This window comes from Euphorbia lathyris, chromosome 4 (assembly GCF_963576675.1).
Source record: "Euphorbia lathyris chromosome 4, ddEupLath1.1, whole genome shotgun sequence".
NCBI classification, from domain to species: Eukaryota; Viridiplantae; Streptophyta; class Magnoliopsida; order Malpighiales; family Euphorbiaceae; genus Euphorbia; species Euphorbia lathyris.
The window spans coordinates 87,337,027-87,409,115 of record NC_088913.1 but is presented as its reverse complement, the minus strand read 5'-3'; the positions used below and the strand labels follow the sequence as shown (position 1 = coordinate 87,409,115).

Genomic DNA, 72,089 nt, shown 5'->3' with positions numbered 1-72,089 from the left:
GAAATGGGCCATCGTCTTTAGGATGTAGCTTTGATTGTCTCTAAGCGGTGAATCTCTCCTTGCGCATATGCAACCACACCCAATCACCGGGTTCGAATAGCACACGTTGTTGACCCTTGTTAGCTTGCTTTGCATACTGATCATTCTTCTTCTCTAGTCGTTGTTTCACTTGTTCATATAACTTAAGCACCATTTTTGCCTTCTTCTTTCCATCTAAACTTTTCCTTTCATCAACAGGTAAAGGGATCAAGTCTAATGGTGTCAAATGATTAAAACCATAAACAATTTCAAATGGTGAAAAGTTAGTAGATGAATGCATAGCCCTATTTAGTTCATCCAACATATCATCTAACCTAGGGATAGGATGACGATACTTTACCATGATTTTGTTGATGTCTCTACAATTGATGCACATCCGCAAAGTTCCATCTTTCTTTGGTACTAGGATGACTAGTACATCAAATAGACTCATAGATTCACGAATCAACTTTTTTGTAATTAGCTCCTCCACTTGCCTTTGAAGTTCTTTGACTTTATTAGGGTTACTTCTATAGGCTAGTCGATTTGGAATTTGTGCTTCGGGAATAAAGTCAATTTGGTGCTTAATTTCTCGAATCGGGGGCAACTTATCAGGCATCTGTTCGGGGAATAAATCCTTGAACTCCTGTAAAAGAGGACAAATACTAGAAGGAAGGTTAGACTGACTTACAGAAGATAAACAAAAACTCTTACAATAAAATAATAATAAATTTTTGTTTTCAAAATCAGCTTGCTTTACACCACTCAATTTAGCATATAAAGATAGATTTTGGCTTTTGTTAAGGCTCCTCTCTTTTTCTCTCCTCTCACCCTCATTTCTCGACCTCACTAATGCCTTTTCACTCACCTCTTCTCTCTTCACACTCTCACTGATTTTATCACTCTTATTTTCTCTCGCCTTAACCATTTCCCTTCTCACAAATTGTTCTTGTAACATTCTTTGCATATAGAGCTGATCTTCAAACACTTCAGCAAGTGACAAAGGTGGCAAAATATACTTCTTCCCATCCTTAGCAATAGTAAATTTATTTGTTCGGCCATGATGTAGTGCTGATCGATCGAATTGCCAAGGCCTCCCTAATAACACATGACATGCTTGCATGGGTACTACATCACATAATACCTCATCAGAAAAAGAACCAATAGAAAAGTTCAGAAGCACCTGTTTAGTAACTTTGAAATCGTTACTATCATTCAACCATTGTAACCGATAAGGATTGGGATGTGGAATTGTTGATATCCCCAATCAGTTTGCTAACACATTGCTCACCACGTTGCAACAACTTCCTCCATCAATAATTAGTAAGCATGTCTTTCCAAGTACCTTGCAATGAGCATGAAAGATGTGCTCCCGTTGCTCAATGTCACCACTCACTCCCATCTTCAATGTTTTACGAGTGACTAAGTTAACTCCATGTCCTCCTTTGCTATCCACCTCTTCTATATCACTACAATCTTCTAAGACGGGCATATCATCTGATTCATGTTCGGACTCACTTTCAGATATTAACTCACCATGCTTCATAACCATCACCTTTTGATTCGAACACTCTATTGCATAGTGCCCTCTCCATTGGCACTTAAAACACACAATTTCACGAGTTCTTGTGGGTTTTTCAGTACTTTTGTATTTTGGAGTAGTTCCCCCAATTTGCAACTTCCCAAATGCTTTTGAATCAACTTGAGGCTTTTGATCACTTTTAGAGCTAAATTCGGATTTAGTTTTAAAATTACCTCTTGGATCTGACTCCCATAGTGTGGAAGTAGTGCCTTTGAACTTTGATCTCCCCTCCTCAACCTCTTGAAGTTGTCTCTCAATTTTTACTGCTTTATGGAGCATCTCCTCCATATGGAAATAAGTTTGTAGCTCAAGAGGGTTGCGAATCTCCCTCTTCATTCCCATGAGAAATCTAATCATGGTAGCTTCCTCGTCTTCTTGTATATCAGCTCGGATTAGTGTCATCTCCAATTGTTTGTGATAATCTTCAACAAATTGGTTACCTTGAGACATAGATTGGAGTTCTTTCAACAACTCCTTATAATAGTGAGCCGACACAAATCTCTTTTTCATGACCTTCTTCAATTCCCCCCATGTTCTTATGGGTTCATCACCATCTCTTTTTCTTGTGCGCTTTAATTGGTCCCACCAAACAGCCGCATATTCAGTTAGTTCGGATACTACAAGTTTCACTTTTTTCTCCTCCGAATACTCATGTATGTCAAAGATGGTCTCAACCTTTCGTACCCAATCAAGATACGCCTCTGGGTCACTAGCTCCTCGAAAAGTAGGCATTTTAAGTTTGATAGCATTAAGATTACTATCTTTCCGATCGTTACCCCTTTTTCGGTATCCAAACTTCTCCTCCTCTTCAGACTCGGATAGTTCATCATTAAAATTCAATCTCCATCGCCCTCCTTTCTTTTGGCTTGATTTCTTTTGGTTTGAAACCAAATCAGCCATAATAGCCCCTAACCTCTTCATCTCACCTACAATAGCTTGTTGCCATTCTTTAGAATCAACGTCGTTAGCGTTGTCCTCTTTAGGTCCGTTAGACATGACAAAATATATAAAGAATGGAAAAGAAGTGAAATCTAATCTAAAGCAAGAACAGAAGAAAAAGAAAGTAAAAGAAATACCTCACAATCGGTTCAATCACTCTTTTATATTATCTTGATAGATCACAAGGATTATCTCAGGTAATATAAATGACAATGAAGCAAAAGAATGATAAAATAAAATAGGGCAGAAACTAGAAGCAAAGAAGACTAATAGTGTAACGATAACCAAAGTTTAGCACATTAAGAATAGAATAAAAGACGATTTTCAAAGAAGAGACAAAGGTTTGAAAGAAATTTTAAGAATGTGTGTTTAGCATGCAAATTCTATAAAACTTGTAACTTTAGTACAATTAATGAGCCGGTTCTTTCTTTTTTTTTGCTTTTCTTTTTTTTCCTCTAACTTGAATGAGTTGTAATAATGATATCAACACAAGCAAAAAAAAATTCCAGTCTTTTTTTTTAACTAGACTGAAACTAATTAACAAATTAAATTTGCACTAATGATTTAGCATGCAAAAACTTGAAGAAATTCACACACACATGAATAGGGTTGGCTAGTAAGAATAGAATCCAAAAATCAATTCGCTACAACTAAGAACCTAAATAACTAGATGCAAAGGTATGAGGAACTCGATCAATAATTAAAGACTCTAGATTGAGGTAATTATTTTTTTTAATTTCGACAAACAAAATAAAAACAACAAATTCCTTAAGAGCCAAAGCTCTGATACCAATTGATGTGATATTGGTTATGAAAGAGAAATAATAACCAAATCAACAATTTTTCCCGATCTATCTTAAGGAATTAATATCATCAAATAACAAGCATAAATTGGTGATAACAAACCAATCCCAAAGAATTAAAGACAATGAAAGGAGATCTAACCTTACACATTCGAATAATTAAATTGGAACCTGAGTGTTTGGCGATTCACAAGTACCTTACCAAAATACTTGTTCACGATCAAGATAATATTGCAAAAATGATGACCCGGTCTCTCAAGCTCACAATAAAGAATTCAATCCCGGATTGAAAATAATTCCCAAAGGAAAAGAAGAACTTTTGTTCATAAAAATATTGATGTCTGATTGATCAAATAATGAAGAATACAAACCTTTATATAGGCTAAAAGAAACCTAAACCTAAACTAAAAAGGAAGTTGAATCTTAGTGCATCAAAGCTAAAAGAAATCCTATTTAGACAAGGAAAAACATGAAATTCGTTTTTGTCCTTTAAAGCCCAATTTCAGCCCACTAATTAACATTATTTGGGCCTTTTAATTAGCTAGAAACAAGCTCAATCAACTCTATAAGGTTATAGCATTAATTTTAATTAGTCCCAATGGGTTTTGCACATGCCAAACACATGCAAGTCCAAAGCTTCTCTTACATATCACTATTATGGGCTTAGGTTTGAATACAACAAAAAAATACACCATCTTTAATAACTTCGCTAAAATCTATTCCTTGTTTAAAGAAGCTCAAGACGAGTCCATTAAGCATTTGTTGGTCCTTCTTTGCATGATTCTTCGTCATAGGTCCAATTGACAGCTCCAATGGATCCTTCATGCTTCTATTGGGCTCCTTAACTCCAAGCTCCTTTGTTACATGTTCTTGTGATTTTGATATTACATCAATATTAGTTGGATGATTTTTTTTTGTATTTGATTCGGTTTGGCAGTGTTCATGTTCAAGGCTTTTTCGAATGTAATTATATTTTGTATGATCATACATTTTGCTTATTCATTATAGAAATATGGGATATATCAGAATTCACAAACAAAAACAAATGATGGGGACACAGTTTTGCCGTGTCGGGTGCTAATCCGGTTGTGTCCCCAGCGAGTTCCCGTGTCTGGCGAGTTCGACACCGTCACACCGACCTCGGGGAAGAGTCTATGTTTTATAGATCCTAATTAATGAAATTTCATCCAATTTGGATGGAGATTTGACACAACTGCTATCTGACAATATTTTGACATCCAAACTTGATATGCGACATGTCTTTTAAAGTTTTTTTTGCCACATAAATGTTCTTACATAGAAATAATTAATTAGATTTAAAAAAAAAGAATAAAGTAAAAAACAAATCCTAAATTAAAATCTATCAAATCAAAATGTCAAAATATAGACACGTCTTAATGGGATAACAATTTCATTAAGTCTACATTCAAATTTTGTGAAATTTTACTAATTGGGATAGAATAGAGGGGTAAATTACATACGTGGTGTATAACCTTTATCCGTAATCACACTTTGGTGTACAACCAAAATTTTATCACACTAAACTGTACAACCTTTTAGTGACCTCCCACTAAAGTGTACAACCGGTAAAAATGACCGATCAATCCTGTTAACTACTTGGTCAACGTGACACCTCATCAATTTTTACTCTTTAAAAATTAAAAAGGCCCCTACATATTACTAAATTACTTTTATACCCTTAATAAAAAAGAATTTCCCAATTCTCTCTCTATAAAAACTAAAAGTGGCCCCACGTATTATTTTGTCCCTCTCTCTCCACCATTCCAGCCTCTTACCGTTGTGTGCTTGGTGAAACCTTTTCCACTGGATAACACTGGTGCCGTCATTGAGAATGAGATCGCCGTCACCGTCGTTGGAGACTATAATGCCTTGCGGAAATTACGGGATTAGGGGAGAAAATCGTAGAAGAGAAAGGGGATGAGAAAGGTTAATAAGATAGATAGAACTTGTATCCAGGTGCGCTGGAAGAGAATGTCGCCGAGGTTTAATGCGTTTTGTGAAGGGGTTTGTCGGACGTCTTTCAGTTGTCCGCACAACACCTTCAGCGCTGCTACACTGTAATCCATCCAAAGCCACCGTGGAGCATAGGAGTGGGAATGTTCATGTGGTGGAGGAGCCGGTGACTTCTCCGCCGTAGGTGGTGACTGTGGAGGTGGCAAATGTATTACAGGGGATACTTTCTTGGAAGGCGGTGGCGGTGAAGAAGGAGGATGGAAAGATTTCGCCAGAGTCGGTTGTGGAGGATGTGATCTAGTAGATAGTGAAGTATTGAAAGTTGGTGGTGGTGGAGATAATGAAGGCCTAAAACCTAGCGTTCTCGAAGGCGGAGGTCTTTTCTTAGGCGAACCACCACCTTCGTCGCCGCCGCCGGAGCTCCTACCACCACTGGAACCAAAGACGGAGAAGATGAACGGCGAAAGGGAGAGAGAGAAAATGGCGGAACGACAAATGAATATGATTTTTGTTAGAAACGTGCCATAAAGCTGAAATTAGGTTTTAATAAATTCTGTTATCCTTTAAATTTATTTTAACGTTCTTTTCACCTAGTCTTTTGGGGCTGTTAGTATCCCTAAAACTTAGGAATGTAATCAGAGTTTTAGTTAGATTCTAACTCTATTTAAAGAGTTACAGAATTAATAAAGATGTACTCTGCATTTTTATAATTTCTATCTTCTTTCTTTTTTTCTTTCTTTCACGCAATATACAACAAACTGGTATCAGAGCTGTTCATCTTGAAGGATCTGTGAGTTGAGAAAAATACATATGGAGTTAGACACTTCATTCACAACAATTACACCACCAATTTTTGATGGTGTTAATTATGAAGCATGGGCTATCAGGATGACTGTTCATCTTGAAGCACTAGATCTTTGGAAGGCCATAGAGGAAGACTATGAAATTGCTCAACTACCACCAAATCCTACAATGGCGCAGCTAAAAAATCACAAAGAAAGAAAAACAAGAAAGTCTAAGGCAAAAGCTAGTCTCTTTTCTGCTGTTTCAAGTGTAATATTCACAAGAATTATGAATCTACAGTCTGCTAAGGATATTTGGGATTATCTCAAAACTGAGTATCAAGGCAGTACAAGAGTCAAAGGCATGCAAGTACTCAATCTAATTAGAGAATTTGAGATGTAGAGCATGAAGGAGGCAGATACCATAAAAGACTATGTTGACAAGTTGTTAAGCATAGTAAACAAGGTACGACTTCTTGGTAAGGATTTTCCTGATGAAAGAATTGTTCAGAAAATACTTGTCACTGTACCTGAAAAATATGAATCCAAGATATCATCATTGGAGGAAATAAAAGACCTGTCAAGTATCTCCTTGGGAGAATTAGTGAATGCTTTGCAGGCACATGAGCAGAGAAGAATGATGAGACAAGAGGAGGAAGTACATGGTGCTTTCCATACCAAAGCACAAATATCTGGATACAAAGGCAAGAAAAATGACAAAAAGAAGCAGTACAAGAAAACAGAAGGCTCTAACAAACAACGAGAAACTTTTCCACCATGTCCACATTGCAAAAAATCAAATCACCCTGAAAAAAGATGTTGGTGGAGGCCTGATATCAAATGCAGAAAGTGTGGCAACATGGGACATGTGGAAAAGATATGCAAATCTCAGCAACACGAAGAGGCAAAAGTGACAACTGACTAATATGAAGAGGAGGAACTTTTTATTGCAACATGTTATGCTACAAACAACAGCTCCAGTGACTCTTGGCTCATAGATAGTGGTTGCACAAATAACATGACCAATGATGTAAAGCCCTTAAGGAGCTTGACAAAACTATTGTATCCAAGGTCAAAATTGGAAATGGTGATTTCATATCGGTTAAAGGAAAAGGGACGGTGACTATAGAAAGTTTGTCAGGTTTGAAGAATATTACTGATGTATTATATGTTCCTGACGTTGACCAAAATTTGCTTACTGTTGCATAGCTGGTTGAAAAAGGTTTTAAAGTCATATTTGAAGACAAGTGGTGCTTAATCAAAGATGCAAAAGGCAGAGATGTTTTCAAGGTGAAAAAAGGGCTAAAAGCTATGCTTTAAATCTAATGGAGGAGGAGAAAATGTTTTTCTCAAAGACCATAAGCAACACTGAGTTATGGCACAAAAGGCTTGGTCACTACCATCATGGTGGACTTCTATACATGCAGAAACATGCTTTAGTGAGAGGCTTGCCATTGCTAGAAGATAAGCTAGCTGATTGTGTGGCTTGTCAATATGGCAAGCAAGTAAGAAAACCTTTTCCTCAAACAAATTGGAGAGCATCACATAAGCTTCAACTGGCTCACACAGATGTTGCAGGACCTCAGCGTACTTCATCTTTAAATGGTAATAAATATTACATTACATTTATTGATGATTATACCAGATTTTGTTGGATTTATTTCTTCAAGTACAAATCTGAGGTTGCTAATATATTTTGGAAATATAAAGCATTAGTGGAGAATCAAAGTGGTTGTAGGTTGCACACAATCAGATCGGATAATGGGACAAAATATACAAATAAGACATTTGACAAATTCTGTGAGGAAGCTAGCATTGAACATCAGCTCACTGCTCCTTATACTCTGCAACAGAATGGTGTGAGTGAGAGAAAAAATAGAAGTATCATGGAGATGACAAGGTGCATGCTACATGAGAAAGAACTACCAAAAAAATTATGGGCAGAAGCTGCAAACACCTCAATATTTCTACTGAATAGGCTGCCAACAAGAGTTCTGAAGCATAAGACACCGTTTGAAGCGTGGTTTGGTTACAGGCCAGATTTACATAATATAAAAACTTTTGGTTGTGTCTGTTTTTCTTATGTTCCACAGGTCAAAAGAGATAAACTTGACAAAAAGGCAGAACCTGGAGTTTTTATTGGATACAGCGGTCTTAGCAAAGCTTATAGAATTTATCAACCCCAAAATAGAAAAATTATTGTGAGTAGAGATGTAAACTTCATGGAAGAAAAGCAATGGAATTGGGAAGAGCAAATTGAAAAGGAATTTTCAAAGTCCCAACTACAATTTGATGATGGTGTTGATGATGTTCCAGTTAGAGGTACAAGACTCTTGTCTGATATTTATGAACGAAGTAACATTGTCATCTTAGAACCTGCAAAATTTACAGAAGATGAAAAAGATGACAAGTGGATTGAAGCTATGAAAGAAGAGTTGAGGATGATCGAAAAGAATGACATATGGGAATTGGTGGATAGACTGCAACACAAACAAGCGATATGCGTCAAATGGGTTTATAGAACCAAACTCAATCCAGATGGTTCTGTAAACAAATACAAGGCCAGATTAGTAGTGAAGGGTTATGCACAAGTGTTTGGTGTGGACTTCTCAGAAACATTTGCTCCAGTAGCTCGACTTGACACAATCAGAATGTTATTGGCATTAATTGCACAAAAGGGCTGGAAAGTTTACCATTTAGATGTGAAGTCTGCTTTTTTAAATGGTTACTTACAGGAGGAGATATTTATAGAGCAGCCAGAAGGATTTCAAGCTAAGGGACAGGAGGAGAAAGTCTACAAGCTAAAAAAGGCATTGTATGGTCTTAAACAGGCTCCTAGGGCATGGTACAACAGGATCAATGATCATCTTCAGAATCTTGGATTTATCAAAAGTCCAAGTGAAGCTACCTTGTATGTGAGGCAGACAGATTCTAATCTAACCATAGTTTCTGTTTATGTTGATGATTTACTTGTCACATGTAATGATGAGAAGTTGATAAACCAATTTAAAGATGAAATGCTCCAAGTATTTGAAATGACAGACCTAAGATTGATGACATTTTTTCTGGGAATGGAGGTGAAACAAGATGATGATGGAGTTTTCATCTGCCAAAAGAAATATGCAGGAGAAATACTCAAAAAATTCCGTATGGAGGATTGCAAAAGCACGACAACTCCAATGAACAACAAGGAGAAATTTAGCAAGGATGATGGAGCTGATAAAATTGATGAGCATCATTATAGAAGCTTAATTGGCTGCTTAATGTACCTTACTGCAACCAGACCAGATATTATGTTTGCAGTAAGTATACTTTCAAGATTCATGCACTGTGCTAGTGAAATTCATCTTCAAGCTGCTAAAAGAATTGTTAGATATGTCAAAGGCACTAAGGATTATGGTATTAAGTACAGCTACTGCCAGAATTTTTTGTTTCAAGGGTATTCTGATAGTGATTGGGGAGGCTCAGTTGATGATTTGAGAAGCACAACAGGTTATTGTTTCAGTTTTGGATCCGGTGTATTTTCATGGTGTTCGAAGAAGCAAAATATGGTGGCTCAAAGTACAGCAGAAGCTGAGTATGTGCCAGCTGCTACTGCTGTAAATCAAGCAGTTTGGTTCAGAAAGATACTTGGAGATTTACAAATGGAGCAAAATGATCCAACAAAGATTTATATTGATAATCAGGCTGCAATTTCAATTTCGAATGATCCTGTTTCTCATAACACAACAAAGCACTTTAAGATTAAATTATTATTTTTTTGAGAGAAGTGCAAAGAGAAGGTGAAGTTAAACTACTGTATTGCAGCACTGATGATAAAAAAGCAGATATTTTAACAAAAACTCTTCCAAGAGGCAGATTTGAAGGTTTGAGAATCCAACTTAGCATATGCAGCTATTAAGGCAAGGAGGAGTGTTGGAAACGTGCCATAAAGCTGAAATTAGGTTTTAATAAATTCTGTTATCCTTTAAATTTATTTTAACGTTCTTTTTACCTAGTCTTTTGGGGTTGTTAGTATCCCTAAAACTTAGGAATGTAATCAGAGTTTTAGTTAGATTCTAACTATATTTAAAGAGTTACAGAATTAATAAAGATGTAATTTGCATTTTTATAATTTCTGTCTTCTTTCTTTTTTTCTTTCTTTCACGCAATATACAACAATTTTCAATCTTAATTTGAAGTTTAATCCAAATTCAACCCTTGATTTTCAAGTTTAATCCAAATATTATAATTTATTTTATGTTTCTGTTTTTGGTTTTTACAGTTAATGGTTTTTCTGGATTCAATATAGTAGAGAAGAAGAAGGAGGAGGAGCAGTGGAAGAGGGTTCGGTGGAAGGAAGAGAGAGAAAATAATTAATATTAAAAAAAGTAAAAAATAAAAGAAAATGTAATTAAGGGTAAATTAGTCATTTATTATTAGGTGGGATCAACTTTTATTTGTTAGGAGGTTAAAAGTGATGAGGTGGCGCGTTGACCAGACGTTGACCGATCAAAATTACCTGCTATACACTTTAGTGGGAGGTCATTAAAAAGTTGTACGGCTTAGTGTGACAAAAAATTGGTTGTACACCAAAGTGTGATTTAGGGTAAAGGTTGTACACCACGTATGTAATTTACCCTAGAATAGAGGCTAAATATAACCAAATAATAATTCAGAGGCCAAATAACAAACTTTTAAATAAATGGAGTGCCAAATAGTGGTTTAAGCTGATAAAATAACAAAAAGACAACTTTAGGGGTTGTTATGGTTTAAACGTTTTAGGGAAAAATACAAAAATAAACCTTGTGGTTACACCCATTTTCAAACACACTCATGTGGTTTAAAAGTTTACGAAATGGTATATTGAGGTTCATTCCGTTAGCAAACACATACCAAATTGACTAACGGTGTTAAAATTCAAAGGAAAAAGAGTTAATTTAGTACTTATATTTATTTTATAAATTAACCTCCCTTATTATCTAATTATCACAAATAAAGCCCAAAATAAAAAATAAAAATTAATTATACAATCTTCTCTATTTTTTTAATTTTTAATTTTCCTTTCCTTTCTCTCTCATCTTTTTATCTCTCTTGTCTCTCTCCTAAGTTAAAAATGTACAGGCTGTGCAATGTAAAAAGGTTAATTTGATGGATTAGGGAAAGTAACGATTAGGGAAAGTAAGAGTAGGAAATACCGATATCAATTTCAATTTCACCTCTCTACAACTAAAGTCTTCATCTTCATTCCTTAATCGATTCAAACCAAAGGAAGAAAGCACACCGATTTGATCTTTATTCAGGTCAGAAGTTCATAGCCCTATGAAGAATCATGGGCTCTGATTCGATTTTGAACTCAACAAAACCCACTAAGCTCCCAACTAAAGAAGAAGAAACAACCATTCAATCCGCTGCTCTTCTCTCTTTCAAAACTGATTCCGATTCTTCAAATCCTACTCAGAAACCTACGACCACAATCATCTTCATCTCCCTCCTTTTAGTCGCTTGCATTTCTCCTTCCGCCGCCTTTCCTCTTCTTTTCAACTACTCCGATTCAGCAATCATCTTCCCTAGAAACAACGTCGTGCCCGTTGACCAAGCTCACCCGTCCTGTCTGATTTTAGTTTCTTCCTATGGGTTTCGATTTGGGTACCAATTTAAAACTCCGACGCCGAATATTCACCGCCTGAACAACAACGGGACTGAAGCAGAAACAGGTATAATTCCGGTATTTCCTACTCTTACTTTCCCTAATCATTACTCAATTGTCTCTCACAGAAGATTTTCAGCTCGTGTGTCTTTATTTTTTTATGGATTAGTAAAATTCAATTTATTTTAGATAGAAATTAAGAAAGAGGAGAGAAATTAAGAAAGAGGAGAGACAAGAGTGAGAAAAAGATGAGGGAGAAAGAAAAGAAAAATAAAAAATTGAAAAAATAGAAAAGGTGGTTTAAATGATTTTTATTTTTTATTTTTCGGTTTATTTATGATAATTATATAATAAGAGAGGTTAATTTATAAAATAAATAAATATAAGTATTAAATTAACTTTTTTCCTTTTGACTTTTAACACCGTTAGTTAATTTGGTATGTGTTTGCTAGCGAAATGAACCTCAATATGTATCGTTTTGCAAACTTTTAAACTACACGGGTGTTGTTCGAAAATAGATGTAACATAAGGTTTATTTTTATAATTTTCCCAACGTTTTATCTTTAACTATTATTATTTGTTTTAGTCGTGTTTCTCAATAACACATCATTACAATGTAATCGCTCTAAGATCTCATTTTCTAGCTATTCGAACATCGTCCTCTCTCCCTCTCGATCTCTCAGATTAGCTCCGGTAGCTCTTTCTGTGATCAATATGTCGGAGGTTTACCTGGGGAACATACTCTCCAACTTAATCAACTTAATTCCACATGACTTCCAAGAACTGAAAGCTTTTTGGGGATTCGGAGAGGAACTCAACCTGCTTCGGCGATCGCTTGATGGGATTTCAGATCTAGTCGAAAGACGAGAGGCCAACCAACAGAAATGGGAATCATTGAGGGTGTGGCTGAGAAAACTGAAAGAAGTAGCTTACGAAGCTGACGACTTGCTTTCTGAGTTGGCTTATGAAACTACTCGACTTCAGATTCAGAATAAGGAGGTATGTGTAATACGATTTAGTAGTTTCTGAACTAAAATATAATAATCATAAATTCAGGGATTATGGATGAATTAGATCAATAAAATCAAATTTATTGGATTTGCCTGGATTCTTCCAGCCGCATTGACTATTATTTTATGTGAATCAAAGTTCTATGATTTGGTTTTTGTTTCCAACCAGATGCATAATTTTGTTTAAGTCTTGTATGAGAAATTTTGTTGAAGTTCAATATATACTTTTTCCAATTAGGTGCAGAGCTTCTATCTAAATTTGAAAGCCAATACTAAAAAGGATGAGTTTGGTCTCAAAATGGCGCTCAAGCTTAATCAAGTCGCCCAATCACTACAAAATTTTCGGTGCGGAGCCATTGTTCTTAAAAGAACCTATTACCCTAATGTGGATTCGATTGAAAGCCAGACACGCAGAGATTCAAACATTAGCATGCCAGTTGTAGGAAGGCAAGCTGATGTAGCGAAAATTGTCAACATGCTGATGAGCTTATGCTATCAACAAGTTACCATTGTTCCCGTAATAGGAATGGCTGGTATCGGTAAGACGGACTTAGCTAAACTTTTGAGCCAAGAAGTGAGAAAAAGAAAGCTTTTTGATGTCAATATTTGGGCATATGTTTCAGATGATTTTAACGAGCCAAGAATTTTTGGAGAAATGTTGAATGGATTGAAGACGAAGGGCACAACCAACATGAATGAAATTCGTCACCAACTTGGAAAACAGTTGGCAGGTAAAAGATTTCTTCTAGTTCTTGATGATGTTTGGGATGATGTCTCTACTTGGTGGGATCATTTCAAAACTTTGTTGTTAGAAGTTTGTACGAACAGCGGAAATGCTATTATTGTCACAACTCGCAGCAATCAAGTGGCATCTATTGTCGAGGCTTCAACTCAACATTGGCATACATTGGATTTGCTATCTGATAACGAGTGTTGGTCTATTTTGAAAAACATTACATATAGAAATCTACGAAAATCATTCATTTCAAGGTTAGAGGCTATGAAGCACCGATACGGGTACGCATACGGGTGCGGGTACGCGTACGGGTACGGCAAACGGTATTTCTAAAAAATATGAGATACGGGTACGGCGGGGATACGGCAAATTTCATATATAATTAATAATATATATATCATTTATAATGAAAATTCAAAAGATACATAAATATATAAATCACAAATCATATTCATAAAGTCATTATAAAAACACAAATATCTCAAGTCATTATAAAACCACAAATACCAGTTATCTTGGATTATTTCATTTTAATCCTTTGAGTTTTTTTTTTTTAAAAAACCCTTATACTTTCAAAGTTTTTAAAAAAAAACCCTAAAGTATCCCCGGCGTGTCCCCGGCGTGTCCCCTCATTTAAAAAGAAAAAGAAAAAAGGGGATACTTCCCAGGCGAATCCCGTACGTATCCCCGCGAATCCCCGACGAATCCCCGCACCCGGAGTATCGGATACGCGTACGGTGACCTCCGGAAAGTATCAGTGCTTCATAGGTTAGAGGAGATTGGAATAGGAGTTGCAAAAGGATGTAGAGGACTCCCATCACTTGCTGTTTTTTTGGAGAGCATATCAAGAGTCTTAGTGATGGGAGAAAGTCGTTAGACTTGGACTCCATTATAAATATTAATAATTATTTTAGATTTTCAAGCTATTTGAACAAAATTGTGTCTTCATTCAGACGAAGCTTTGATCACTTGCCCTCACTTTTAAAGCCATGTTTTGTGTTTTGTGCAATATTTCCAAAAGACTTTCCAATTATAACGGACGAGTTGATTCAGCTATGGATGGCTGAAGGGTTTGTGGAGTCATTTAATGAGGGCAACAAGTACTTTAATGTCTTACTTGAAAATTCCTTATTTCAAGATGCAGAAAGGGATGATGATGGGGATGTTATACGATGCAAAATGCATGATTGTGTGCATGATCTTGCACTGTATCTATCCAGATATGAAGTATTGAATGCGAAGAGCAGCGGAATTGATTGTACATCTAGGTTTCAACATTTGTATGCAGATGCTCGATTTGTAACCATTTCAATGAATTTTCTGAAGGATAGGACCAAGAACTTGCGTACTATTATCCTCGACGGCGCTCCGTATCAAGAGTCTTGGAAGTTGAAAAGCTTGCGGACTCTATACATGAATGGTGTTGATATGGAAGTGTTGCCATCAATGGACACAATGAAACATTTGAGATATCTTCACATCTCAAATTCTAAAATCAAAAGGTTGTCTGAGTCGATCATCAAGCCCTACAATCTTCAAACTTTGAACCTCACAAATTTTGACATGAAAGATTTTCCTGAATTCATCACCATGCTCCCCAATCTTCGAACTTTGATTGTCTCAAATTCTAATATCAAAGAGTTGCCTAAATCCATTGTCAAGCTCCACAATCTTCAAACGTTGAATGTGTCAAATTCTAACATGAAAGAGTTGCCTGAATCCATTGACAAGCTCCACAATCTTCAAACATTGAATCTGTCAGATTGTAACATCAAAGAGTTGCCTGAATCCATTGGCCAGCTCCACAGTCTTCAAACGTTGAATGTGTCAAATTCTAACATCAAAGAGTTACCTGAAACCGTCCTAAAACTCAACAATCTTCAAACTTTGAAATTCCTTCGGTGCAAGGAACTTACCAAGCTTCCTAGAGTGAAGATGCATAATCTGATCAGTTTGAAGCATATTGCTTTTTCTTATGATTACCAGATGCCATTAGGATTGGGATACCTGAACTGTCTTGAAACCTTGACTTGTTTTATTGTGGGCCCCAGTTGGGGAGGTAGCATTGAACAACTTGAATGCTTAAACAAACTAAGTGGGCACTTGGAAATAATCAGGCTTGAGGAGGTGGGGGATAAGAAAGAAGCTGAGAGAGCAAATTTGCAGGGTAAATCAAAATTACAAGGACTGGGTTTTCAATGGAGTTATGGAGCAGATAATAGAAGTTCAAGTGACGAGGAACTGCTGGAAGGCCTTCGACCTCATCAAAACATAAGAAGAATAAAGGTCAAGAACTACATGGGTGAAAAATGGCCATCATGGATGTTGAGAATGAAGAGCCCAAGTGATACTGATTCTTTTGCAGTACTCCATAATTTGGTGGATCTTAGTTTAGCTGAGTGCTGGAAGTGTGTACAGCTCCCGTGCCTTGGAGAGCTTCCTTATCTTAAATTTCTTAAGATAAATTATATGGGAAGTGTGAAGTGCATTGATTATGAGTTCTATGGGATTAACAGCAAACGCAGTAGGAGTGGATTATTGAGGCTGTTTCCAGCATTGAAATCATTGTCTCTAAGTTGGATGGATAATCTAACTTACTGGAGCTCTCCTTCAGATGGTAGGGTGGTTGTATTTCCTTGCCTTGAAAATTTATCCATTCAATCTTGTGCTAAATTGACAGGTTTTCCAGTGAGCCATTCGTCAGCACTTGTGAATCTCGAAATCAAAGATTGTGAGGAATTCAGGTTCATATTTCGACAGCAGTCCTTCCCCTCTTTTACAAGTTTATCCATTGAAGGATGTCCAAAATTAACTTATCTTCGAAATTGGCTTCCACCCAGCACTTGTCTCAAGGATATAAGTTTAAGAAGATGTGAATGGCTGACATTTATTCCAGAAGATTTAGGGAAGCTGAGCTCTTTAACCTCCTTAGATATGTATTACTGTAAAAGATTGAGATGTTTTCCAGAGAAGATACTATGCAAACTCACTCAATTGAGGAAGTTATGTATAGGTGCATTCTCACAGGAGTTGGATGATTTCTGTTATCTGAATCAAATCAAAGACCTTCGGTGTCTCCAGGAGTTAGAAATATGGGGTTCTGACTTTTTTGGTCGTGAAAAGTCTTCGCTTCCACATCATCTTCAACACCTCACTGTCCTGAAATCGCTGAAGATAATAGGATTCACAAGAATGGAAGAATTGCCAGAATGGTTGACTAATCTTCAGTCTCTTCAGTCCCTTTCTCTGGATTATTGTAGGCATCTCGGGGGGCAATCAACAGCTACAGTCATACTACGCCTCCCCAATTTAACACATCTCAACATTACCTGCTGCCCCATTCTTGAGAAAAGAAAATCTAAAACATGGTTGTATTCTTTGAAGACTAGAAAAATCGAAGTTGAGTATTCACATGTTTCGAAAGTCAGATTCCGTTTGGGATATTAGTTGGATGAATTTGCTGTATTTGATTCGGTTTGACAGTGTTCTTCTTCAAGGCTTTCAAATGTAATTATGGAAGAACTTTTTTTTTTTTTGGTGCCGAAAATGTATATGATCAAACATTTTGCTTATTCATTATAGAAACATGGGATGAGAATTTTGTGTGAACAATTGTTTGCCGCAAAATATTGAAGATTAGGAGCTCAAGGAAGAAATTAAGATGATATTGCAATTTGAAAGTTGTATACTTCTAAGCACTGATGTAGATTCATTACAATAGTTTACATTATGGTCCTTCAGTTTTTTAGCAGCTTAGGTGTCGTTTGGTTTGGTTCGCGGAATGGAATAGAATAGAACAGAACAGAATGGCTATTCCATAGGATTAGAATAGCAAAGAATGGAATAAAAATTCCGTAGGAATAACTATTCCTATTTTTGGTTGGTGGAATCAGCGGAATAGATAATTTTTTTATTCAAAAGACAACATTACCTTCAAATGTAATTTCTTATTTTTTTTAAAATTTTAATTATTACTATAAATTGTTCGAATATTGAATATATATTATCTTAAAAATATATATAAAAAATGGAAAAATAGGAAACATGAAATACGGGGAAAAACACGAAAAATAGAAAAAAAAAGATTAAAAACAATAAAAATATGAAAAACGGAAAAATTGTAAAAATATGAAAAACAAGAAATATAGAAAAATATGTTTTTACGTTTTTTCATGTTTTGCAAGTTTTCTTGTTTTTCGCATTTATTTATATTTTCGTATTTTTCACGTTTTCATGTTATTCACGTTATTGTATTTTTTGCATTTCTTCATTTTTTCGCGTTTTAGTTTTTCGGTTTTTCCTTTTTTCGTGTTTTTTGTATTTTTCATATTTTGTTACTTTTTCGTGTTATTCACGTTTTTCATATTTTTTCACGTTTTCGTGTTTTGTTTGCGTTTTTCGTATTTTATGTTTATCGTGTTTTCACGTATTGTCACGTTTGTGTTTTAGAATTTTTTGCGTTTTTGTGTTTTTCATATTTTTCACGCTTTTGTATATTTTGTGTTTTGTCACTTTTTCGCATTATTCTTATTTTGTGTTTTTTCGAGTGTTTCTTCTTCTTGTTTGTGTTTTCTTGTTTTCACGTTTGTTCACGTTTTCATGTTTTTTGTATTTTTTTCATATTCGCGTGTTTGTAACGTTTTCACGTTATTCACGTTTTTCGTGTTTTATATTTTTCGTATTTCTATATTTTTTAACGTTTTCGTCATTTTTCCATTTTTTACGTTTTTTATGATATAAATTATGGATTGGCCAAAATTTTTAGGATTTGAGAAAGTGACTAGAGAGAAGACTGAGGATTTAATGGAGGGTAATTTTGTAAATTACAAACATACAACATTAGGAATAGGCTATTCCTAACCTAAATTGAAGAATAGCTATTCCATGAAATAAAGGAATAGGGATGAAATAGCTATTCCATAAAAAAAATCAACAAAATGTGGAAATAGCTATTATATTCCCTCTCTATTCCGCGAACCAAACGAGTCCAGTGTTAAATATGGTCAAATTGTTTGTGAGTTCTTGCACTTGAATATTGTAATAGACCTATAATACACGGGATTACATGGGATAAATCACGAGTCATTGTATTAGATGTACTTTCTCGACGCCGATAATGGGGATGGAGACGAAGATAATGTTAGATGAAGATAAAATGTAATCAATTAGTTGAAAAAAAAAATGCATTGTGGTAGTTTTCTCAAATTTTTTGTTGGTAGGAAAAAGTTTAGGTAATGGTAGGTCTACCCACTCCCAAGATCAGGGCAAACCATAGACCTCGAGTTTTCTCAATTTTTAATTGTATTTTTTTTTAATTCAATAGTTTTTTATTATATATATTTATTAATATGTCTGAAACGCATTGAACCGTACCCCAATTATCTATCAAGTTTGACTTCCAATCTGTTTTTTAAAACATTTAATCTCTTGCTTTTTTTAGATATTCATCCGGTTGTAAAAAAAACGTAAATTGCATTGTTTGTTTTCTCAATTTTTAATTGTATTTTTTTTTTAGGAAAAAGTTTAAGTAAGGGTAGGTCTAGCCACTCTCAAGATCAGGGCAAACCACAGACCTCGATGAGGGTTTACAATGGAATTTACAGATTACTTACCAATGAGGGCTTAATTGTATTTTTTTAATTGAACAGTTTTTTATTATATATATTTATTAATATGTATATATAATATAAAACATCGAATCTATCTCAATTATCAATCTATTTTTTAAAACATTTAATTTATGGTGTGGATCAGATGCAATGGATCTAACCAACTGGATCTAACCAATAAAAAGACAAAAACATGTTATGTTAATTGTCATGTTTCCATGGGTAACACCATACAATAAGAGCATCTCTAATGCAACCAAATTGGTTGTTACTTTCTATCAATTGGTGCTAACCAAACACTAAAGAGCTTGTTAACAAATGTAATTTGTTGCTAAGTTTGGTTATAAACTTTTACTCTCCAGGACCTATGAAGCATTAAAAAGGCTTTTTAGTGAGTAAATTTATGAATCTATTTTTATTCTTTTATTTTTTTATCTTCAAATTTTTTTCAAGTGACAAATGCTCTCTAGGGGTTCTAACTTTTGGTGTAAATTACCTTTATGTGGTACCCAAGTTACAACCTCCCATCGATATGCTCTAACCGCACCTAATAGAATTTCTAGCCCCTCTATCTCAAATTTGCTTTGCTAGCTCTTCCACCATCATTAATGACTGAGAAAAGCTTTACTTACCTGGGGAAACTACTAACCAACTTGATCAAGTTAATCCCAATTGACATTGAAGATCTGAAACTATTTTGGGGATTTGAAGACGAACTCAACCAGCTTCGTGAATCACTAGTTGCGATTGCCGATCTCGTGGAAGATGCAGAGCAGAAACAGGAGACAGTGGAGAATGCAAGACGGTGGCTGAGATATCTGAAAGAAACAGCTTATGAAGCTGACGACTTGCTTTCTGAGTTGGCTTATGAAACTACTCGACTTCAGAAGGTATCTATAATCTCATATTTAGGAGGTGAATTAAATTTTAATGTCGCTGAATAAGAAACTTATTTCTACGAATTTATAGCTTCTGACCTAAATTTATTAGAAAATCCAAAATAATCAAATTAAATCTTAATGATTTTGGTATCACAAATTGAAATTTATGGTTATTATTCATCCCAAGAAGACTAATCTCTAAACAATACATGCTTTTCCAACTAGGTTCATAGCTTCTCTTCAATTTCAAGAGCCATCAACAATGTTGGAAAGGCTAAATTTCGTAGCCAAATGGTGTCTAAGCTTATGAAAGTGAACCAGTCACTACAAAATATTCAGAGGGACAGTCTATCCCTTCAGCTTAGTTCAGTGCCACACAATGTGGAGGATATGTTGTCTCAGAATAGGTTGTCAACAGACTCAATCCTTGACGATTTAGTTGTAGGAAGGAAAGCCGATGTTGCAAAAATTGTCAATCTGATTACTGGATCCTGCTATAAACAATTTACGGTTGTTTACATTATAGGAAAGGATGGTATAGGAAAGACGACTTTAACTGAACTTGTGTGTCAAAAAGTCATGGCTTTAACCAGAAAACCTTTTGATGTTATAATATGGCTGCGCGTTTCTAAGTCTTTTACTGCACCTAAAATTATGGAACAAATGTTGCGATTTTTGAATGCATCGATGCGGGGCTTAACCAGTGAAGATGAAATTCTTCAACAACTTAAGAAAGAGTTGGCGAGTAAAATATTTCTTTTGGTTCTAGATGATGTTTGGAATGATGATCAACATCAATGGAAACTTTTAGATACTCTGTTGTTAAGAGTTTGTACAAACAATGGAAATGCTATTCTTGTCACAACTATTTCGGAGGGTGTTTCATACGTTATGGGCACTTCATCTGAGCATAGTATTAAGCTTCGTTTATTGTCTAAGGATGAGTGTTGGTTCATTTTGAAGGAAAGGGCATTTAGAAATGTAATAACACCAGTCCCATCAAATTTAGAGGCTATAGGAAGGGAAATTGCAAATATATGTGGAGGAATTCCATTAATTGCAAATGTTTTGGGAGTAATGATGGGATTTAATAGGGATGAAGAAGCATGGTTGAAAATTAGAGATTTTGATGATTTTAAAGAAAGCCATTTGCCTTTGATCAAACAAATTTTTCATAACTTGCCCTCATATTTAAAGTCATGCCTTGCATTCTGCTCATTTTTTCCACGAAGCTTCGTGACTAGAAAGGAAGAGTTGATTTGCTTATGGATGGCTGAGGGGGTTGTTGAGTCATGTGACATGGGCAACAAATGCTTTGATGCGTTACTTGCAAGTTCCTTGTTGCAAGAAGTAGAAAGAGATGATAATGACGATGTCATACTATGCAAGATGCACAATCTTGTGTACAATCTTCTATATCATTTGTGCATATCTGATATATTCAGTGAGTACAGAGAATACACAGGTAGAGCATCTTCCAACTATCATTTCTATGCAGATGATTATTATGTACCAGGTTCGATGAATATTCTAAAGCGTAGGGCCAATAAGTTGCGTACTATTATGGTCAGCGGTGCTCCAAATAAAGAGATATGGAAGGTGAAAGGATTGCGGAGTCTGCACTTGAATGTTGCTGATATGGATATATTGCCATCATCAATTGGGAAAATGAAACATTTGAGGTATCTTGGTGTCTCAATTTCTAAAACCAAAGAGCTGTCTGAGTCAATCACCAAGCTATACCATCTTCAAACTTTGAATCTCTCAAATTCTAGCATCAAAGAATTGCCTGAATTCATCACCAAACTTTTCAATCTTCAAACTTTGAATCTCTCAAATTCTAACATCGAAAAGTTGCCTGAATCCATCAGCAAGCTCCACAGTCTTCAAACTTTGGATGTCTCAAATTCCGACATCAAAGAATTGCCTGAATCAATCACCAAGCTCCACAATCTTCAAACTTTGGATGTCTCAAATTCTGACATCAAAGAGTTGCCTGAATCAATCATTGAGCTCTGCAATCTCCATACTTTGAAATTCCTTGAATGCAAGGAACTTACCAAGCTTCCTAGAAAGAAGATTAACAATCTGATCAGTTTGAAGCATATTGCTTTTTCTTATGAGCACCAGATGCCATTTGGTTTGGGAAAGCTAAATGGTCTCGAGACATTGCTATTCTTTGTTGTGGGTTCCGACTTTGGAGGTAGCATTGAAGAACTTCAATGCTTAAGCAAACTAAGAGGGGACTTGAAAATAACAAGGCTTGAGGAGGTGGGTGATAAGAAAGAAGTCGAGAGAGCAAATTTGAAGGGGAAAACAGAAATACAAGGACTTAGTTTTCAATGGAGTTATGGAGCAAATGCTAGAAATTCAAGGGACGAGGAACTGCTGGAAGGCCTTCAACCTCATCCAAACATAAAAAGAATAAAGATTAAGTATTATATGGGAGAAAAATGGCCGTCATGGATGTTGAGGATGAAGAGTCCTGGTGATGGTGATTCTTTTGGAGTCATTAATAATTTGGTGGATCTTAGGTTAGAACGGTGCAGCAACTGCGTACAACTCCCTTGCCTTGGAGATCTTCCTCATCTTAAATTTCTGAAGATGAATCACTTGGGAAAAGTGAAGCAAGTAGATAATGAGTTCTACGGGATTGACAGGGAAAGCAGTAGCATTGGATGCTTGAGGTTATTTCCAGCACTGAAATCATTGTCTATAAGCCAGATGGAGAATTTGACAGAATGGAGCTGTCCATCGTATGACAATAAGGTTGTTGTGTTTCCTTGTCTTGAAAACTTGTCCATTCAATCTTGTGCTAAATTGACAGGTTTTCCAATGAGTGATCTGTTCGAACTTGTGAAGCTAGAAATCAGAGATTGTGAGGAATTGAGAATCCTATTTGATAAGCAGCAGTCCTTCCCCTTTCTAACAAGTCTATCAATTGCTGGATGTTCAAAATTAACAGATCTTCGAAACTGGCTTTTATCTTACGTGAGTTTCAAGGAATTGAGTGTAAGAAGATGTGAATGGCTGATATTTATTCCAAAAGATTTAGGGAAGGTGAGTTGTTTAACCTCCTTAGAGATATATTGTTGTAAAAGATTGAGATATTTTCCAGATGAGATATTATGCAATCTCACTCAGTTGCAGAATTTAAGTATTGGTGCATTCTCAGAGGAGTTGGATGATTTTTGTTATCTGAATGGAATCAAAGACATTCGATGCCTTCAAGAGTTAGAAATATGGGGATCTGATTTTTTTGGTCGTGAAATGTGTTGTCTACCAATAAAACTTCAACACATCACTGCCCTGAAATCATTGAAGATAATGGGATTCACAAGGATGGAAGCATTACCAGAATGGTTGACAAATCTTCAGTCTCTTCAGTCCCTTTCTCTGGATAACTGTGGGCATCTTGGCTGTCCATCAACAGCTACAGTCATACGACGCCTCTGCAGTTTAAATCATCTCAGCATTAATTGCTGCCCCATTCTCGAGGAATGTAAAGCTGAATGGTTGCAGTCTTTGGAAACCAAAAGAATCAAAGTTGAGTTTTCACATGTCTCCAATGTCAGAGTCCGTTTGGGATATTAGTTGGATGAATTTTCTGTATTTGATTTTGTTTGGTTCTTGTTTAAGGCTTTGAAATGTAATTATAGGAATAAATTTTTGTTGTTAATTGTTTGGTAAGGATAATTGTATATGATAAATTCTTCTTCTTAGTCATTATAGAAACATATGATCAAAAGTAATGGCCATAATGTTCATTATCATTCTTCGATTCAATTTTACATATTGTCCAGTACATTTATTGCCTAACACCTCTGAAGCACGGACACGCCATAGACCCAACGTATCACGTGTCGGATATGTATCCGATATGGAAACGGCCGGAAACGCCTGGGACAGGTTGTCGGGGCCGTTTCCGTAATATCGGAAAGTTGGGCACGCGTATCAGTGAAGGATACACGTGTCCTAGAAAAAAAAACAAGCGATTCTTCAAATGTGAAAAAACAGCCGTTCAACTTCAATCATTGATCGTCGTTATTCCAAATAGATTTGGAGAGCCAGAAACTCCAAAGGACAGGGGGAATTAATGCCAGAAACTCCTAATTAATTCAAAAACTCTCAAACTTCTCCATCCCTGCTAACAATCTTTCACAATTCATTCACATTCTTTCTCTATTCTTGCGTTCCTCTTCCTACTCAAATTTCTAAGTGTTTTCCAAACTTTTAATCTCTTTATCTGTTTTGCTTGGAGATTGGATTATGGATTCAGAAAGCACAAGAAGTTCGAATTTCGTTTATATGTTTTTATTTAGTTATATTACAAAAAATCATATATAAAAATATATTTTTAATATTTATAAATGTGCTCCAATATTTTTAATATTTACACGTGTCCCCCACGTATCCGTGTCCTGTGTTTTATAGGAATGACGTTTCCCATATCCGTGTCCGTGTCGGATACCGTATCCGTATCCGTGTCCGGGCAACATAGCCTAACACTGATGTATATTGTATTGAAGATTAAAAGCTTAAGGAAGAAATTAAGATGAGATTGCAATTTGAAATTTGTATACTTTTAAGTACTGATCTAGATTTGCGTTGAAGTGTTAAATATGATCAATTGTTTGTGAGCTTTTGCACTTGAATGTACGTATAGCTCTTATTTCGATTCTTGTGTTTTGATATTCAGTTACAACAGCTTACTAAAAAAAATCAGTTCAAGTTTTTTTATGCAGCTTCAGTAAACTGAGAATTGTAGGAGTAGTTACAGCAGTGGAAGTTGAGGCTCCAGGATGCTCATATAAAAAATCCTCCATCAGAAGCTCATCAGGTAATTTCTTGAGATAATAAATACTTCTGAAAATTCCCAATTCTTATACCATTTCTTTAAAAAAATAACAATTTGGGTTCTTTATAACTGTTACATAGTTAAGTGGCAGTAATAATGCATTTTGTTGGAGGAAACTCTGTCCAAGTAAAAATATAAAATTAAAAATTAAATCATAAATAATAATTTCTTAATTTTAAGTGGGAAAAAAGAAAAGAAAAATATGGATAAAGTTAAAATGGGTTAGGTGGATTGATAGTTTATGATATTAAATTGCATGGCCATCCAACTTTGACCACCACTATATAGTATATGATCTAGTATTATGAACACTGCAAGTCCATAACCATCTGCTTCTTCTTTTTAATCTTGGTTCCTCCTTTTCATCTTTCAGTCTAAAATGGATAAGATTTCCTTGAGTTTTGTGGTGGAGGAAACCCTGGCCAAGCTGAATTTACCCTGGCCAGGTTTTCTGAGACAGCTTCTGCAGTTGCTGACTGAAATTCGTGATCTGGAGAAACAGATGCCAATTGACATGAGATTAAAGGAAGTTGCTTATCATGATGCACAAGATATCCTTGATGAGTTAGCCTATGAGATTCTCCGTCCAAAGGTAACCAATTTGAATTTTCTTAAAAACCTCATATTTACTCTGAAATTAGCCCACAAATTTACAATTGTGAATCGGTCACTTGATAAGTTAAAGAATGAAATTGGATTTCGCCTTCAATTCATATCTGAATCTGATGGGAGAATAATCCAGCGTCCTGGAGTAATAGACTCAGTCCTTGACAATTGTCCAGTTATTGGGAGGGAGGATGATGCCTCCAAAATTGTAAACTTGCTGACTCACTCTTCTGATCAACAACTTCTCACTGTTGTTCCCATTGTGGGAATGGGTGGTCTCGGCAAGACTACTTTGGCTAAAATGGTGTCTCACCAAGTCATGACATTGAACTTTTTTGATGTTAAAATGTGGGTCAAATGTGATGAACTAAAAGTTTTGGGTCAAATGTTGCAATCTTTGAATGCAACAATGGGGGGCGTAAGTTTAACCAATAAAGATGCAATTCTTCAACAACTTGAGAAACAGTTGGCGAGGAAAAGATTTCTTCTCGTTCTTGATGATGTTTGCGAAGATGTGTCTAGGTGGTGGGATGATTTGAAGACTCGGTTGTTAAAAATTTGTACAAACAATGGAAATGTTGTTCTTCTAACAACTCGTTGTGAACATGTTGCATCCATTGTTGAGACTTCATCTCAGCATAGGCATACACTTGATTTCTTGTCTGATAATGAGTGCTGGTTCATTTTGAAGAAAAGGGCTTTTAGAAATGTCACTGTGCAGTCTAATTTAGAGGCCATTGGAAGAGAGATAGCGAAAAAATGTAGAGGAGTGCCATTGGCCGCAAAAGTTTTAGGCGGGACATTGGGGTTTAACAGGGATGAGGTAGCATGGTTGAAAATTAGAGATAGTCATTTTCTGAAAGGAAGGGACATTGAGGAGAGTGTTAAGTCTATATTGATACTAAGTTTTGAACACTTTGATGCCATGTTTTACACTTTCAAGCCATGTTTTGCACTTTGTTCAGTTTTCCCAAAAGGATCTTTAATTATGAAAGAAGATTTGATTCAATTGTGGATGGGTGAGAGATTTGTTGACTCTTGTGATATGGGCAACAAGTATTTCCATGCCTTACTTTCGAATTCCTTCTTCCACGATGCGGAAAGTGATGATGATGGCAATGTTATAAAGTGCAAAATGCAGAATCTTGTGCATGATCTTGCATTGTCACTAGAAAAATCTGAAAGGCTTATTCACTATTTATATGCAGATTATCAATCTATAAGAACTTCAAAGGCTCTTCTTAAGAATAAGGCCAAGTACTTGAGTACTATCATCCTCAACGGTGCTCCCTTTCGAAGGTCTTGGAATTCAAAAAGCTGGCGGACGCTATACTTGAATGATGTTGTCATGGAAAATGTGTCATCATCTATTAAGAAGTTGAAACATTTCAGATATCTTCATGTTTCAAATACAATGCTAAATTGGTCGCCTAAATCCATCACCGAGATCCGTATGCTTCAAGTTTTGACTCTCTCAAATTGTAACTGTGAACAACTACCACTCCTTGGAAATCTTCCTTTTCTGAAATTTCTTAAGATAAGTCATATGGAAAGAGTGAAATGCGTAGTTAACGAGTCATACGAATGCAATAGCAGTCGACATGTGTGGTGGCTTTTTCCATCATTGATATCATTGTCTCTAAGTTGGATGGAGAATTTAACTGAATGGAGTCTTGCATCTCATGGTAACATATTTCATCGACTTGAAAATTTGTCCATTCAATGTTGTCCTAAATTGGCAGGTTTTCCAATGAGAGATCTTTCGGCACTGGTGAAGATAGAAATCAAAGATTGTGAAGAATTGAGGTTCATATTTGATGAACACAAGTCCTTCCCTTCTATTACAAGTCTATCCGTTGTAGGATGTTCGAAATTGACTTATCTTCGAAACTGGCTTCTATCCAACGAGTCTTATAAGGACTTCGAAATAATAAGATGTGAATGGCTGAAGTTCATTCCAGAAGATTTGGGGATGCAAAGCTCTTTAATCTCCTTACAGATATATTGCTGTAAAGGATTGGAATTTTTCTCTGAGGAGATATTATGCAAACTCACTCAACTGAGGAAATTAAGCATTGGTGCATTCTCAGAGAATTTGGATGATTTCCGTTATTTGAATCGAATCAAAGACCTTAGACGTCTTGAGGAGTTAGAAATCTGGGGATCTGATGTTTTCGGTCGGAAAATGTCTGTTCTACCAAATCAACTTCAACAACTTTATAGCCTCCAGTGTTTGAAGATAAAAGGGTTCACAGCAATGGAAGCATTGCCAGAGTGGTTGGGTGATCTTCAATCTCTTGAAGCCATTTCTCTTAACTATTGTTGGCATCTCCAGCATCAATCAACAGCTGCAATAATACAACGGCTCTCCAAATTAAGCCATGTCTACATTTATGGCTGTCATGCTCTTGAGGAACATAAATCCCAATGGAAGGAGTTTTCAGGTAAAACAAAAATCAGAATCCATTTTCCATAGTTATTAGAATGAATTTTGTTGTATATGTGATTTTTTTCCAGTAGTTGTTGTTAAGCTTTATATATAGGAATAAGGTTAAAAAATACTCCTAACTTTAACTAAGAGCAATTTTACTCATAACTTTTAAAATGGTGCAATTAAGGTTGGCAGCTAAGAACAATTTTACCCTAAGGTTGACAAGTTGTGTTAATTTCGGACAACATTATAAAATGCAGATATTTTATTTATTATTCTGTGCACCAATTATATATCAGTTGCTTATAAAAATAAATATGTTTGTGATTTGTTACTAATGAATGATAAAATAAGGCACATGTGAAGTATAAACATGATTTGCTGCCAACGTTAAGGATAAAATAAGGCACATAAGAAGATAGTTTGATGAATTATTTCTCAAATTGACCTAATTTGTCAATGTTAGGGGTAAATTTATACTTTGCTGCTAACGTTAAGGATAAAATTGTACAATTTTAGACGTTTAGGATAAAATTGCTCATGATTGTTAACGTGGAGAGCATTTTTGCACCTTATTCTTTATATATATAAGGCATGCATAGATATATGATTATAATGTCAAATTAGTTAGCCTGTCTTAAATTGACGTTTCTATTACTATTATAATGCTAATCAGAAAGTTTAAATAGCATTGAGTTTAGTCCACCATAAATTTTATTTCTTCATGCTTTGGAAAAAAAAAAAAAAGTATCTTTCAGCTCATGGTCTTTTTGATTTTTGTTGATTAAGCCTCCGATATTTCAGTTTGACATATTGAGCACTACCGAATTATAATCGCATACATTAAGTTCATGTTTGCTGAATCTAATACCCCGTTTGTTAGAAAATATTGTATTTTGAAAAATATTGGGTAATAGAAAATTTTGTGTTAGCAAAATGAAATTGTGTGTTTAGCTACAACACCAAGAAACGAGAACAAGTGATGGGTGACAACTATTTTTAAAAGGGTAAGGAGTGGAGTAGGATTTAAAACATTTTGCTAATTTTCTTCATAAATTTTCCTGGTGACGAACTTGAAATTTTGCATTGATTTTTTTTTTCCTAAGCAAACAAACACCGGAAAATTAGGAAAATATTTGCTGCACAATCCGGCAATCAAATGGGGCGTAATTCAATTAGTTGTTACCTGGTTTGAATTCTTCAAGCTCAATAACTACTCTAGCACAAATAAAACCTCTGCACAATGTTGCAATTTATGGGATTTGGATTATAACCTAGTTGCCAAAGTGAGTTCCTGAGGTGGCATTTTCTGACACAATAACATGATATATAGAAAGAAACAACCCAACTGGCATGATAAGATAAACATAATTATTATTTTTATTTTTGCATTTTATATCATATAGAACATATATATAATATAACACGATTTTGATACAATAATCCGAATTGCCACCTCTTCCTCCATGTGAGGCTGCCTGCTTTGAAGCTCATAAAGGCATCATTTGGGGGTGTCCGTTACGTGATAGCCTCTGCTAATCGACAGCTATTAACATCTGTATTTTTTCTTTAACTGTAGTAACTGCAGAGTGATTTTATGATTTTTACTTATTTTTTTTATACATATTCTATGATTGTTCTTTTTTTTTTTTTTTTATATCAAATCAATGTTGAACTCCATATTTATTACCCATATGAATTATGAACACTAGTATGTGTATGCTTAGTGATTATTCTCTTGACATTGTTGCTGAAACTGGTTATGAAGCTTTTGCATCTTAAAAATGAGGGAAAATTGATATATTTGTGGTTAATTATGAAATAATTTCTTCTTTCATGGTGAGTTTCAAACTATTTCCGTGTTTGTAGTGATTTGTGCTTGTCCCGCCGCAGGTCAAGAAGGCGGGCTAGAGATTTGCGAGAATTTGTTATCAGTCCACCTTGTGTGACATATGGATTGGGCATGGCCCTTTCCGCACAAATTTTTTTGGCATGTGAAGAACCAAAAGGACGTGGTTTGGTTTGGTCCTTCACAGGCCAAGAGGCCCATCCTGGACCAATTACGATACACTTGAGGCAGCCCAGTGTTTGCCTCCCTCAAGTTTGGGGGTGCTAATTCAGCACCCCCAGCTTAAATATATGGGGACAGGGGGGCCGAAACCACCTCTGGTCTGGGTGGCTCCGACGGCCGGAGGGGGCCGCCACTGGGACTGATGTTGGTTTGCCTGCTACATACCCAAACTGAAAATGATCCGCGTGTGTGACAAAGGGACTGATAATAAAAATTCTCTAACCTCTTTCATCAGCGTTCCTAACCGGTGAGGTATAGAAATCCTAACACAGAAATAGTTTGAAATCCACCCTAAAAGAAGAAATTCTTTAGTACTTAACCACAAATGTGTCAATTTCCCAAGAATGATCGCCTCAGTCGGAACTAGTGACTCACCGAATTCAATGAAACATATATGTTTCGTATGAGTTTCTTGAGCAGATGGAATACTATTGTGGCAATGGAATACTTTGTTCTTCTTCCATTTCAAGTAAATATATTGTGGCATGGAATTCTTTTTTTTTCTTTCTTGGGTATAAATCAAATAGTGTTTCGTGCTTTGACACTTGACAGTTATAATTTTTTTAGGATAAATAATTTATTAGTCTATGAGTTTATACGTATTACACTAGTTAGTCTCTGTGTTTATAAAAACAAACTATAAAGTTTTTGAGTTTTGACAAAACTAACTACTTATTTTATTGAATGACAAGTTTATTCTTCTATCATTATAATATAGATGTTCTTTAATTAAGTTTTATACAAAAAAAAAATTGTTAAATTAATATTTAATGTACTTCTAATAAAAAATAAATAATTAAATTATTAGTAATATAATATTTTAATAATAATATATTACTAATATTTTAAGAGAAACCCATTACATAGACCAGCTCTCTGATTTACTCTCTCTCTCACTCTTCTAGGGTTTATGGTGAAAAGGATTAGGGAAAGATCTAGGGAGAGGGGGGTGTCGGCTTTGTCTTGGGCAGATTAGGAGGAGGAGGGCGTCGGGGATAGGGTGGGAAAGCTGGATTGTTGGGGCGTTGAGTTGGATGGGGGCAAGGAGGTGCGGGGCCGAGAGCATGCAAGGGGATCGGGGGATGGTGTTGGCGGCGCGGCAGGATCGTTGGGATCCGATGGGCAGGGGACCGTGCGCGGGCGAGCGGCTGGGGCAGGGGTTATCTCCGACGCAGGGAGGAAGGCGCCTCCTAGGCAGGCTGGATCTGCGGCGGATGAGGCGGGGCGGGCTTTTGAGGGTGCCGGTAATGTCACCAGCAGTGGGCAGGCGGGATCTGCTGCGGAAGGGGCGGGGCGGCTTTGTGGGAGTGCCGGCGCTGTCGCAGGCAGTGGAGTTAGGGTTGGCGTTGGGAGCGCCGCAGCTCCTACTGGGCTGTGTGTAGGGGATGCCGGCAATACGACTAGGCTCTGCGCTGGGAGTTTCGGCGCTTCTGCAGGGCCGTGCGCAGGGGTTGCCGGCATTCCTGCTGGGCAGTCAAGGGAGGGGGCTGGCGTGAGGTCGAGCAGGATGGGGGTTGGTCAGTTTGGGGCGGCGGCTCGTGTGCAGGCTGCCTTAGGTCATATCAAGGAAATAAATGGATTGTCGGACAGGGTTGGTGAGGAGTGCGGGATTCAGAGTCAGGGTAACTCGGTTTCTCCCAAATCAAGGGTGGTGAATAATGGCACAGGGCAACTCTCGTGGAAAGATACAGTTATGGGGGTGGTGGAGGAGGAACTTTGTATGGAGGAGGTTAGGATGGAAGGGGATTATGAAGAGGTGTTCTCCGACTCAGATGTTGAAGATGGTGAACATGATGACCCGCTTTGTCCGGTGATTAGACTTTCGTCAGCAGAAAAGCGCGAGCTCAGAAAGAAGTGGAAACTCTCCCTAATAGTTACACTTCTTGGGAAGAGAATTAGTTTTCACTATTTCGCCCAGAGGATACAAGCACAGTGGGCTAAGAAAGGTAAAGTTACGATTACCGACTTAGAGAATGATTACTATGTCGTTAAATTTACTCGTGTGGAAGATTACAATGCTGTGGTCAATGGAGGGCCATATATTATTTCCAACCAGGTTCTGGCTTTGAGGCATTGGGTTCCTAATTTTAACCCTCATGATTGCTCGGTAAGCAGAATTTTGACTTGGGTTAGGTTTCCGGGCCTGCCTATTGAGTATTATAGTGAAAGTTTCCTCAACAAAATAGGAAGTCTGGTTGGGAAGGTGCATCATGTGGATAAAACTACGGTGGGAGCAATTAGAGGTAGATTTGCTAGGGTTTGTATTGATGTTGATCTTGCTAAACCCCTGTTATCAAAATTCTATGTTCGAGACAAGGTTTTCCTTATTGAATATAAAGGGTTACATAACATTTGTTATGATTGTGGTATGTATGGACATACTAGGGAGGGATGCCCGAAGAGGGAGAGGGTGGTGGAAATGGAAGCTGAGGGTAATGCTGGAAGAACTGAAGGGATCCAAGGTGAGGGGGGGAATTTTGGCCCCTGGATGGTCGCGAAGAGGCCTGCTAGACGTAAGACTCAGCCTTCTGTTGCTCAGAATCGCCCCCCTGATATAAACCCCAAGATAAAGGCTATCATTCAAAATCCTAATGACAAGCCTAGTATCAAAGAGAAACCTAATCCCAAAGTCAGTGAGATTCCCAGGGCTGGGGCAGAGACCAGTTCAGGTTCCAGGTTTGGGGCCCTGGCTATTGAGGAAGATCGGGATTCTGGCATGGTTGACGAACAGATTGATCAAAGCATGCCAGGATTAGAATCTATAGAACCATCAACTAAGGTGACTGAAACTGTTAACCCCCTTTTTGTCTCCAAAGGTGTATCCCAGGGGAGTTCCCAGACTTTGGCTTATCAAAGGAAGAAAAAGTTGAATGAAGTTAGTGTTCCTAGTCAGGGTGGGGATCCTGGGATCGGTAAAAGTATGGGAGTCAATAAATCTAGTATGAAAAAGCTTAAAGGCAAACAGAAAGGTGGCCATAATTCTTTGGTTTTACCTGAGAAGAGAGGGCTTGCGGGTACCTCGGCAAGGCTCTTAGGAGCCCCTAATAAATACCTGTCTTAGGGTTGTGGGTACGGTCAGTTGTCCTTCTTTCTATGGATTTGTTGTGTTGGAATGTTAGAGGTGCGGCTAGCAAGGCTACCCGTTGTTAGACGAGGTGCCGCGGCCTAATCTCCCGGGCGGACCGGGGGGTGGACACCTCATGGCGACGTAAGCGGTGATTGGCGCCGAAAGCAACCAATCGTGGAATCAAGCTGCTCGGCAGGACCGGAGCTCGGAGTATGGAAGAGTCGCCACCCATGAATGGGAAAATGAACATCGATCTCTTGCAGGAGACCGGTGAGGGTTCGAGAAACTTAGGTACGAGCCGAGAAGGCTAGCTCCTTTCCGGAGAAAGGCTACTAGGCACCCCGACATCGTCCGGTTATGAACCACCGGCCTCCTACTCAGCGTGTTAGGCGATAACGGACTAATCGCATATTTCTTTAAGTTTAAAATTCATTTGAAACCTTTTCTTTCTCGTTTTGAAAACCGTTTTGAGCATATATTATGGAAAGCCATTTTGGTAAAGAATCACCCATTTACATCAGTTCAAAATACATAGGAGAGAGGGGGGGAGAAGAAAGAATTGATTTGTTTACAATGTGATTTATGCTTCGTATTACATACTAACTCTAAACTAAGCTCACTTCCCAAAAACGAGTTTATTTACATGTTTCGTACCTTAATCGTTGTTGGAACGATTTAGGTACGTTTCAAAACCCCGTTTAATGACGTTCACTCGAATCGCCGTTGGAACGACTCGAATGTTTGAAAATGTTGAGATAAAAGCCTTAATAAGAAAACGTGGTTAAGCATACGAGTCAATTTATTTTGTTCAAAAACCATTTAGTTAGGAAAACAATTCAAAAACTCTATTATTTACAATTAAAAGCAATTTTAATTACAAGGTTCACTTAATCCGTCGTTGGAACGAATTAATGTTTTAAAACGTGATGTTTTAAGAAATGGTTTAAAATGTCAAGAAAACGTTACTTACACTTCTAGGAATATCTAGAAAACTTTAAGTTTAAATAAGCAAATTAAACTCTTTTTTTTTTATTTTACTTTCCCCTTTTCACTCAATTAACCTTTAACATTATCATAATTACAACAATGAACCAATTAAATCAAAATTCCTCAATTGAAAACCAATTTAAAACCATGTCCCCAAATGCCAAAAAGAATAAGGAAGAATATGTACATATATATATTTTTAGATAAAAATAATGATATACATATAACTTTGAAAACCAAGCAAAGAATACCCTATAGTATAGCTAAGTATATGTATAATAATGAAAATAACACTAAGTATGATATATTATAATCAAAACATGTAAAAATGATGAGGCAAGTTCATAAATAAGAAAATAACCTTTGATTCGAAAACAATATTTACATCATAACACAAAAACCAATTAATCACCCCAAAAGTCACAAAAACTATACATATATACTTATATAATTTACAAAACCAAATTAATATAAATTAAATTTCTAACATAACACAAATAGACATATAATATGTAGATAATAATTATATAAACCAAAAATATATTTATCAAATATTTTACATAATTAAATAGAGATATACTTAAGAAGAAATGTCAAAAAGATAAGAAAAAGAATTAAAAAATGGGTATTTAAGGTTCCAGCAGCTTTACCGACGGAAAATCCGTCGGTAAACAGCCTTTAGTGACAGAAAACGTAAAATTACAGAAACAGTCCACAACTTTCCAGATTTATTCAAAAGCTTTAGATTAGATCTATTTTGTTTTGGACTTCCGAACTACCAAAAACGGATCATAGTTTATAACGGAAGTTCCTAAAACGACGTTTTTATTTTAAAACGTTATTTTGAAATATTCTTAAAACTTATAATTACAACGTTTTTAATACTCGAACTACCTTTGAATCGGATCACGGTTCGTATTGGGATATTAAAACGAGGTTTTTATTTTAAAACAAAACCGAACGTTTATCTAATACGAGATGAAAATTAAATAAATACGAAAAATTAAATAAAACGTGATAAATAAATAAATAACTAAATAAATAAAATTATAACATAAAAATAAATAAATTAAAGAAAAAAATTAAATAAAATAAAATGAGTCTAGTCCTCGGATAATACCTCAAGATCGGTATCTGACAGTCGAAGTCGGTTGATTCCACGAATCGTGCTTTTCCGGTGTTTTTTTCTATTTTTGGTAGAATTTTAACTTTTAGGAAATTCGGAATTTTTAGGAAAAAAAATATTTTTTCCCAAAAAAATAACTTTCTCTCTCTAAAAAATGTCTTAGAGTGAGAAAGTCTCCAAAAAAATCCTCCCCTCTTGCATGGGGATCCGTGCCTTAAATAGGCAACGGGTCCCGGAAGTCTTTGGGCGACGCCCAAATAAAATTGGGCGTCGCCCAAAGCTGGTTGGGCGAACGCCCAACCTAGTTGGGCGGACGCCCAACTTTCGTTGGGCGAACGCCCAACTTTCGTTGGGCGGACGCCCAACATTAGTTGGGCGAACGCCCAACATGGTTGGGCGAACGCCCAACTATCGTTGGTCGCGCGCACCTAACTAACGTTGGGCGTTCGCCCAACGAGCGTTGGGCGTCCGCCCAACGTCGCTGGACGCTCGCCCAGCGACTGCCGGGCGCACTCGCCCAGCGGCCGCCGGGCATGCGTCCCGCGCTGTCGGGCGCGCGCGCCCATCGGCCGTCGAGCGCGCGCTCCGCGCTGCCGGGCGTGTGCGCCCAGCGGACGTCGAGCGTGCGCCTCGCGTTGCCAGGGTTTTCGCGCCCAGCGGACGTCGAGCGTGCGCCCCGCGCTGCCGGGCATGCGTCCAACTGTCGTCGGACACGCGTCGGCTGCCGCTAGGCGCTCGCACCACGTCGTTGAGCACTTGCGAGCCGTCCACTTGACGACCGCGACTCCCACTAATTTCTTCCCTTTTTATTATATATTTTTGCTTTAAAAACTTCCGGAACCAACCGCTTCAACCGTCTTGTTACAGGTTTTCGTCACAGGTCCTCCGACTCGGTGTCTACAGTTGCCCCTACTTTTCTATTTTGGCAGCGATGTGTGTGTTTTGAAAACGTTTTTTGCTAAAGCAACACATGCAATGTAAAACATATAAAAGTAAAAGACACGTAAAGAGTAGGAGGAAGAATACCTGACCTTTACGCTACGCGTTCCGGCGTCGTTCTCGATTCTTTCCGTCCTTGCCTTTGAATCGGCCGCCGGCGGATGTTCTTCTTACGGACCCTAGCCTAAGTTGACTGTGGGTAAAAATGGCTCAAAAGCAACCCTGGTGCACGACCGCGAGTAAAATGGCTCAAAAGCGACCCCGACCTACGACCGGGGGGTAAATGGCTCAAAAGCAACCCTGGTCCACGACCGCGGGTAAAATGGCTCAAAAGCGACCCCGGTTCACGACGGGGGGTAAAATGGCTCAAAAGCAACCCTGATCCACGACCGCGGGTAAAATGGCTCAAAAGCGACCCCGGTTCACGACGGGGGGTAAAGTGGCTCAAAAGCAACCCTGGTCCACGACCGCGGGTAAAATGGCTCAAAAGCAACCCTGGTCCACGACCGCGGGTAAAATGGCTCAAAAGCAACCCCAGTCTACGACCGTGGGTAAAATGGCTTAATAGCGAAAGGTTCTTTCTAACAATTCTGAATTCTAAAACACTGACGTCTGTGTTGTTACTGGAGCTACTATCTCGGATGTTTGAGTGGTTCGATAGGAACGTCTTTTTCGTCCGGAGTGATTCAAACTAACAATTATTTCTCTGTTGACTGTCGTCTGTATTTTGACTGGCGCCACTGTTCTGTAAAATTTGGCTGTCGTCTGGAGTCCCATCTTGATATTATTGGTCACTGTCTGGCAGAAACGCAGGCTGAAACGGACTGCAAGTCGGAGGTCTGTGCACCTGGTAAATAATTATTTACTTTTTACCTTTATGTCACATCGTACCTTTTTCACTATTTACGGGAATGTCATTCCCTTTCCTTATATAAGGTGGTGGGGTTTCATTTCAACCCCACACCTTCTCTCTCTTCTCTCTCTCTCTAACTTCTGATTTGGATTATTCTCGGGATGGATTTGGATAAACATGATGGCACGAAGGGCATGGATGCGGGTTTTGTGAACCTCACTACAGTGGCCCCTTTCCAGGATCCTACCTCACATCTGAGCCGGACCCGCTCTAACCAGGTAAGTACTTTCTTACTTCCTCGTCTTTTGACTAGATTTCTAGGCTTCAGTAATCCTACTTTGAACATGATTTGCATGCTAACCTCTAGGTTGCTTTAACAGACTTTAGCTATAAAACATGAATTTCTTTGCCCGCAAGTGACACTTTATTTGTCTTTTGAAAGAATGTGAATTATGTGAATAGTAAAACTACGAACAATGCCTGTCAACAGTAAAAACGTGAATAGTGAAAACGTGAATAGTACACGTGAATAGTAAAAACGTGAATAGTGCACGTGAATAGTAAAAACGCGAATAATGTACGTGAATAGTAAAAACGTGAATCATGTACGTGAATAGTAAAAACGTGAATAGTGTGCGTGAATAGTAAAAACATGAATAGTGCACGTGAATAGTAAAAACGTGAATAACGCACGAATTAAATGTTAAAATTGTATCGATCTTTTTGCCAATGCGGGCGAGAGTAGATCAAAGAATAATGAATTAATCAAATCGTATACAAACAACCCTAAGAACGAGATTCCACAAAATGACGGTCCTAATTGACAAAGTGTCTCTAGTTTGGATTTGACCGAAAGAATAGCTAGATTAACGAGCTTTTATTAGACGCAAGCCTAGGAATAACACTTAAACTTACTTGTTTCGTCCTTTCCAGATTATCGGCATTTCTGGGACCACAGAGGATATTCATGTGTGGTATTCCATGCTTAGCGCAGCGGCGAAAGCCCGTGTGCGAGAGTTGGGCTTCGAGCCCTTCATTTTAGCGTTGCCCCGCGCCAACGGGGTGTGTGACCGCTTCGGCCTACGCGCCCTATGCGAGAGATGGGTTGACTCGACCCACACCTTCCACCTCTCGTTCGGGGAAATGACGATCTCGCCCCGCGACTTTTCCTTGCTGACCGAATTGCGGGGGAGTGGTACTCCGGTTCCCTTCTCCTTTGATATGGTGCGTCCACGGGTTGACCGTGCCAGGTTGGCTGCTCTGATCGGACCAGGAGTCTACACGGGTGTCAAGTCCACCCCGGCGAAGTTCATCACCACTTCTGGGCTTTTGAGTCGTAGGGACTTTTGTGGGACAGACGACACTGATCTGGCGGTCCGCAGCTTCCTTTTATACGCTTTAGGAGAGACGATCTTCCGCACCAAGAGCGGGACGATACACGCGGGTCTCATTCAGGCCTTCAGCGATTTGGACGCTGTGTCGTCTTACGATTGGGCAGGAGCGGGCTTGGCTTACTTGTACAAATTTTTGGATCTGACTTGCCGTAAGCGCAAGGATTTTGGCGGTTACACTTTTGCTCTCCTGGTACGTGGTTCGTCCTTAACTTGCTTTTTTATCCTTTTCGCGATTTCTGTCCGTAACCCTTGTTTCTACAAGCAGGTTTGGGCCTATGAGAGGCGGATTCTTCCATGCGAGCGTCGGCGCAGACCGCGGGTAGTTAGGCCCCTACTCATGGCTCGGTGGAGCGAGTTTGGTCTAGGCACCGAGGAGAGGCGGACGGTGGCGCAATTCCTAGCTTGGATTGATTCACGGACTTTGGGGGAGGTGAACATCTTCTAACTACGCTAGATTTTTGTTTGATCAGACTTGACTTTTCTTTTTTTGGTTTTCAGATGCGGTTTAGGTGGGATGACCTTGACTTTGGTCCTGATTACGCATATGTCACCCGCATCCAGGGGCAGCAGTGCGTTCTTACCGGCCCCTGCGTGCGAGCATGGTACTTGGGTGATCGGGGTATCACCGGGGTTAGCGCCTCGCACTGGACACCTGGAGAGATTCCCCTGTCCATGTTTGCCGTGCGGACCATGCCCTTATCGGACATTCATCGTGATTTGACCCGCCGCTTTGCCCCTAGAGATGTATGGGACCATGCCGGGGGCCGCGCTCTCTATTTGTCGACACTATTGACCCCGATGGGCGCCCCTGCGGTTGCGATGGAGGTGGACCCTGTGGTGGACGTGTTTTCGGCGGAGGCTGTCGCTGCTGTCTTTGGTCGGGAGGAGGTTCCAGTGAGTGGTTCGACCTACTTATTTTTATTTACGAGATAGTTAGTGGTATTTATTATGCCTTTGCTTGCAGGAGGGTTCCTGGAGGAGTGCCCACATGTCATATTTCTTCGATGGTGCCCGGGCTCAGACGTCTACGAGCGAGCCGACATATTGTGCTGGCGAGTCCTCTGGAGCTGCTCGACCAGAGTGGCCCCCTTTAGGCGTACCCATCCCCGACTTTGGGAGGGATTTCTCGACAGTTTGTTATGACGAGTCCGGAGGGGCCTATGCCGGTGTTGAGATGGCTCCTCCTGCTTTTACGTCGAGGATACCGTTTGATCCTTCCGACGCCCTCCAGACTTCGAGGGAGACATGCACCGACTATGTGGGGTTATCTGGTTACTTCAGAGATCGACTCAGCTTGCGTTGCGCCAGCCACCTGGTATGTATCTTTATTTCATTTTAGTGTAGTGGAATGTATGCACATATGTATGTATGACTTCTATTCTCGTCTGTATTTCTTTTTTTTTCATATCTGTTTTTTTTACAGAGTGATCTCCGTGCACATGAGCTGAGACGGAGCGAAGCGCTGCGGGAGGCCGATGCCAGGGTCGGCCAGGTGTATCGGGAGAGGAACGATCATTAGTCTATGGTGATGCGAGCTGAGACCGAGGGACGTCTTGCTGTCGAGGTGAGGATGCGGGAGGAGACCACGGGACGCCTTGCCGCCGAGGAGAGAGCGCGAGAGGAGACCGCGGGGCGCCTTGCCGCCGAGGAGAGACTTCGAGTTGTCGAGGAGACCCTATCTGCGGAGCGGGTGTCACATCTGAGGGACTTTGAGGCTCACTGGAATTTCCCTCCTTATTAGGCTTATTATGTACAGCTTCGTAGCTTTCTATTAGAATTACCCCAATGTATAGCTTGTGTATAGGGAGAGGGGTGGATAGTATGTAGGCTTTTTATTGTGAAAAGAAAGGTAAGAAATGTATAACTCATGATTCGTATTACCATGCATTCAGTAGATTATAACGATTCCAATCATTCTCTTCAAATATATTCATGCCTTTATTTATTTACAAACAACAGAAATACTTAGCCGCTTATACATTATTTTTGTAATTGCTCAAGATATAACTACCGTTACCAGGACCTGCCTTTTTTCGGTTTTCAGATCCCGACGATTTTTTATCTCTCATTTTACTATCCCGGAATTTTCAAATGAGTGCCCTTTCGGGTTTTCACCCATTGGGATGTCCCTTATTGTTGCATAGGCTGCCCTTTGCGGGTTTTCAACCTATCGGGAATTTTCTTTCTCTTTTTTTTTTATGAAAAGTATTTCTTAAGCCTATCCAGATTGGTAGGTTCGGAGAACTCCATGCCGTCCATAATAGTTAACTTCACCGCTCCTTTGCTTAGTATCCTCTTCACGAAGAACGACCCTTCCCAGTTTGGCCTAAACTTGTCCCTCGGGTCGGTGTGCGTCACGCGGATCTGTTTTAGCACCATATCCCCTTCTTTGATAGGGCTGGCCTTGACCTTTTTGTTGAAGGCTCGGGCCATCCTTCGCTGATATAACTGTACATGGTAAAGGGCCTCCATCCTTTTCTCGTCCACCCATGCTAACTGCTCATATCGCTTCTTCACCCATTCCGTCTCGGGAATCTCTGCTTCTACTGCGATTCTCAACGATCGTTTTTCAATCTCAATTGGCAGGACTGCTTCTGCCCCATACACTAAGGAGAACGGCGTTGCCCCAGTTGATGTTCTAACCATCATGCGATAAGCCCATAAAGCGAGCGGAAGCTGCTCGTGCCAATTCCGGTGCGATTCTACTGTCTTTACGAGAATCCTTTTAAGGTTCTTATTAGCGGCTTCTACTGCGCCATTAGCCTGCGGACGATACGGAGAATACTTATGATGTTCAATACCGTATTCTTGGAATAGACTTTTCACTTCTCCTTGAAACTGGACCCCATTATCCGTGATTATGTGATGAGGCACTCCGAATCTGGTGATTAAGTGTTTTTTGATGAACTTCCTCATCTGCTTGGACCCCAACTTGCCGAACGACTCTGCCTCTACCCACTTGGTGAAGTAATCAATGGCAACTGCAATGAATTTGTGTCCATTTGGCGCGTTAGGTCTCACCTCGTCGATGATGTCAATGCCCCAAGCTGCGAATGGCCAAATGGGTGCTAACACGTGCAGTTCCATAGCTGGTAAATGATTATAATCTCCATGGATTTGACAATCATGGCATTTCTTCGCATATTCGTTACAATCTCTTTCCATGGTGAGCCAATAGAAGCCTTGCCTTATGATTTTCTTTGCTAATACTGCTCCTCCCATATGGGCTCCACAAATTCCCGAGTGTACTGACTCCATTGCCTCACGGGCTTCTCCCGCATCCAAGCACCTCAGTTATAACCCATCGGTGTGCCTTTTGTAAAGCAAGTCGTTGTGGATGACGAACTGCCGAGCTAACCTTCTAATCACAGCTTGATCCCTAAGTTTTGATTATGTCGGGTATGTTCCACTCTTCATGAAGTTTACGATATCGAAATACCAAGCCTTTTCATCTGCCCCCAACAGCATTACATCTTCGTTTGTGAGACCTCTTCAATACCAAAGGCTTCGAGGCAAGGTTCCGATGGTTATCCCATACTGATACCAAAGTGGCCAAAGCATCCGCTGCCTGGTTCTGTGCTCGAGGAATGTGATAAAAACGACATTCATTGAATCTTTGTGCCAACCCTTCTAGCTGGTCTAGGTATGGACGTAATCTTTCTTCCCTCACTTCCCAGTTTCCTTGTGCCTGCTCGATGATCAGCTTTGAGTCGCCCCAGATTTCCACATACGATGCTCCCAATGTCGTTAGCGACTCTAACCCATAGATGCATGCTTCATACTCGGCCATATTGTTAGTAAGAGGGAATGATAACTTCTTCGCCATTGGTATCCTTTCTCCTTTCGGTGAGATAAGTAGCACTCCTACTCCGGCTCCATTCGAATTAACTGCTCCATCGAAGAACATTTTCCACGGTATAACTTCTATTGCGTTCAAGTGCTCATCGGGGAAATCATAGTTTATCTCTTCCTCTTCTGCGTTCAGAGGTTGGTTGGCCAGAAATTCTGCTACGGCTCTCCCCTTGATAACCTTCTTCGTTACATATTCGATATCAAATTCGGACAAAAGCAACAACCATCGGGCTAACTTCCCTGTTAGAGACGGAGTTCGGTACAGATACTTCACAGGATCCATCCGGGAAATAATGATCACTTTGTAAGATTGAAAATAGTGTCGTAGTTTCTTTGTTAACCATACTACCGCCACGCACATCTTTTCGATCATGTTATACTTAAGCTCGTATTCCAGGAACTTCTTACTCAGATAATACACCGCGTGCTCCACACCGGTGTCTCCTTCTTGGGCCAGCATTGCCCCAATAAATCGCTCTTCGATTGCCACATAGAGGAGAAGCGGTTTTCCCAGTTTAGGCGGTCTCAGAACAGGTGGATTAGACAAATAGTTCCGGACGTTCTCCAAGGCTTGCAGACACTTATCATTCCAAATCGTGGGTTGATCTTTCCGTAGCAACTTAAAGATTGGCTCGCAGATTGCGGTGAGTCTTGCTATGAACCGACTGATATACTGAACCTGCCCCAGAAACCCTCTCACTTCTTTCTCATTCTTTGGTGCCGGCATTTCACGTATGGCCTTCACTTTATCGGGATCTACCTCAATTCCCTTGTTTCCAATTACATAACCTAAGATTTTCCCCGACGAAACGCCGAAGAAGCACTTCTTTGGGTTTAACCTTAGTTTGAATTCTGCAATTCGGGCCAAAAACTTTTCGAGTGCAGCAAAATGCCCCTCTCTCGTCTCCGACTTGACCATCATGTCATCCACATAAACCTCTACCTCTTTGTGTATCATATCATGGAATAGTGCCGTAGCCATTCGCTGGTAAGTCGCCCCGACATTTTTCAAACCAAACGGCATCACCCTATAGCAGTATGTTCCCCACTCAGTTGTGAACGAGGTTTTCGCTTTGTGTTTCTCAGCCATCTGAACTTGCATGTAGCCCATGAAACCGTCCACATTCGTGTGTAAGATGCTTGATGCTGCACTGTCGATCAACACGTCGATATGAGGCAGCGCGAATTTATCTTTGGGGCACGCCTTGTTAAGATCTCTATAATCGACGCACATTCTCACTTTGCCGTCCTTCTTTGCGATGGGCACTACATTTGCGACCCAAGGGGGATAGTCGATTACTTCGATGAACCCTGCTTCTAACTGCTTCTTCACTTCTTCTCTGATCTTATCTGCCCATTCCGGTCTCATGCGTCAGAGTTTCTGCTTCACGGGCTTCACGTCGGGGTATTTTGGAATACGGTGAGTTACGATTGATTGATCAATTCCTGGCATGTCTTCGTATGTCCAAGCAAACACTATTTCGTATTTTTAATTATTCTCTCAAATTCTTTCCTCTCTTCGATAGTTAATTCTTGAGCAATTTGAAAGTTGACATTTCTATTGTATTGATTTCAAATGTAGGCATGTTATATGAATGAGAATGCATGGAATGATCACGATCAACATCAAGCAAGTAAGCAAAATCAGAATTCATTTCATTGATAGTGTTGGCGAGTACATCATCGGATTCAAATAAAGCAGTAATACAATTTTCATCATCAGGGTTCTCGGGTTTCTCATAAGCTTTGGAGGTACTGGGCTCGTCCACTGCTCCCACAGTTGCTTCAATAGTGATGACTTGCTCCTCGGCATTCAAATCTGACATCATGATCTCCTCGACGAAGCAGCTTGCCTTTCCTTTGCCCCAGTCGGTAACATCATTGAAGATCTCAAAACCCGGTAGAATCTTTCCTTTGGCGCTAATAGCCACTTCCGACTCCTCATCAGACTCATCCTAGATGTTGATCGGAACCCTCTGATTGATACCTTCCTCGTCGGAGGAACTTCCCCAAATGTCCACGACTATCAGATCCATTATGTGAGGGACATTCGGATTTATGTAGGAAGGGTCCGACGATCCATACTGAGCCCAGCCTATCAATTCTTCATAGTCCTTGAGGAACACTCCATTCATTCTTCTAGCCACGAGTGGAATAGCACCCTTCCGGATGCACATGAGTTGCTCCTGATCACTCAGGGTGACCCGACACGAGGCATATTTAAACCTCCATCTTCTAGCATAATCCACGAATGCTTCCTCGGGAAATTGCTTGATCCTTTCTAAATCTTCCAACGACCCTGTCCACGGAATGTACATCTCATACCTCTGCACAAAGGCCTCCATGAGAGATCCCCAGTCCCCTTTTGTCTTTGCCGAGAGCATTCGGTGCCACATCAAAGCTTCTCCTATGAGTGTCTTTGGAAAATGCTGGACTAACTCACTTCGGTAGAGTCCCGCATCAAACATGTAGGCACAGAAATGGTTTATGTGATCAATGGGGTTCTCATCTCCCTTATACTTAGACATGGCTGTTACTGCTTCAGGTGTCTCCTCTTCGGGTAATGCAGGCATTTCCTCTGGGCATTCCCGTGCGGCGTATTTCTTGATGAATCTTTTAGTCATTTTTGCCCAATCTGCTTTAACGTGCATTGTAAGAGACATGTACCACACCAGTGACTCTCCTGCCAATGAGTTGCAAAACAAGCTCGTGATCTCCTCCTCTTTGAAACCTAGAGGACCCATGGCCGACAGATAAAAATGCAAGTGCTCCATGGGGTCCTTCCCTTCATTATACTTGCTGACAGTCGGAAACGGACGTTTGATAGGCCCAATTTGCATCGCGCTATATTCTCCTGCCTGTGCTTTGTCTCTTCGATACTTCATCAAAAACAAGCTTGACATTAGTGACCAATCATGCTTAGTCGAGTCGGGTAGCGATTGAAACCACTTCAAAGGTTCGCCCACCAGCGAAAGATAGAACCATGGAGCGACTTTTTCCACTTTGTATGGCTCCCCAAACATGGCACACACGTATCCATACAAATGAGCTTCGAGGTCTTCTACCCCACTGAACAATTTCAACACAAGCATGATCCTCCGAGATGATACTTCCTCGGTTTCCTCAGTTTCAGTTCTATCGTCCATCACCTCTTATGTTGGCTCTTCCTCCAAAACAGACACGTATAAACCATTTCCCACATTCCTTTTCTCATCGGAGTCCAACAGCTCCTCTTCATTTTCCCCGAAGGATTCCACAACCATGCTTTCTTTCAGCCTGACTCCGATCATGCTCACCCTATGATTAGGCAGTAGATTACGCCTAGTGGAAGGGTTCGCCGATGAAGGATCAGGTATCTTCTTCTCCTCAATCAAATCTTGGATCTCGTGCTTCAAACTCTCACAGTTTTCAATAGTATGCCCATAACTGCTGTGGAATTCGCAGTATCCCCTAGCTTGTATCTGCGGAGAAGGTGGAGCTTTGTTATAAGGAGTAAGAGCTTTCAACAACCCTTTTTTCTGCAATCGTTCGAAAACTTTTACGTAGGTCTGATCAAATTTGGCGAACTGCCTCTTCTCGATAGCATTAAGATCAAGCACTTTCACTGCGGCACATTCTGCACTCGCACTTGGCCCTCCGGCACTATATCCAGACTTTGTCCACTTGGTATAAGCTTTCTTCGGCTCTCCGTCCCCCTCAACTGTCAAGGCGCAGCTATACATCTGATTGAAATCGGTAAAAGGCATATACCGCAGCTCATTCTTAATATACGGCAATGTGTTACCCACTACCATTCGGATCTGATCCTGCTCAAGCGGCTTCTGCTTCATAACTGCCGCCTTGGCTCTCCACCTCCTCACAAAATCGGAAAAAGACTCATTAGCTTGTTGCTTAGTGCTTTCCAGTTCCTTTAGAGTAACCTCAAGCATAGTGTTGAAACCATATTGAGCGATAAATGACTTTGCCAACTCCTTCCAATCTCTTTTCGTAACCATTGGCAACGCATGAAACCATATGAGGGCAGCCCCCTCCAGATAAGTATTAAATAGCCCCAGGACTTGATCCTCAGTCAGGATCGTGTGCTTCATTACTGCGACATACTGATTCATGTGGGCGGTAGGATCCCCAGTTCCGTCAAACTTTTTCATGTCAAGAAGTCGAAACTTCAAAGGCAAAGCAGCTGCTGACAAACAATTCTTCAAATTATAAAAGTCCTGACTTCCCGAGCTTCCCCCACGCAGATCCTGCACCTCCTGAGTGATATGCTGCTTCCACTCCTCTTCCTTAGCCTTCTCTTTCTCAAGCTGTTTCTGGATATAATCCTGATAGTCATCCTCATTCCCGAAGCGGGGACCAGTGTTCACCTCATTCTCAGCGAGCTTACAACCACTCTTGTTATCCTTCAACGCCAACTCAGCTAGCTGGGCCAAAATTGCGGCCAACTGATCATTAATGTTGTTCACAGAGTTTTCCAATTCGGCCACCTTTTCGTCGGTCGCAGACATACTGACAGAAGACTGAGTATACTCGGACGAAGATGATTCAGAAGCCACAACTGCCAATTCGGAACTGTCTATCTGTAGCTGATCAAACTGCCTGACTAACCAGTTACTCTCGCGCAACCACAACCGCTTAATGATGAAGTCTGTGCGAACGGTCATCCATTAGCATGTATGCATGATTTTATATGCATGATTCGTGGTGTGTGCGTTTATTTATTTACGAATATATAAGATAAGAAGAACAAACGTCAGTCTAATTACACGTATCACAGCATCTCTCTTCCACCCTTATTCCTCCACACACTCGATGGTCTCAGTCTCTTTCTTAGGATTTTGGTTTGGCGCTCACATTGCGGTCCAAGGGACGCGTGATGCCGTCGATTATTGCGGAAAAGTAAATCATCCATCGGACAATACAATTCGTTTTGACGCATCAGCGTTTGGTGACTAAGATATCGACCAAGTTGGATTGTCTTTTCGGAATAACTCGTCTTTTGTCATTTTGCGAGATGCATTAGTTCTGGTTTTGACTCCCTTTGAATGCATCTTGGATTTTAGACGTGGTACGAGTTATTCTTTCAGTTCAATCGTTCGTTATTGACAATGACTCGTTCCCTTTTATTCGCGTGGGTTCGTGTCTCGATTTTTGGATTACGACGGGATCTTTTGGATCTATCGAGAGACGTAACCACGTGTTTATTTAGTGATGAAAGCACTTTTAAGGAACGGACTCATCGCGTAACGGGTTTGTTTTTAGCGTTAAGAATCCGTTTGCTCGTTTTTTGCTACGTGAAAAGACGGCGAGTCTTATTCGAGCGTACGATAATCTTTCGGCTAATAACAACTCTTTATTTCTTCCAATTTACGGGATATATCACCCTAGCGTGGTTATAGAAAATCAACGTTTCGTTTAATCGCATGCTTATTCGAAGCAAGGATATTACCGTTTTTTTTTCATTTAGGCGCGAGTTAAGCAAACGCGCAGATCGGGCCATATTTCTTGTAGTTTTGGTAACGGTCGAAATGATCGGGCCATTAGTCAAACCCACAGTCTCGTCCATATGGTGCAATCATGCGGTTTAGCTTAATTCAGCTTTATGATTTTAAACGGCGTACATACCGGCTCGAGGCACGTATTTAACGGCATTGGTTTATTTTCTTTAACTTCCCTCGGGATGGATATATATCGTAGATACAGAATGACTTTGGTCGTTTGTTTATTTTTGCTTTTCTTTTATTTTCTTAGTCACTTTTTGCGGATACGTCCATTTCTCTTTAGAACAACGCAAGGCATAACGTAAGAGCTCGTCTTTTATTCGGAAGGGACGGGCCACGTTTGCGAAACTCTTTACGTTACAACGGGGTCGTTAAAAACAGAAATGTTCTTCGTTTTCGTTTCGTCATAATTTCGTTTCATCCCAACCTATTTAAAGAGTGTGAATAACGGCTACTGTTAATATAGTCTTTTCAATCGAGATATAACTATCCTTAATACCAAAACCGATTCGTATTAATACGTGCTTACGTCACAACGTATTTCCTGAATATGTGCCTTCTTCGGGACACGAAAAGGGACCAGGCGGGTCGCACAAGTCCATTCATACGAGATGACTAAGTCGTCTTTAGTTCGAATCATTTCGATGCATTGGGGTGGTTTATATATCGGTTTAAGAGTTATATTAACGTATCGCTTCATTTCCTTTACATATTTTAGGATTAGACACGTATCATGGCAATTTTAAAAACACGACCTGATTCATTTATCACATCAAAAATGGTAACGGGTAATCCTATGGCAACTTCTAAGGCTACTATATGCTGACACGGCTGATCGCGGGACCTCACAGGACCGCACAAATTCGCCCCTAACGAATGGATGGGGACCCTTTGGTGCCTTACTGTAAGGGGGAACTTACACTAGCCTCTTTCGAGCGACGAATGGACTCTCGCTAGAGGTTTCGCGAAAATTACCCAAAAGGTTTGCAATAATGCTCATGAATGCATACGAAAAGAAATAATACGATCCGTCCCCGTTAAGGGCTTAATACACGCCTTCCGGAATCAAATTTCTCGCTTCCCCAGCAGAGTCGCCACTTGTTAGACGAGGTGCCGCGGCCTAATCTCCCGGGCGGACCGGGGGGTGGACACCTCATGGCGATGTAAGCGGTGATTGGCGCCGAAAGCAACCAATCGTGGAATCAAGCTGCTCGGTAGGACCGAAGCTCGGAGTATGGAAGAGTCGCCACCCATGAATGGGAAAATGAACACCAATCCCTTGCGGGAGACCGGTGAGGGTTCGGGAAACTTAGGTACGAGCCGAGAAGGCTAGCTCCTTTCCGGAGAAAGGCTACTAGGCACCCCGACATCGCCCGGTTATGAACCACCGGCCTCCTACTCAGCGTGTTAGGCCATAACGGACTAATCGCATATTTCTTTAAGTTTAAAATTCATTTGAAACCTTTTCTTTCTCGTTTTGAAAACCGTTTTGAGCATATATTATGGAAAGCCATTTTGGTAAAGAATCACCCATTTACATCAGTTCAAAATACATAGGAGAGAGAGGGGGAGAAGAAAGAATTGATTTGTTTACAATGTGATTTATGCTTCGTATTACATACTAACTCTAAACTAAGCTCACTTCCCAAAAACGAGTTTATTTACATGGTTCGTACCTTAATCGCTGTTGGAACGATTTAGGTACGTTTCAAAACCCCGTTTAATGACGTTCACTCGAATCGCCGTTGGAACGACTCGAGCGTTTGAAAATATTGAGATAAAAGCCTTAATAAGAAAACGTGGTTAAGCATACGAGTCAATTTATTTTGTTCAAAAACCATTTAGTTAGGAAAACAATTCAAAAACTCTATTATTTACAATTAAAAGCAATTTTAATTACAAGGTTCACTTAATTCGTCGTTGGAACGAATTAAGGTTTTAAAACGTGATGTTTTAAGAAATGGTTTAAAATGTCAAGAAAACGTTACTTACACTTTTAGGAATATCTAGAAAACTTTAAGTTTAAATAAGCAAATTAAACTCTTTTTTGTGATTTTACTTTCCCCTTTTCACTCAATTAACCTTTAACATTATCATAATTACAACAATGAACCAATTAAATCAAAATTCCTCAGTTGAAAACCAATTTAAAACCATGTCCCCAAATGCCAAAAAGAATAAGGAAGAATATGTACATATATACATATATATATTTTTAGATAAAAATAATGATATACATATAACTTTGAAAACCAAGCAAAGAATACCCTATAGTATAGCTAAGTATATGTATAATAATTAAAATAACACTAAGTATGATATATTATAATCAAAACATGTAAAAATGATGAGGCAAGTTCATAAATAAGAAAATAACCTTTGATTCAAAAACAATATTTACATCATAACCCAAAAACCAATTAATCACCCCAAAAGTCACAAAAACTATACATATATACTTATATAATTTACAAAACCAAATCAATATAAATTAAATTTCTAACATAACACAAATAGACATATAATATGTAGATAATAATTATATAAACCAAAAATATATTTATCAAGTATTTTACATAATTAAATAGAGATATACTTAAGAAGAAATGCCAAAAAGATAAGAAAAAGACTCAAAAAATGGGTATTTAAGGTTCCAGCAGCTTTACCGACGGAAAATCCGTCGGTAAACAGCCTTTAGTGACAGAAAACGTAAAATTACAGAAACAGTCCATAACTTTTCAGATTTATTCAAAAGCTTTAGATTAGATCTATTCTATCGTTTTGGACTTCCGAACTACCAAAAATGGATCATAGTTTATAACGGAAGTTCCTAAAACGACGTTTTTATTTTAAAACGTTATTTTGAAATATTCTTAAAACTTATAATTACAACGTTTTTAATACCCGAACTACCTTTGAATCGGATCACGGTTCGTATTGGGATATTAAAACGAGGTTTTTATTTTAAAACAAAACCGAACGTTTATCTAATACGAGACGAAAATTAAATAAATACAAAAAATTAAATAAAACGTGATAAATAAATAAATAACTAAATAAATAAAATTATAACATAAAAATAAATAAATTAAAGAAATAAATTAAATAAAATAAAACGAGTCTAGTCCTCGGATAATACCTCAAGATCGGTATCTGAAAGTCGAAGTCGGTTGATTCCACGAATCGTGCTTTTCCGGTGTTTTTTTGTATTTTTGGTAAAATTTTAACTTTTGGGAAATTCGGAATTTTTAGGAAAAAAAATGTTTTTTCCCAAAAAAGTAACTTTCTCTCTCTAAAAAATGTCTTAGAGTGAGAAAGTCTCCAAAAAAATCCTCCCCTCTTGCATGGGGATCCGTGCCTTAAATAGGCAACGGGTCCCAGAAGTCTTTGGGCGACGCCCAAATAAAATTGGGCGTCGCCCAAAGCTGATCAGAAGGCAGAGGAATAGAATTGATGCCATTAAGGATTCTAATGGTGATTGGGTATATGAAGATGAGGTTATTCGGAATTTGGCCCTGGACTTCTACAAGGACCTGTTCAAAGAGGAACCTGTGCATCTGGAGGGGGCTCACTCTGTTGCTACCTTTCCTCTAATTAGTGAGGAAAGTAGTCAGGATGCCTTTCAACCTATATCCCGAAAAGAGATTGACCATGCCATCTTCAGCATTGGGGCTTCTAAAGCTCCTGAGATTGATGGTCTGCCGGCGGGCTTTTACCATAAGCATTGGGAAGTTGTGAAGGATGGCATCTATAGTTTTATCTTAGGTGTGTTCAATGGTTCTAAGGATATTGAGCTGGTTAATAGAACCCTCCTGGTTCTGATTCCTAAGATTGATAAGCCTTCTTCCTTTTTGCATATGAGGCCTATCAGTCTTTGTAATGTTCTTTATAAAACGGTTACAAAGATTGTGGCTAATAGAATTCGGGGCATTCTTCATGCGATCATTTGTCAGAATCAGGGTAGTTTTGTGCCTGGTAGACAAATGATGGATAATGTGGTGATTGCCCAAGAAATGGTCCACACAATGAAGATTAGGAAGGGGAAGAAAGGCATTGTGGCTCTGAAGCTGGATTTGGAGAAGGCCTATTATCGCATCAATTGGGACTTCCTGATGGAGAGTCTTGAGAGAGCTAGAATCCCGGACAGCTGGAGAAGGTTAATTAAGGTATGTATTTCTTCTCATGTGTTTCAAGTTATGGTCAATGGGGATATGTCGGAGGAGTTCTCCCCGGGCCGGGGTATCCATCAGGGGGATCCTATGAGTCCCTTCCTTTTCGTTATTGCTATGGAGAGGCTCTCTCACCTGATTCAAGATGCGATTGATAATGGGAGTTTCCACCCAGTGGCGATCAACAGCTTCTGTCCCCAGGTGACTCACTTATTCTTTGCAGACGATGTCCTTATCTTTATTGAAGGCAATGAGGAGCAGTTGAGTGTCATTATGGATATTCTTGATTGTTTTTGTTCGGCCTCTGGGCAGAAACTTAATATTCAGAAATCTAGGATGATGTGCTCAAAGAATATGAATCCGAGAGTTTGTAAAAGATTAAGTGATCTGTCAGGTATTCCTCTTACTGATTCTCTTGGGAAGTATCTGGGCGTTCCCCTCCACAGTGAGCGAGTATCTAAAGTCTCCTTCAAAGATACTTTGGATAAAGCCAATACGAAGTGTGCCACGTGGAAAGCCAAGACTCTTTCTCTCGCTGGCCGCCTCACGTTAATTCAATCTGTTAATTTTGTAGCTCCAAATCACATCATGCAGGCTTGTCAGCTTCCAGATCTTGTGCTTAATGATCTTGATAAGATTAACCGTAGGTTCCTGTGGGGGGAAGCTGCGGAGGGAAGAAAGATCCATCTAGTGCCTTGGAGTGAGGTTTGCCAGCCAAAAGATTCTGGTGGTCTGGGCATTAGGAAAGCTAAAGACAATAATAAAGTTTTATTAATGAAACTCCTTTGGCGTATGTGGCAATGCCCATCCTCTCTTTGGGTTCGCCTTCTTTGTTGTAAGTATCGGAAAGACAAAATCTTCGGAGCCCTAAGAAGAGAGTTGTCAATTGCTCCTTCCTCTGGAAAGGGCTTAGCGCTCTGTTTGCTGAGTTCTGCTTGGGGGTTGGTCTGGAGGTGGGTAATGGTAAGTCCATTAGTTTCTGGTTTGATACCTGGATTGGGGATAAACCATTAGTAGATGTATGTACTTCCCCTCCGCCTAGTGATATCCGGAACTGGAGGATTACCGATGTGGTGGACTCTGAAGGGGACTGGATCTGGTCAAAGTTTGATACTTTCTTTAGCCTTGAGACTCTCCTTAAAATTCGGGGAGTGAAGGTTGTTGGTCCCTAGTAATTAGTTCCAAGGGGGGGATAGGAACTAATGTAACTTTTTCGCTTTTAATTATGCTGACTTAATGTTATTTTAAGAGTTTGTTAACTCATCGTGTTGGTCAGCACAGCCGATTGATTAGTCAGACAGTTTTAGTACTATGCTGACTAAGACTGCTTGACTTGAGAGTTGGGAATTGACGCTTGGGAGGTCAGCTTCCAACTCAGCACTCAGATTTACTCAGTTTCAGTTTTAACAATTTATAAGCTAAGTAAATATCACAAGAAACACATGCACATATACATATATATTGAGAGAAAGAGTTTAGAAGTTACTCAGCACGACTTATCCTGGTTCGGCCTCTCTGCCTACATCCAGTCCCCAGTTCCTCCTGGGATTTTCAGTCCAATACTGAGCTTTTTCAAGGTAGAGCACAAACCCTTTACAAGGCAGTGAGTATGCAAGAGTACGTCCTCTATTCGTCTACTCAGCTCCTACTAAGTACTACAACCCAGCACCTAGATTTTTCTACCACTGAATACTTACAACCAAGTACTCAGCTCAACACCCTCAATATTTCTATCGATCACAAACTTGTTCTTTTTCAACTAAAGAACAACTTAGATGATTACAAAACAATCAATCCAGCATTTACACAAGGAATAGAAGATTCGGTGTAAGATCTTTTTGTATTTGAGTGCTTTGAAGATTTTCTCTCTTGTATTTTTCTTTTGATACTTTGGCAATGATCCAAGGCTCTTGATTGTCCTTTTATAGATGAAAATCTGCAGATGGATCATTTGAATTGTTTTAGCCATTAACACCAAAACGGCTCTTTTAGGGAACATCTTCTGGCCAGCTTCAGACTGTTCCGCCATTCCCTTCCTCTATTTTCTTCAGGCGTCAGGTTTTGTCTTCTTGTATCAGACTTGTCTTTTTGTGCCAGTTGTCTTTTACCAATAATCTATTGACCCATGTTTCTTGGAATTAGTCTTCTGTGTATTTTCGAGGCTTCAATTATTGGTGCAGAAGATTGGCAGACTTTGTGCTTTAGTGAACGGATCCTTCATGCTGTCCTGACTGTCACTCAGCTTCACTCGTTATCTTCGAATGTTCAACTTCCATGCTGAGTTCCTTCTTAGTCAGCTCCATTCTGTTTATACGATTCTGAAGGAGTCTTTTAATTTAGTCAGCTTCATTCTGGCAACTTTGAAGAAGACTTCTGAAACTGAGTTCTACTCCACTCAGCTTCTATTCTTTTATGCTGAGTTCCGTTCCACTCAGCTTGGCTTATGCTAACTTTTGTCCTGTCTAACTTTATGTATATATTTTTGCACTCAATATTGAACAAACACATTAGTATAATTAAATCAAAGAATTTAAATTTAATTGCCTCTTAATCATGGATGATTTTGTCAAATCAAAATCTTGTGGAAAGGTGTTTCAACAAAGGTGAGTAATCAAGAGGAAGACATGGATAGGCATTGTTGGGCGCTGACTAACAATGGAGTTTATTCTTGCAAATCTGCCTTTGAAGCTTTTTCCCTCAATAGGTCCGATCCTCCCTTTGATGTTTGGAAGTCCATTTGGGCCCTCAAAGTCCCTTACCGTATAAGGAGTTTCCTGTGGCTGGGCGTTAAGGACAGGTTACTTACTAATTCGGATAGGCACAGAAGGCATTTGGCTGACTCAGGAGCTTGCAGTAGATGCAGAGGCCATGTTGAAATTTTGTGCCATGCTCTTAGGGATTGCTCTAAAAGTAAAGAGGTTTGGAAGAAAATTCTCCCACACCATATTTTCCCTTCCTTCATGGCCCATTCTGTGGATGACTGGTTCTCTGATGGTATTAGTGGAAAGTTACTGTCTTACATGGAGCATGGTGATATTTTCTTTGCTATTATCTGTCACCAAGTTTGGAAGTGGAGAAACGAGGAGATCTTTGGTGATAAAACTGTGTTTTTGCCAAACTTAGCTGAGTTCTTCTCGAAAAAACTTTCCTCCATTATTGAGAGTTTCAAAGAAGAGTCCCTTGCCAGATCTTCCCAGATTTGTGATGTCCATCTCGTAGGATGGAGCAGGCCGAGAGAGGGGGTTGTGAAGCTGAATACTGATGGCTCCTGCCTCAGCAATGGTAAGATTGCGGCCGGAGGTGTTCTTAGAGATGCAAGGGGCGCCTAGCTTTCTGGGTTCACCCAGAATTTGGGGTTGGGATCTTCCTTCTCAGCGGAGCTCTGGGGCATTCTCACTGGTATCGATCTTGCTAATAGGCTGGGTGTTAAGAGGCTTTCTGTGGAATCTGATAACATGGAGGCCATCAAAATGATTTCCGGAAATCATGCTATGGGTCTTAATAGCCGCAACCTTATCAAAGCTATTAAAAGGTCTTGCTCCTCCTTTGAGATCTTAGAGTTCAGTCACATTTTCAGAGAGCAGAACCGAGTTGCGGATCGCTTGGCGGCGGCAGGCCATGAGGGGACGTTAGGTGTTACTACCCTTTCTGTTTCCCCTATCTTTCTCTCTCCTCTTCTTTTAGAGGATAGGATTGGGGTTAGCTTCCCTAGGCTAATCCCATGATAGTTGTTTTTTTTGTTTGTTTTTCCTTTTCTTTTTCTAAAAAAAAAATAATATAATATTTTAGTTTGGATAACAATGAATCTATCTTTCTTTTATATGGTATTTGTAATTTATATATTATTATATATATAATCAATCATATATTAAAAAAATTATATACAAAATGACAAGTTTACATATCTACCATAAATTGATGTAGTGATTCATAATATTTGATAAAATCAACATTAAAAAAATTAATTGTTATATGTTACATTAAAAAAGAAAAAAAGTGTAACACTTAAATATTTTTTACTAAACCAATTAAACTTTGGTTGAGTAGTTATGTCATTTAAATTAGAGATTTCGAATTCAAATTTTAGCATACATATAAAACTTTAATTGTGAGAGAATTCATATAATTGATGTTTTGATGAGTAATCGTATAATTTTTTTTAGAAAAAACACTAAAAAATAGTATGGACTAAAATTAATTAATAATTATTTTATAAATTTTAAATCTTACTCATCAGACTACAAATAAAATCAATGAACTATTTAATTTATGTTTTATTTAATTAATCATTAGTGAATGAATCCAATATAAACATTATATAAAATATAAATTTTATAAAATAAATTTTATATGAAAGATATATTCATTATTATTTAAATTAAAATATTACTCCTTCCATTCCATTATACAAGTCATTCTAGAGTATTTCACACAAATTAAGAAATATATTGATTAACTAAAAAAAATTCCATCTCATGTCACTATTGGGGAATAAACATTGGAATATTAAAAAACACATGTACCGACACAAAAAAAATTTAATATTTGTACCAAAAAACTAAACTAAAAGTTCTTGGAATCCTAGAATGACTTATATTTAGAGAAAAAACTAATTTGCTAAAATGACCTGTATAAAGGAATGGAGGGAGTATATCATTAAAAAATTTAATGTATATTTTTAATTAAAAATATATTAAATATTAATATAATTTTATTACTAAAATAACATTTCATGCGTATATTCATATAGCAAATAAAATTTATGTAAAACTTAATTAAACATATATATGAAACTTAATTAGTGATAGAAGGGTAAATTTGTTATTTATATATAAAAAATTTATGGATGTAGAGATTAAGTAGAGCTCTGTCAAAATTCAGAAACTTTATAGTGTTTTTTTTTTTTAAACAGATGGACTGAATAGTGTAATATGTATATATTGAGAGACTAATAAATTATTTATATTTTTATTTGGCCCATGTGGTATCCAAAATATTAGCATTTCATATATGGTATGATTTGATAACATTTGGTCATCTCTTATCTTAATTTGTGGTATTTACCTCTCAAATAAATAGGAAGATAACGGATCCGACAGAGTCGCATGAGCCAAATGTCACAAATTAGAATATCACATAAGTCAAATGTTACCAAATCATACTACATGAGCCGAATGCCACAAATTATAATACCATTTGGCCAAATGTTACCAAATAATATCGCAAATATAAACATTTTGGACACCATCGAAAAAAACAAGGCTTCATTTTTATTTTGGGAAAATTACAAAACTAGGTCAAATGGGAGGCCCATTTACATATTTAACTCATTTACTCAACCTACTACATATCTAAACTGATTTTGTGTGACTTTTCCATAATACCCCTAACCTTCCCACTTCCACCACTCGCGAACAGCCGCTCCCCCTATCTCCTTGGTTATGCGAAAAGTTGCTCCTGCATTAACTATTTCAAGACTTTTGATCTTCATTTCTTCCTTTAAATTGCACGAAATCTGCACCATTTAGTCAAAATCACAATGGATTTTTCTTTTTTCTCTCTTCATCTCTTGATTCTGCAACTTCCCAACCCTAAAAAACGAAGCCATAGTTTTTCATCTTCCTGTTCGTTGCTTGGTTTCTTTCTTCTTGTTACCATCAAAGAAATGGTTTTTCTACGTTATTTCCTTCGTTCTTCCCATGTTATCATATTGTTATTATCGCTTTTGGGAGTGAAAGGGGCGAAAAATGTAAGTATCTGTTTTTTTTCTGCGTTTTTTCATGAATTCACTTCGCAATCGATGGTTTCGCGAAGCTTTGCGAAGAGAACGAGCCTGGAAAGTGACGATCTACTTCGTTAATCGATGATTTCGCGAAGATATGCGAAGAGAAAGAGTCTGAAACGTATGGATCTACCTCGCGAATCGATTAGTTCGCGAAGTCTACGAATAGATCCTCACGTTTCAGACCTCGTAGACTTCACGAAAGCATCGATATGCGACGTAGATAGTCACGTTTCAGACCTCGCAGACTTCACGAAAGCATCGATATGCGAAGTAAAATCACCTCTTTCCCTGCACATTTACATTCGCATGCTTCGCTAATCTTCATTTCGCGAAGCCAAAATCGTCTTTTTCTCTGCCTAACACGATTAATTTTTTCTGTAGATGGTTGAATACGTAACATCCCTTTCTAGAAGGCGGCGTACTGGGCTGCAGGGTAGATGATTTTCCTTCCTGTATAGGGATGAACTTCCCCAAGAATGACACATTCACTCTTAAAGTGGTTGGTTAGGAGAGGTTGTGTCAATCTTGGGGTGCACCATGGGACACGTCCATCCCATGGTGCCAATCTTCAAAGTGAACCTAACTAATCCGGTACCAATTTTAAATCGGATGAGTAATCTTGGTGTGCACCGTGGGACACGCCATCCCAAAAGGTCTGGAAGTCCAGACCTTCTGGGATGAGAAATGGAAGTCCAGACCTTTTGGGATGGATGTGTCACATGGTGCACACCAAGATTACTCATTCGTTTCAAGATTGGTACCGGATTAGTTAGGTTCACTTTGAAATGATTAGTTAGTAGAGTTCATTGTGGCAATCTTGTTGTAAATTTTGATAATGTTATGATTTGAATGTTGTTATTGTGGCAATCTTATTGTAAATTTTGATAATGTTATGATTTTAATGTTAGAATCTGTTGTTGTTTACCATTTCTTGTTATATACCACTTCGCGAATTAGCTTCAAAACATATCCAGCATTCGCATATGCGAACTAAATTCATCAAGCAAAACAAATTTCAGCTTCGCAGGCTTCGCATATGCGAACTAAATTCATTAAGTAAATCCAAACATTAGCTTCGCAGGCTTCGCATATGGTCGAGTATGCGAAGTCAGACGGGATGGAGACAGACGCGCGTAAATATTGAGGGTATTATGGGAAAGTCACACAAAATCAGTCTAGATATGTAGTAGGTTGAGTAAATGGGTTAAATATGTAAATGAGCCTCCCATTTGACCCAATTTTATAATTTTCCCTTTTATTTTTAGGTTTTTAAATGGTATCAATCCCCAATTTATGAAAATCCTAATCAAACAAAGTTATAAAGAAAGTGAGACAGAAAGTAAAAATAAGTTAAATAGACAAACAAGTTAACAAAAGAACAGAGGGAGATAAAATAAAAAGTTTTAACTTCAGGTGTGCTTTGTAAATTTGTCCCACCCAGCCAAATTCTTGAACGATTAAGCTAACAAACAAAGGCATATTAAGCTTGAGGAGTGTTTGCTTACTCAGTGTTTAGGTATTTGGTTAGGGATATATTTGTCCATAGGTCGGGTTCAGGCCGGGTCTAATAGGTTTTTATATAAAAATACTCATCCCAACTCGAGTCCACTATTAATTTAGACAGGCTCGGACCGGACTGGGCTCGCGTTTAAAAAACAAAAACAAATCCGAAGCCCAACCCATATAAATCCACCTAAAAAATAAATATTTAATTATAAATAAATAAATTTCTTAATAAATATTAATAAAGCAGGCTGACCCGTGCTATTTTTATCAATCCCAAATTCGTCCAAAAAAAGGCAGACTTCAACAGACCTAGACCGGATTGAGCCCAAGACCAATTTTCATTATCTAAGCCCGGTCTAAGGGACATGGATGTGGGCCTGGGCGGCCCGGACGAGTACCCGGACTCGTGGACATATAAGCAGGGACGGATCCATAATTTATAGGCAGTGGGGGCAACTATATATGTGATGTAAAAATTTTTGTTAAATTGCTTTGAGTGTTAAATTAGAAAGCTTAAATTGCTAAATTAAAAATGCTAAATAGCTAAATTTCAATTAATTACGATTAATATTACACAAAGTAGATAAAATATGAAGCTATCCACCATAAATTAATTTATGCAGATTTTCGTCAATGAGATTGCCATGCTTTTTTCAATATCTAATGAATAATCCAGCATTGGAAATCAAAGCAAATATGCAACTGAGAATACAAAATGATTCTCAAAATGAAAAAATCTTTGTTTATTTCACCGTACAATTACTAAGAATTAATTCAAATTCAACATTGTTATTTCTCTGTTTACAAAATAAGTTGCTTCATGTCTAAGACTCTGTTCTTTATTACTGAAAAAAATTGAACTGAACTGAACTGAATGCTACTGAACTGAACTGAACTGAACTGGATGATACTGAATACTGAACTGAACTGAATTTAACTGAATGCTACTGAACTTAACTGAATGATACCGAACTTAACCGAATTTAATCGAACGTAACAATGATGATGATATTAGACTTTAAAATAATTTAATGATAATATTGAACATTAATAAGCTTATAATAATAATAATAATAATAATAATAATAATAATAATAATAATATTTCTACCAAAAAAATAATATCAATAATAAATAAACATATTATTAAAGATTAAACTAAATTAAATATCAAATAAAATCTAGGCTAAATAAAATCCTATGACATTAAATAAAAATGAGTCTAATTTAAATTAAAAATATAAATTACATACAAACACAAATTTATATATAATTTAAAGCCTATGAAATTAAATACAAATTTTTATATGAATACACACTCTTAACTTTTTATTACAATTAAATATTAAGGTACAAAAATACCTTTAACGTTTTGGGTCCGGGGTTATTTTACTCCTAACGTCTAAATATGAATTTTCATATAAATACAAAATCTTGACTCAATTTATCAATGTTAAGGGTAAAATTTCTATTGGCTTCTAATATTAGAGATAAAATTGCACTATTTGAGATATTAAGGTAGTTGGGCCAGTTAATTTTTTAGAGCATTGTAATGTAAACGTATTAATATAATATTTATTTACTTTTCGCAAAATTTGCAAATAAGTTGCACCAAATAATTATAATTATAATAAATAATGATAATATATATAATGACAAAGTATAAATTATATATAAATATAATTATAATGAAAATAGATAAATTAATATATAATAAATTATAATAATTATAATAAATTGCTGAAATTATAAATAAATAATGATAATAATAATAAATTATATATAAATAATAATAATATATAATAATTATAATAAATAATGGTAAATTATTGAATACTGAAACTGAATACTGAACTGAACTGAACTGAACTGAACTGAACTGATTACTACTGAACTGAACTGAACTGATTGTTACTGAAATTAAGTAATAAAGAACAGGGCCTAACTATCCTTTCTTGGTAATAGGAGGAATTGACATAGTATTAAGTGAAAGTGACATTTTTTTTTGAACCCGAAATAGAACTTTCATATAAAAATAGGATTGACATCCTCAACAATAACGTTTGACAGCCATTCCGGCACAACGGTCGATCAAAAATCGCTAGCATTGGAACAGACCCACCTAGCTACCAAGTGTGCAGCCCTATTCGCTAAACGAGAAACAAAAGCTAAAGTAAAAGCAGGGTTGGATCTAAGAATAACTCGACAATCATAAATAATTAATCCAAACTCCGAGATATCTTTCTTGCAGGAGTGGATTGCATCCACTACAAGCTTAGCGTCAGACTCAAACTCAACATGCGTGTATTGCATAGTAGCAAGCCAAATTAAGCTCGTGCGTAAGGCAAGCGCCTCAACAACCCTTGGCTCTCTGATACCCATAATAAAACTGCTACTACAGAATAAGAACGCACCCGAAGCATCTCTAATCACCGCTCCCATACCGCACGACCCTTCCTCCTTGAAAATTGCACCGTCAATATTGCACTTGATCAAACCGGCAGCTGGCGGCTTCCATTTTGGCATTGTCAGATGTCGCGGCTGCTGCTGAAGGCGGGTCAGGGAGCGTACAGGTTGCAGAACAGCATCGTTAGCCTCACCATGTTGCTGAACGCGGTTACCCGTAGCTGAAGGAGGCGGAACGAACTCGGCGGCTGCCCCTTGCTGCTGGTTGCGTGTCAGACCTGCAGGCGAAGCCAGGATTGGCCTAGACGTCGAGCCCCGTTGGTAAGCCTTCCAGTCCCGAAACTCGTCAATCTCATGGCGCCAACTAACGTCCACTGGCCACCAAACCACATTAATAGGAGGAATTAACACCAAATCATAAAGTGTCAAATAAATACATAAAATAAAATAGGAGGAATTAAGTACCAATTTAGGTTCTACATTCGAAATAGCAACAATATAAGCTTAACGTTTACAACATCATATCAATTTAGGCTTAACGTTTACAACATAGCATCTATTAGGTCTAAGATTTGTAGAAAATATCAATTTAGACCTCATGTACAGAATAGAACCTATATAGACTTAACATTTACAAAATAATATGAATTTAAGCTTAACGTTTACAAATTCATATTATTTTATAAACATTAAATCTATATTGGTGTTATTTTGTACGTGAGGCCTAAATTGATGCTCTCTACAAACGTTAGGCCTATTTTGATACCTTATGTAACGTGACGCTGAGTTGGCAGACTTAACTGATGACGTGTCACGTTTTGTTAGTAATTCCCAAATTGATATACTTCATAATAAGCAATTAGCAAATCAAAGGAAAAATTAACAGCAGCAAAGAACTTTCCTTCCTGGTTCAAAATCGTTTGAAGGAGGGTGAGAGATAAGAAGCATATTTTTTTTTGGGGGGTTGAGGGTTAGGTTAGGGTCCTAAAAGAAAAGAAAGAACAGATAGGAGTCAGGGGATCAGATATGGTATTTTCAAATTTTTTTGGTTTGTTCGTTGCTGTCATAAAAAGGAAGGAGGTAATTGCATAAAAAAAATTCTGATTTATGATATACGAAACGACGTCGTTCCACTTGGAACGGCGCCGTTTAATGTACCACAAATTAAAAAAAAGAATCCTAATTCAACTTAACCCTAGCCTTCTTCTTCTGTGCTGCGCAAAAAAGCTTCAATACCTGCAATAATGGCGGCACTTTTATGGGGGCAAGTGCCCCCATTGCCCCCTACTGTAAATCCGTTCCTGCATATAAGTTATAGAACTCATGTTTGTTTTTTATATATAAAAAGTAGTTTTTTATAAAAGTAAAAAAACTCTATTTTTTCAAAAAACACATTTTTTTAATAAAAAATCGTAACAGTAAATAACAAACAATTACCGAAATAACTACTTGCACATTTTTTAGAGAGTTGGGTGCATTAAAAATCTTAGTGGATTACTAAACCTAGCCACCATTTCCCACCCCTAGCCCCATGGAAAGACGAAATTACCCTTTCAACAAATTCACTCATCTTCTCAAATTTTTAAATCCTCTCAAACACACAAAAAACACAAAACTCTCCAAAATCTAATCCGGACTAATTTGGTAAAGAAAAAACATGGGAAATGACTAATGATACATAATTTTGTTCAAAAATATGTTTTATTTACGATTGTTATAAGTAAAATCGAATGATTTTTTAAAAATCAAATTTTCGGTGTCGGGCATGTGAAGAATATGCCTCCACCACAGGTGGGGCGTGATGTTCATACGCCCCACCTATGGTGGAGGCATATTCTTCACATGCCTACGTGAGAATTTTTTTTCTTCTAATTTTACATTTTAACTATTATTATTCTAAACAATTATAAATACTATAATTATTCTAACAAATTGTAAATATTATTTTGAGATTAATATTTTTAAATTCGGTAAATTTTTTACTCTAATTCGTACAAAAGACGGTATATTTTTAATATTTTTTTCTTATTTCTTTCACATCCCAACATGCGTGTTTGTGATTTGTTACTGATAAAATAACGCATGTGTGAAGTGTAGATGACAAAATTCATGACCGAGAAAATAGTTTGATGAATTATTTCTCAAATTGACCCAATTTATCAACGTTAGGGGTAAAATTGCTCTTGGCTTCCAACATTAGGGATACTTTTTTTTTCTAATTTTACATTTTAATTATTATTATTCTAAACAATTATAAATACTATAATTATTCTAACAAATTGTAAATATTATTTGGAGATTAATATTTATAAATTCGGTAAATTTTTTAAATTTTTTACTTTAATTCGTACAAAAGACAGTATATTTTTAATATTTTTTCTTTTATTTTTTCACATCCCGATATATGTTTGTGATTTGTTACTGATAAAATAACGCATGTGTGAAGTGTAGATGACAAGATTCATGACCGAGAAAATAGTTTGATGAATTATTTCTCAAATTGACCCAATTTATCAATATTAGGGGTAAAATTGCTCTTGGCTTCCAACATTAGGGATAAAATTGTACCATTTTAGACGTTAGGGGTAAAATTGCTCCGGACCCAAAACGTTAAGGGTATTTTTGCACCTTAACCCTAAAAACAATAAGTTCTAAACAATTCTAAATATTAAAAAATTACAACAAGTCAATTCGTCCGGTTCCATAGAATAATAATAATTAAAATATAAAATTGAAAAAATAAATTCACACGTGAGCATGTGAACAGTCTTTCTTAAATCTATCACACATCGATTCATTGAGGAATGGAACCGGACGAATTGGCTTGTTGTAATTTGTTAATATTTAGAATTTTTTTGAACTTATTGTTTTTAACACATGTTTGATACTTAATGTATATTATTTAAGTATAATAATTATAATTCAAATTATAATGTTAATAATTATAATATTTAGAATTTTTTAGAATAATTATAATTTTTTAGAATAATAATAATTAAAATCTAAAATTGAAAAAAAAAATACTACGTGGTGGGGCATGTGAACATCACGCCTCACCACGTGGTGAGGCGTGATAGCCACACGCCTCACCACGTGGTGAGGCATGTGGCTGTCACGCCTCACCACGTGGTGAGGCATGTGATAGCCACACGCCCGTGTTTCGTAGAGAGAAAAAAAAAAGTTTCCAAAGACCAAAACTAATAAGGGTAGTTTGGTCATTTCATGGGGCTAGGGGTGGGAAATTGGGGCTGGATTTAACAACACCCAAATCTTAACACGGTTTTAGATGAGAAGATGCATAAATATTAAGGTTACTAATCAACTTGCACAGACAACAAGTGGAAAGGAAGTTTCTTAGTAGTTTATAAAAGAAAAATTGCCTACTTCCAAGTCTTCTGGAAAAAGGAAAATGGAACGGAAATTGACGCCTTTGAATATTACTTCATCTATTTCAAAAATAATTGTGATATTTGATTAAATTACAGGTATTAAGAAAATGATTACCAATAAATTTAGGACTAATTTCAAATAAATTCACATAGTTTTACGTTTTGTAGATTGGTACCTGTGATGTGGTTTGACATTGTTAACCATTTTGAGTTGACTTTATCAAATTTGGCAACTAACGATCTTAAAATGAAAATTTTGAAGAATTAAATGATATTTTAAACAACTTTAATTCTTCAACATTTTAGGTTTATGTAATTTAGGTTTTGTTTTTTTGAAGAGAGAAAGTTAATGTTTAGAGAGAGAAAACTCCAAAAATGATGGTTTCGAAAAATAAAAAATGTGGTTGCATAGTAAATATAATACTAAACAATTTTAATTCTTGAACATTTTCATTTTGAGGTTATTATCGGCCAAATTTGTCAAAGTCGACTCAAAATGGCTAACGATGACAAACAACATGGTTTATTTTGTAAGAAAAAAAAGCCACATATACCGATTTGCACAAACGTAAAACCACAAAGATTTTATTTGAAATTAACCCTTAAATTTATGGAACATAGACGAAAATACTCAATCTGTTACACAATATACGTCTTTCTAGATATTATTTTTTTGTTCCATAATATTTTGATTCAATTCATATTAATTGACTTTACCAAATATATCTCTATTTAATTTTAAGTTGCATTTTTACTTTGGGAATAGATAAAAATGAATTATTGGATGCAATTAATATAAGAGTAACAAAATCTTTTACAATTGCATTTCTTAATTTTTTGTGTCTCAATCTTATTAATAATTCTCATTTTTTTGTGTCACTCATCAAATTGAACCACTATTTATACATTAAAAACTTAAAATGACAAACTTTCAAAAAAATAAAACATAAAATGACAAAAGTGCAATTAATATTAAGCTCATTAATACGAGTAAAATAGGAAAAAAAGTTAACTATACTTGACAAATAATATGAAATAAAAAAATTGATCAAATATGATAATTATTTTGAAATAGAGGCCCTAACCCTCCATCGTTCGGATTATTCAGTACGTTTGAAATTGCATATTTCTTGTTAATATAAGAAAGGCTTAATAGGCACCCAACCCCCTAAACTTGTAACTTTTTTTCACCTGACCCCCTCAACTTAGGGAACAACCTCTCAACCCCCTCAACTCTCCAAAAACATCACATACAACCCCTTACACCCATATGTTCGGTCAAAATATTGACCCGTGTAGAAAACGCGCTTGACTGTTGACCACACCAATGTCACGTGTCACTTTTTTATTAAATTTTTCCAAGTGATTTCACCTCGACGACCACTACCGCCAACCTCAGCACCTCGATAAGGCTGCGACGACAAACAGCGACAACACCTCGCATACAATAATCACTTGGAAAAATTTAATAAAAAAATGACACATGGCATTGGTGTGGTCAACAGTCAAACGCGTTTTCTACACGGGTCAATATTTTCACCGAACATAGGGGTGTAAGGGGCTGTATGTGATGTTTTTGGAAAGTTGAGGGGGTTGAGAGGTTGTCCCCTAAATTGAGGGGGCTAGGTGAAAAAAGTTACAAGTTTAGGGAGTTGGGTGTCTATTAAGCCTATAAGAAAACTCATTTTCTGTTACTAACTATTGTAATTGCACGATCTTGTAAATATTAAAGATTGCATGTTGTATATGTTAAAAGCTAAATTTCTGCTCCCTCAATCATCCATAAGGTAATTTGTAACTTATTTCTAATATATAGATAAATTATATTTATGGCTACTGAATTTAATTTATTAATTTTCATGGCATGACTACTAAATTTTAAAACGTAATATAAAATAGTTTCTAATATTATAACCACTAACTTCAATCAACGCCTCAAAATAACCATTGGCGATTTCAAAATTAAAAATTTCAAGAATCAATAATATTTTAAGCAAATTTAATTCTTTAAAATTTTCGTTTTGAGATGATTTAGATGTTGTTTGGTTATGAGAGAGAAATAGAATTTTTTAGAGAGAAAGCTCATAAAATGGTGATTTTAGAAAATAAAAAATATTGTTTCATGATAAATGTATTCTAAACAACTTTAATTTTTGACATTTTTATTTTGAGACCGTTAATTGTTATTTTAAGGTGTTAGTTGAAGTTTAATAATCATAATGATAGAATATAAAATTGAGTAGTTTTTTTTTAGGTTACAATTTGAAATTTATCCCTAATATATATCATAAACCTTGTACAATATTATGGAAAAAGGATAAAAGAAAACTCAGTTGTATTAGATAAGTATATAACTAATGGAAAAAGAAAACAGGAAAATGGAAGTAACAAGGAAATTAAGTCTTATTTTTCAATATATATATTTCTCTAACAATTTTATTATTTGAGTAAATTACACTCATGGCAACTGGACTTTGTTTTTTTAACGGTATAATCATTGAATTTCAAAATTTAATATAAAAGTCATTCAATTTTAGTCTAACATCTGTGTCCACTAAATTTTAACTAACTCCTTAAAATGACTATTAACGATATCAAAATAAAAATATTCAAGAATTAAAGTTGTTCAAAACGACATTTATCATAAAACCACATTTTTTATTTTCCAAAATCACTATTCTTGGAGTTTTCTCTTTGTAAATCTCTAATAACCAAACAACACCTAAATGACCTCAAAACGAAATTTTTTAAGATTTAAAGTTGCTTAAAATATCATTAACTCTTGAAAGTTTTTATTTTAAGACCGGCAACGATCATTTTGAGAGATTGAGTAGCCACTTATGTTAAAAAGTGTAAAATTGAGTCACTTTTATATTAAATTTTGAAATAAATGGTCATACTGTTTCCAAAAAATCAAATCTCAATCTAGTCCATATAAACCCACTTAAAAATATATACTTAATTTTTAATTTAAAAAATAAAATTTATAATGAAAATAAATATTTTAATAGTATATATATATATATTAATTATTCAATATTAAATATTTAATAATAAATAAATAAATATTAAAGATACTCATCAACTTTTCCAATTCAACACTTCTTTGAAATTTTCTTGGAGACTTTTCAAGGAAATTAAGTTTTATTTTCCAATATATATATATATATATTTCTACAATCTTATTATTTGAGTAATATTTCTTTCTTCTTTTTCTTGAAATTTGGGTTTCAAGATGGTGCAGCTATGTGATACCTTCAACTTAGTTGTAACATGCAATTGGTATGTCAATCAAAACCCAAAATCAAAGAAAAATGAAAAAAAGAAACCAAAATCAAAGAAAAACGAAAAGAAGGAACCAAAAAATACCGACGGAAATTCAAATTCTTGGTTTTGGAGTGGCAAGAAGAAGAAGAAGAACCAGAAGAAATCTTTCTTCTCTTCCTGTATCTGATTCTGTTTGGTTCTTGTAATTATCGCAAGGAAAATGGTAGTTAGCAACCAAACGTTTGGTTGCTAAATCGGTCTCTACAGGGTTTAGCAACCAGGTTAAGGAAGTATATGATAATGCATTCTTTTGTTAAATATGACCAATTGTTTGTGAGCTTTTGTACTTGAATTAATCGATTTTTTGTTTTCATATTCAGTTTCAACAGCTTACTAAAAAAGCAGTTCAAGTTTTTTTTTATGCAGCTTCAGTAAACTAAGAATTCTAGGAGTAATTCCAGGCAGTGGCGAATACATGATTGTTCGGTTGGGGGGACTGATTTTACACGTGGTGTGTAATTTTTTTTTTTGCTAAATCGGTGTCTAATAGAAAAAATTCGTATTCAGAGAAAAAAAATTTAGAAATTTAGGTTTAAGAAGGGCCTAATATACCAAAAAAATAGAAATTCGTATTTAATGAGGGCCTAACAGGCCAAAAAAAAAAAAAGGGTAAGTTACATATTAGACATGATTAGGTTAATTATTTACAATTATCCAAGATTTATAAAAAAAATTTAAAATGTCAAATACTTGAAAATTAAAAGTGGTTTTAGCATATTTTAAAAGAAAAAAACGTGGCTTTAGTATCCAATATCAAAGGGTGGAACTGTTTTTTCATTTCTTTTTTTATACCCAAAAAAATAACTGTAATATTTGACATAAGTATAATAAAAATCTCAAAACTGAGTTTCTATGTAATTTCCTTAAAAAAAAAATAGAATTTTGGATTTAGAGAGGGCTAACAGGCCCAAAAAAAATTGGACTTTTGGATTTAGAACGAACCTAACAGAACCTAGGCCAATTTATGGATGCTAATTCAGCACCCGATCTAAATTTCTTGGAAACAGGATGACCGGAATACCACAACACCTCAAATTTTGTGGAGACAAAGGGGCGAAACTACTCGTGACCATGGTGGTTCCAGCAGACGGAGGGGCTCCGGCCCTCCGGGCCCCTTTCTCCGCCCCTGATTCCAGCAGTGGAAGTTGGGGCTCCAAGAAATGCAGAAAACCGAAAACCTATCAAAGTGAGTTTGGACTGATATTGCACGGAAACAGATGGGGAAACATTTGTTGGACAAAAATGAATAAAATTATATAATTAATTTAAATACCAACAAACACCTTACTTCATGAACAATCGTATTTTTTTGGGCACAGTCGTATCTATCGTGAACAGTCGTATTCGTGAATGAATAGTCGTGTTTGTCCATAAACAATTGTGTCCTTTCGAGTTCTACGAATGGAGTGTCAAAATTCATAGTCTAGAAAAATTGTTGAGAAAAAGATTCTCTCAAAGTTTCCTGCTCTCAATCAGTTCACTTGCTAATCTGTTGTTGTCTCCTGTGAGACCATCGTAAATAGCAAGGAAATTTGTTTTAAGGAGGTTTCAAATTTGTCTAACTCTATTCTTTAATTTTTTATTTATTGTTTATATTTTTTTTCTCCATGATTTTTTTTATTAATCAAATTTAACATTTTTAAGACAGGTTTATTGTTTTGCGATTAAAAAGAGTTTGCTGAAACTTTTCGATTTGGACAGAAATAATACTCGGCAAATGAAGGGTGCAACCGTCCAACCCATATTAGGAGGATAATGAAGAAAAATACAATGTTTTGTTTATTTATAGGAGTGGATATGTGGAAGTACGCTACGATGATCCAGAGAAAAACGTGTAGTTTCTGAACCCATTGAGATGACCCAAGAATTTCGCTATTTCGATTTTGCTAGTCCTTGGGAACAGCATAGGGACGAATAATTCAGAATTAGAATAAATAGGATCCTGTTCATGGATTAACGAAAATGTACAAAAGCTCTAGTTGTCTCTGCCATTCTATGAGTCTCTTCCTTTTTGGATATGACATCACCACTCCTTTTGGCAGCATCCACTAATTCAGAACTTAATTTGAAAGCTATATTTTGATCCGAACGTTTTCGGGATGCCTTTACATCGCGGTTGGAATAGGAAGGTTCACTCCGCACTCCCTACCAAAACATAAATGGAGTTTTTTTTAATTAGTTAAATTAGCAGCGTTATAAGTGTTTATAACATGTTTATATTTATATTATGAATAGTTTCAAATATGGCCATAGGTGTTAAATGTTTTTTTTTAATGAAAAGAAAATTTTATTAATGAAAGTCAGAATACAATATAGAACAAATAAAATTAGTAGGTTTTAAGGACCATCCATCAGTCCTGACATAAAGTAAGCAGCCCGAGCAAGTTCATGGGCTACACTATTCGCAGAACGGCTAACGAAATTGATACTAACATCATTTAAAAAATTTAACAGAGATTTGCACTCTTCTAATATAAAACCATAAACAATACCTAAAAGGTCCTTCTACATGATAATTGTCTCCCATGATGTGAGTCAAACTCTAACCCTATATGTCGAATTATCACGAGAAAACTAAGAAATGGAACGCCGGACACATCAAGTGGAGAGATGAAGAACCGCGTGAGGAGGATGGAGGAGAATGAGGATTCGATGAAACAGGACCCACATGGTGTAATGAAAAGCAACACGTCATATGGTTCGAAGAGTAGCTGCAAAGACGAGGGAAAAGACTCCACACGGCGCAGTAGCGGAGCCAGAAATTCTAAAAGAATTATAACATTTTTTGTATGGAAACATTATAATTTTTTTTAGTTTTAAATTTTATAAATTTTTCATAAATTAATATTTAATTTAGAAATTAAGTTATTTTTGAGTCTCAAAAATAAGAAATTAATTTTTTAATATAAAATAAATATATAAAAATGAGTTCAAAAGTGTCATGAAAATAAAGAATCCATTTGAAATTCATTAATAATGGTATGTAACATAGTTATAAATATTTATGTTCAAACAAATAAAAACTTTATAAAATTAATTAAGTGAGAAATGAGGTTTGAACCATGTCCTATTGAGCTAAAACATGCATCTCCTGAAATAATTCTACATTGAATCTATATAAACTAATATTAGGGGGCTGTAAGGGGTGGAACATCTACTACTCAAGGGTGGAGCTGGTGGCCGGGGAGGTTCCGGCCCCCCGAGCCTTGGGCTGGCTCCGCTCCTGACACGGCTTGTGGCTGGAGAGAGGAAGTTCTGTTTCTTTTTGGTTAATTCACGTGATGCGTGACTACTTCAATACGTCGTGTGATTAACTAGATTTTCAACCCACACTGCCTAAAAACATACCACACACGGTGTGACTGATTTAATCAACAAATTCTTTTCATTCATGCTTTGGTTTTAATTACAAATCTGTCACTATCTATTTACCTTTTTTTGCCCGTTAAGTTATTTACTAATTTTTCCATTACTTTATTTTTTAACCTTTTTTAGCCCTAATGTTGTAGGATATGTTAGTTGTGCCTTAGAGACTTTCAAGTTTTTTCTAGCCTAGAGTTTAAAGGATATATAACCCCTTCTTTTTGTAATAGAGGTATCTTTTAATCAATTGAAATCAAAATCACTCCTTGAGAGAATTATCTGAATTTAATGTCAAATTAGTTTTATAAGGATTCAATATGTACGTTTCAATGATTAAGGGTTTAATGTGTAAAAAAAGCAAATATTAGGGACCTAATGATACTCAAATGCTGAATCAATTGCACCGACGACAAGTGAAAAGGAAGTTCCTTAGCTTCTAAACCAAAACTTGCCTACTTCAAGTCTTCCATGCATTATTATGGAAAAAGGGAAAAAGAAAC

General features: G+C 37.3%; 3 protein-coding genes across 6 annotated transcripts; all 3 read left to right on the top strand.

Moving 5' to 3' along the window:
• Nucleotides 1-12,329: 12,329 nt before the first annotated feature.
• Nucleotides 12,330-17,085, top strand: LOC136226510 (disease resistance protein RGA2-like). Of its 4 annotated transcripts, none has more exons than XM_066015034.1 (4): nt 12,330-12,726; nt 12,976-13,276; nt 13,361-13,468; nt 14,618-17,085. In XM_066015034.1, exons 1-4 carry the CDS (start codon nt 12,442-12,444, stop codon nt 16,918-16,920), a joined length of 2,997 nt encoding a protein of 998 aa, XP_065871106.1. In that variant the 5' UTR covers nt 12,330-12,441; the 3' UTR covers nt 16,921-17,085. The 4 variants fall into 4 exon arrangements, with proteins under 4 accessions (XP_065871106.1, XP_065871105.1, XP_065871104.1 ...); XM_066015033.1 differs by having other exon boundaries at nt 14,612-17,085; XM_066015032.1 differs by having other exon boundaries at nt 12,976-13,468.
• A 2,512-nt stretch (nt 17,086-19,597) lies between these two features.
• On the top strand, nt 19,598-24,669 carry LOC136226200 (disease resistance protein RGA2-like). The gene is made up of 2 exons (XM_066014548.1): nt 19,598-19,972; nt 20,189-24,669. The coding sequence occupies exons 1-2, from the start codon at nt 19,691-19,693 to the stop codon at nt 23,555-23,557; spliced, it is 3,651 nt and encodes a 1,216-aa protein (XP_065870620.1). The 5' UTR covers nt 19,598-19,690; the 3' UTR covers nt 23,558-24,669.
• Nucleotides 24,670-25,074: 405 nt separating this feature from the next.
• On the top strand, nt 25,075-30,409 carry LOC136226201 (uncharacterized). The gene is made up of 3 exons (XM_066014550.1): nt 25,075-25,413; nt 26,636-27,871; nt 29,752-30,409. Exons 2-3 carry the CDS (start codon nt 26,776-26,778, stop codon nt 29,805-29,807), a joined length of 1,152 nt encoding a protein of 383 aa, XP_065870622.1. The 5' UTR covers nt 25,075-25,413; nt 26,636-26,775; the 3' UTR covers nt 29,808-30,409.
• Nucleotides 30,410-72,089: the final 41,680 nt, after the last annotated feature.

What these genes read in the sequence shown, in the direction of transcription:
- LOC136226510 (XM_066015031.1), top strand. Translation starts at nt 12,442, where the DNA reads ATGTCGGAGGTTTACCTGGGGAACATACTCTCCAACTTAATCAACTTA. An exon ending in TTCAGATTCAGAATAAGGAG is followed by an intron (nt 12,727 to 12,975) that starts GTATGTGTAATA and finishes TTTTCCAATTAG; the next exon opens with GTGCAGAGCTTCTATCTAAA. An exon ending in ACTTGGAAAACAGTTGGCAG is followed by an intron (nt 13,469 to 14,611) that starts GTAAAAGATTTC and finishes CCTTATTTCAAG; the next exon opens with ATGCAGAAAGGGATGATGAT.
- LOC136226200 (XM_066014548.1), top strand. Translation starts at nt 19,691, where the DNA reads ATGACTGAGAAAAGCTTTACTTACCTGGGGAAACTACTAACCAACTTG. An exon ending in AAACTACTCGACTTCAGAAG is followed by an intron (nt 19,973 to 20,188) that starts GTATCTATAATC and finishes TTTTCCAACTAG; the next exon opens with GTTCATAGCTTCTCTTCAAT.
- LOC136226201 (XM_066014550.1), top strand. Translation starts at nt 26,776, where the DNA reads ATGGAAAATGTGTCATCATCTATTAAGAAGTTGAAACATTTCAGATAT. An exon ending in CCAATGGAAGGAGTTTTCAG is followed by an intron (nt 27,872 to 29,751) that starts GTAAAACAAAAA and finishes GTCCCGCCGCAG; the next exon opens with GTCAAGAAGGCGGGCTAGAG.